General features: G+C 48.6%; 1 protein-coding gene across 1 annotated transcript; it reads left to right on the forward strand.

Annotated features, from left to right (window-relative positions):
* The first annotated feature begins 15482 nt into the window (after positions 1-15482).
* Positions 15483-58145, forward strand: ETV4 (ETS variant transcription factor 4). Its single transcript, XM_065422639.1, has 12 exons — positions 15483-15539; positions 15657-15750; positions 16003-16050; positions 35897-35950; positions 44815-44941; positions 46919-47077; positions 47502-47752; positions 53651-53725; positions 53838-53942; positions 55435-55604; positions 56966-57067; positions 57924-58145. Exons 1-12 carry the CDS (start codon positions 15483-15485, stop codon positions 58143-58145), a joined length of 1464 nt encoding a protein of 487 aa, XP_065278711.1.
* Positions 58146-71602: the final 13457 nt, after the last annotated feature.

Consider the following 71602-nt stretch of genomic DNA (forward strand, 5'->3'; position numbering starts at 1 on the left):
CTAGGGTGTAGGTTAATTGTAGTCAGTCACCTAGTTACAGGATTGTTCTGTAAATATCAAGTCTCACACGCAGAATCCTGTGCCTGTTGGGGAGCCATGAACCGTCTCTTGGGAACGAAAGAGGAAATTTCCTTCAAGTTCCTAATAAGACATTTTATGCTGCGACAAAGCTTAGACAGATTAGTCTGTAATTCTCAGTGCAATCACTTTACACTTTACATAGTTGTGCTTGAAAAAATGAATTTACTAGCAGGCTTTGATTAATAATCTGCTGTCTGCAATTTAGACTTCCCTAGTCCTCTGCCAATTATATTCAACCTGTTTCTAGGAATGTAGATTGATTATACCAGTGCTGTTCCTGGCCTTCCCTAGGCACAGACCTCTCCTAATTCCAGATTCTGTCTGCAGATGAGTTATGATGGGGATGCCATCAAATATCCTTCTAGGAACTGGGATTGTTTCACTTAACAGTTCTGGCTAGACTTAATGCTGCAGCTCGCAGGGTTACAGACCCAGGGGGCAGCGTCTGATTCAGTCAGTTCTCTGACAGTGACACATCTGTGGGGATAGATCAACAGGTAATAATCAGATTACATTATTAAAATGAAATAACGTATTAGATAATAAGAGGCAGTTGAGTCACTAGGACTCATGCAGCCTGACCACTGTGTCTTCTTCCCCTACCACATCTCCGAAGGTCAGCAGGATTATGGCTGGTAGGTTCTGGAATGGGAGATCTCCAAGTAACATCTAGGCCTGCTAGAAGTGGTGTTGCCATCACTGTCCTTTGAGCTAGTACCCGAGCAAGGTGGGGAAGGGCACAGTCATACCAGCTATAGACAGTGTGTTGGCTGCAGTGTAAAATCATGGTCCTGATTCTGTGTGGTTCTTGAAGGTCCCGTGACACTTTGTGTAAGAGTTGTTGTGTGAACTCCACTGCCCTGATCAATTTACAGTTCTGCCAAACTAAACCCTGCACTGCAGTTTCAGTTGGGTACAGGACTGTTCTCTTTTTCTGTGCGTCGCATTCCTGCTTGCTGCAAACCAGCAGCTATGATACACACCAAATTTTCAGTGGTAGCTAGTGTGACTGTGTGTAGTTTGAGTTAGTAAGTGCTTTGGGGTCCTGCAGAATGAAAGGCCCTACAGAAAATATAAATTGTTTTTGTGATCATAATTGTAATCCATCTTTCTGTAGCATTCGCAGCTGGGAAGGCATGTGGTAGGAGCATGAGTTTCTTCTGGTTTAAGGATTTCACTTAACAAATAACAACACCAGCTGGGATCTCATCTTTGGATATGATTCCTGTTGATCATGACAAAGAACTGGCCTGATCCTGCAGAGCTTTATGCAGGCAAATTCCAGACAAACTCAATGGATCTTTTTCCGCATGAGGACTGCAAGATGATTTCTAATATTGATATGATCGATAGCAGTGGACAAGTCTAGGTAATACTTGCTCTCTAGCCCTCACTGGTACTTTAGAGATGTTTCATCTGTGCTGTGGTATAATGAACTCTTCCAAAACCAGCCCAGATTAGAGAGAGAGCCATTTCTATTGCTGAATGAGATCAACAAGAATTGCCACAACACCTAGCTCCCAGTCCTAAAGCAATGGCTGCAGCAGAAATGCAACAGTTTAGGTAGAGGGCTATGTATAAGAATGATAGCTAGAGCGTAAACTCACAATAATGCTCTTTCCCCATGTGCTACTCAGCCCCTGAGCTTCACACTCTGCTCCACTCTCTTCCTAGAGCAGGTCAGGTCAGGGCATGCTCGGCAAGACTCCTGCCCAAGTCACTTCATATCAGACTGCAGGGAAGACACCCACCTGCCCAAAGGGCAAACAGCACAGGCTTGTCAGCAGAGCAGATTGAAGAGCTTTAACCACAACCTGGGCAGAGTGTGTAGTAAGGGAGCACTGCAGAAATAACAGAGTGCAGCAAAGGTGCAACACACACACACACACACACACACACACACACACACACACAAGAGTTATCAGCAGGGTTTGCCCCTCAGACCTTCGGCACCACAGCGCACTCCACCATCAACAGAGCTAAAGGAGTAGCCGAGTGAGCTGGTAGCAATAATAGGGTGCTCTCTTTGAGGCAGTGGACTGGCCACTAGCAGGGGTTAGAGCGCACTCTTTGCCAGTGTGTTACATGAACATCCATGAAAATGATAACCGGGGACTTTGTGGTAGTCCTTCTGAGGACAGCCCCCTTGGGCAACGCTCATTCACCCGCTGGGGTTTCCGATTTCACGGTCAACTACCCCTTCCGTTTTAGCTCCTTGCAGTGTCAGAAGCCACCTTGCTGTCTCCAGTCACTCGCCTCTTCCTGCAGAGTGAGAGAGAGAGGCAGCCCAGGCTGGGAAAGGGTTAGAGAGGCAGGCTCCTCCTTTCTGACCCCCATTCCTGAAGGCTGTCATGTATGCAGTTCCATCCCACACCACACACAGGCATTGGAAACGTGTCTCTAGGGTTGGGATTTCTGTGTTTTCTCAGATATCACAGCACCTTGCTAGACAAAGATGGCTAATAGCAATAGGCAATGAGTAGACTTAACACCTTATTCAGGATATTCCTGTCCAGGGAACAACCGGGTATTGAAGAGTGGCTGGGCTGGTTTCACTCCAGATGTTAGGAAACCTGAGCTCTTCATCCAGCTGTGTATTATTATTTTTATAAAATGTAAAGGTCTGTTCATGCCTCCCTCCTGCAGAACAGGGCTTTTTTTCAAAATTCAGTTTGCCACATTTTTAAGACATTTGCCATTTGTTCCTTTTGTGTCAGGATCTATGACTGAGAAATCTGCATTGTACTAACCATAAATGGTGCAATTTACAGGGCAAGGAGCTGAGAACCAGAACTGGCTTTTCTCAGACCAACAGGCTGAGGGGGCGGGTGGATGGGGGGGTTTAGCACAGAACTTAAGTGCTACCTAAAAAGAAACAAGCCACCAAGCAGTGAAAGAAACATTGGACTCAGGTGACACAGGTCAGATTGTTTGGGGTAAATCCATGGCTAGGCCTGAGGGAGCAAGACCCAACTGCCTTCTGTTTTATATTTCCCTTCAGTACTTTCACCCCAGGAGAATCCCAGTAATTAATCATCCTGAGTGTTAATTTCTGGGCTGTGAAGGATGGACACTGGAACCATGTGTCCAAGCCTGGTTGCTTGGGACTTTGATAACTAGACTGGACAAACCACAAGAACAAACACAACAGGGACCAGTCCGGGTCTGGCAGGAGGGTGAATCAGATGATCTAATAGGTCTCTTCTATCTATAACTTGTATGACTCTATGATTCCTTTGCTCAGCCGGAATTTTCCCATCCTAGCGTCAGCTTCTTTTGTACAAATGACACAAGCCCTCAGTGTTTCCCCCACTCCTGAATGATGCAGCACCCTGCAGTAAGAATGTTAATGTCTATTTTGTTTCTATTTTATTTGTATGAGAGTTGAAGAAAAGATTTGCTCGCTAGCTCGCTCTGGGGCATGAGTCTTCCCCAAAGCTAACATTGAGGGATAAATCAGAGAATTGACCTTGCTAGTGATAAGTAGCCTCTGTTTCACATTGAGACACTTAACTCACCAGTGAGGTCAGCCGTCCTATGATAATTACTGCTTCATTCTATTACTGCATCTCTTGTATCGTAGCTTAATGGGTTTCTTTGCTCTTAAGGCAATGTGCTACCTGCTTTTTATTTCCATCCTAGGAGCTCATAATATGAATGAAACATCTCAAATAATTGGACTAAATTGCCCAGACCAATGGGGGAAAGACATCTTTTTAGTTTTAGTCATTTTTATGCATTTGCTCTCTTCCCTGCTAATTACAGCCTGGACAGAAGTATCGGGACCCAGAAGTAGCCTGGTGAATCCTGGCCATCATAGCCTGAATATTCCCCAGAGACCAAGAAGTGCAACAACCAGTCTGTTCCCACTATTGCAAATCCCATGCATTCAAAACGCATAAGTCAGGCCCCCAAAACTCCTGCGATTGGCTTGAAAATCATAATTTTCTAAACAAGAAAGATAAATTTGGGGTTCTGTTTATGGCTTTCTGGTTTATGAGCCTTTATGGTTCATGTTTTCCAGCTTTTCACTGCTACAAACTAGTCAGGAGCTGGGGTTTTAGGAGGAACACCAAATATCTCTAGACTCGCAATAAAATCTTGAGAGTTGTCAACACTGTGTTCCCATGGATTTTCCTTTGACTTTTAGTGTTTACGCTAATCCACTGCAAGACACGAGGCTGAGGCTGTGGTCTAAAGGGAAAGATGAACCCAGAGGGTGAAGTTCTGCTCTGGGCGGAGGGCACCAGATTGAGGCCCAGGGACCACTTGGCCTTCTCCTAGCCCACTGCACAAGAGGGAATTGCACCTAGCAGGAACATACCGGCCAAGCTCCCCTAGGAGGAGGAGTCATTTCTTAGAAATTCCAGCAGTGACGTGGGAAAATCTCTATGATGACTGTTCCTGGTGGGATTCAAACTTCAGCCCAGCGACTAATTAATATTATCTACCTAACTGACTTATGTGGCACTTTGCGCAGGGCTCAAAGCGCTTTGAAGAATTGCAGACTTTGGATCAGATCCTGCTTCTGCTGAATCCATGGCAAAATTCTCACTGAATTCCCTGGCAGAAAGATTGGGCCCTATATACCGTAGCTACAAGGAATCAGACGGCTCTCATAAATATAGATATAGATGTAGATATAATCTCATATCATGTATGCATGCACACAGATGCACAGACATGCACAAACACACATACATATATACACATTTGCACAAGCGTGTCTCGTCCAGGTGTAACAAGGCCCCAATCTAGACTGGTACCTCTGGGCACTACTGGAATACAAATAAATGATTAATAATAATAATTAATGGTAGCATTGCAACAGATTTTAATGAATCATAGTGAAAAATGACATCACCATCCAGTTAGCGAAAAGGGTGACTCTACTATAACACACACACGCCGTGTCTCACACAGTCACAGTCAGTGACACTCTCACATATTTGTTCACACTTGCTCATAGTGGGGAAAGGGAAAGGGAAGCAGTAGCTTTGCAGTAGACTGTCTGTACAACACAGACGTGACCCTGGACCCTGTAGAACATTTGCTTGCAGCCTGAAATGGGACTGGTTTTGTTTTAGGCTTTATATCCTGTGCAGGTGAGACAGACCAGACCAGGGACTCAGAGAAGCCCAGGGCCAGGATCTGGGATACTGACAGCCCCTGGGCCCAGAGCGTTGGGAATATACCACCTTTCCACCTCTTCACACACTGGGATAAGCAGCAACAGGGCCCTTCATTCCCTTTGCCCTGACAGCTGCTTTCAGAAAGCCTGTCACTAGCCATCCTCTCTCTAACATGCCACAAGGTGGCAGCCTCTCAAAGCATTACTGCGGTGGCTATGCTGGTTTGACTCAGGGTTCTGCACTCAGAAGGGTTAAGGGTCATGCTCTGTGGTAACCCAGAGGCTGTGAGGACGGTGATTCTCTGGCAATACCCAGGGCTGTTGTTATGGGAGATGATACTACATCACAGCCCCTCTCATCCTAAAGGGCTTTACAGAGTGCAGTGCGGGAACACACTGGAATCATGCTGCCACTGCAGGCCAGCCAGCTCTGGTGTGAAGGCTGATAACACACTGAGCAGTAATGCAGGAGGGCAGCTTAAGGCAAGGACACCAGGGAAAAGGTTCTGTGAGAAGCCTCTGAATCGCCATCATTTCAATTGCAAGGGCTGAGCTTAGCTGATGCACATGCCACTTGGTATCTGCATCAAGTGCTCAGGACGTGTCTTGCACAAAACTGCCTCTTACAACAGTGGGTCAAAGCCAGCACCCCAGCGAGTTGTCTCCTAACAACCGCAGCTGTAGCTTTGTTACAGCCTAATCTGGGATAAACCACGATTGCGGGACTGAGTAACATGCTCTTGTTTGGGGTGACAGTCACTAGCTCTTTGCACAGGGTTGAATTTCACTCTGACTCCATCTTATTCAGGGCCTGTTAAACCCAGAAGCATCCACTAGGTGGCAGGATTCTGGCCAGAACAGAAAGGACAGGCCTTAGGGTCCCCAAATGCGTTCAGCATCCAGGTGAGGACATGTACCCTTCTTAAGCCTCAGCAAAACAAAATGTCTCCTTGGGGCATGCTCACTGGGAGCCCCATGTCACGTGCAAGCTCTGCAGCTACAGGGCTCGCCCTAGTTCTTCCTCTGGCAGGAGGCTTGGAGGAGAGGAAACCAAAATTTGCTAGACACCTCCTCACACAGACATGCCTGTCCTGACTCTCCCTCCTCCCTCGGCAGAGAACTGGACCCCCTGTTCCTCTCAGTGCCTCTTTTCCCTCCATGGAGCTGGCTGGGGATAGCCAGGGTGGAGAACAAAGCCTGAGGTGGCACAGCCATTGGGAGAGGAGAAGCAGGTTTATCTCACTTCTCTGATTCCTCCAGCCAAGATCAATGAGTGTGTTCATGGAGCACCCTCCAAAGCAGAGCAGATCCCTTTTCCTTTGGGGCTGAGAACATGAGGAGGGGCACAGGGCCGGCTTTAGGAAGTGCGGGACCCGATTCAAATACCTGGCGGTGGTCCGGGTCTTCGGCGGCGGGTCCTTCACTCGCTCCGGGTCTTCCGCGGCACTGGGTGAGTAAAAATTAAAAAGGCGCCTAAGTTAGGCGCTCTTCTTTAGGGCACGGGGCCCTCTTAGGCACAGGCACGGGGCACGGTTAGGCGCAGGGCCCAATTCTGGGGAATCGGGGCAATCAGCCTAAAGCCGGCCTTGGAGGGGCACATAGGCCTGTGTTGCACAGAACATTTGTCTGCAGAAACTCTGCCTTATTCCCTTCCTTTCTGGGGGCTCTGATGAATGCCATGGAATGCACATGGTGAGTTTCATGCTGGGGAAGCGTGAAGGGCTGCAGTCAGTTTTGACACACGAGTGGGACAGCCACCTTCTCAACACCCTGCAGCCGTCAGAGAGGAAGGGAAACTCTCCCATGCAATAGTCTGCCATTGAAATCATAGAATTATAGGTAGGGCCCTACCAAATTCATGACCATGAAAAACGCGTCATGGACCATGAAATATGGTCTCCCCTGTGAAATCTGTCTTTTACCCTATACTATAAAAATACCCAATACTATATGGTAAAAGTATACAAAAGTACACAGCATTTCTCAGACTGGAGATCCTGACCCAAAAGGGGGTCACGTGGCTATTGTAGGGGTCACGGTATTGTCACCCTTCCTTCTGTACCACTGCTGGTGGCAGCGCTGCCTTCAGAGCTGGGCACCAGGCCAGCAGCTGCTGCTCTCCAGCCACCCAACTCTGAAGGCAGCACAGAAGGAAGGGTGGCAATACTGTGACCCCCTACAATAGCCTTGTGACCCCTTTTGGGGTCCGGACCCCCAGTTTGAGGAACGCTGAGTCTTAAGGGTTTTACATGTTTATAGCGTGCGGTTTTCAAATACATATTCATGTTTTGTTACAACACCATGAAATTTAAGATTTAAATATCTGAAACCATGAAATTCAAGATTTTTAAAATGCTATGGCCATGAAATTTACAAAAATGGACCGTGAGTTTGGTCTAATTATAGGAGGCGGTGATGGGAAAGGCCGGTTGGGTCATTCTGTCCCTCCCTCCAGGCTCTGTGCAAAATTATACCTTACAGTACCTTCTCCAGGGCTTCCTCCACTCTCAATGAAGCTTTCGCCACTTCCATAGCCTAGGGCACGCCGTGAGGAAATGTTTCCTGATATTCATTGAGTCACTCCTAGCTATGCCCTAACCCATTTCTTCCCCTCCTTGCCTTTTATGCCCTTCACATAACTGTAGATGGTTAACCTCACCTCCCTTAACTGACATTTGGCCACGTTGTACGTGCTTAGTTCCATTCATTCTTTAATATCCCTGCAGACCCCTCATATTTGTTGACTAGCTGGCACAGTCACCTGTTCTCAATCCGAATTAACTAGAAACCAGACTCTCGGGTATCAGGCCCTAGAAATTAATCTTCCCACCCATTGAGTCTGAACTGTGAGCAAAGCTTGTATTGAGGCTGCTTCTAGCACTAACAGCCTGTCTGGTCCAGCAAGCCATGGCTACATCCCTTAATAATAAAATTGTGATGAACTTTAAAGGCAACCCTTTTCTCCAGCCAGTTTGGCTTTGACACTGGCGTAGGGTGTCAGAATTCTGTTTCCAAGTGGTACTGAACACCTCAGATCTGAAACCTTAGCAATGAAGCAAACGGTGTTCCAGTAATATAACTAATAATCAGGACCGGCTCCAGGGTTTTGGCCGCCACAAGCGGCGGGGAAAAAAAAAAAAAAGCCGCGGTCGCAATTGCGATCGGTGGCACTCCGGCGGAGCTCCACTGCGCTGCTTTCTTCTTCAGCGGGAATTCGGTGGCAGGTGCTTCCCTCCGAGAGGGACCCGCCGCTGAATTGCCGCCGAACAGCCCGACGTACCGCCCCTTCCCTTGGCCGCCCCAAGCACCTGCTTGCTGGGCTGGTGCCTGGAGCCGGCCCTGCTAATAATTAGCGTTTGACACCACCAGCGGGGTGGCTTGAGGAGACCACATATAACAGACAGGACCTGGATGACATAATCCTTGTCTGAATTTGGCTTTTTTATTAAATGTTTCACACCAGTTCTAACACGGGTGCTGTCACTCTATCACTGTATTGTAGACATGCTCTGAGCTGAGTTAGGGGGAACAGTGGTTAAAACAACAGCAGCTCCATAAAGCCTTGTCTCTCACAAACCCACCTACAGAGCCTGGCTCTTTAGCTCAAGTATAGAGGCACAGGCTTTCTGCTCTGGGGATGCTTGGTGTGTCAGCCAAGATACAGCCTCCTGAGTCCCATCCTCACATCTTCTGGGGTTTAAATGAATGTAGAGGCCTGGCTATTGCTTCTCAAAGAACTGCCTTCCACGACCACAGCCGTAGCACATACAACAGTGCCTAATGGGGGGGGGGGCTGTTGTAGCAAAATTGCACCTTGGAGGTAAGAAAAACTTGTGCACAAGCAAAACAGGAAGGCATTTCTAATTAAAGCCTTGGATCATTTTTCTGAGTCAGACCTCGCTGAACTGGCCTAGATAGACCCACGAGCAGAGCAGAGAGCAGTCTCTAGCTCCCTAATCAGTTTAGTTAATCCTTTAAAGTGATTTTCTTTGAGATGTGGATTTTCGAGGAATATGTGGAGAGGTTCTGTCAGGTGGCAGAGGTGGCTTTTCTTGTTCCTCTTTCCCTGCCTGTCCTGGGTGTGTGTGTGTGTATGTGTGTGTGAGAGAGAGAGAGAGAGCCTGCATTGTCAGTGTTCCTCTTTCCCTGCCTGTCCTGGGTGTGTGTGTGTGTATGTGTGTGTGTGTGTGTGTGTGTGTGTGTGTGTGTGTGTGTGTGTGTGTGTGTGAGAGAGAGAGAGAGAGAGTGCCTGCATTGTCAGTGTTCCTCTTTCCCTGCCTGTCGTGTGTGTGTGTGTGTGTGTGTGTGTGTGTGTGTGTGTGAGAGAGAGAGAGAGAGAGTGAGAGTGTGTGAGAGAGAGAGACTGCATTGTCAGTGTCGAATATTCACATCCGTGGAAGGCAGTTATGCCTGACGCTGCACTGCGCTGCTGCGCACCTTGTGTGTCATTCACACCAATGCAAAGTGGATGCACATTGCTGCCTGTCTGATCCAGGAGTGTTTTACACCCACTTTGCACTGGGGTAAATGATGGCACAAGGTGCAGGGCAGCAGACAGTCAGCCCTTGCCTAAGGCTTTGGGTTCCAAATGTCTCCATTTTCAACCATTCCTCCCCCAACCCTCCACCCCGAAAAATGGAAAAAATTAGACAATAAAATGTACTTGTGGGGGAGGGGGCTCCTAAAAGAAGCTAAGCCAGAACTTGAGTTGCTCTAGTGACCCTACAGTAAATAAAACATTTGCCTCGCTGTCTTCTGTGCTACATTCCCTTGTAGCAAAGGAAAGAGGCCAGAGGCTCCCATTTCTGTTCTGGTTTTTGCCCTCTTGAGATTTCCTTGTCCATTTTTCTCCCATGTCCTGGCTGTAGGATTCTTTTTGGCAGCTCTCAGAATTAGATTTGATGTGGACTGAGATTTTCATAAGCAAATATGAGCCAAAATCCTAGTTAATCTTGGAATTCACCAGCAGGCAATACCCTGGCTTACAAAGCACTGCTCAGCCTCTAGCCAGGAGGACTCTTGTGGCACATAACACCATTTTCTGCCCTTCCTTAGTGTGAAAAGTAACAGCCTTCAACACCTACTTACTAATGTGAGTGGAGTTCCACTTAGGAAAAAGTTTGTCTTCACTGCACAGAACTGCACCCTCTCTCCTCCCGCCCTCTTTCAACTGCAGCCGAATGACTTCACTTCCTTAGGGAATGCAGACTCTTTACCCTGAGGGTTTTTTACAAAAAAGAGAAAAATCTGCTTCTGAATATTTAGGGCCTGATTATCTTCTCATTTGTACTGTTGTAAATCAGGAGCAACCCCAGTGAAGCCAGCAGAGTTATACTGGGATAAAAACTGGTGTAAGTGAGGCAAGACCCCAGGCCCTAAAACTGTTGTGAAGTCCAGTTCACCGGAAAAACTTCTTTTCTCCCCCTAGGCTGGGCACAGGTGATGGGGGAAGGTAGCATCACTGATTGATGCTGTCCCTATCCTTGCCCCCTGCCAGATGTTTTCATAGCAGCAATGGAGCCACCCACTCATTCACCTGCCTTACAGCTAGAGGAAGAGTATTTGACTCATGGGTGCTTGAGCAGGGGGACAAGGTGGCAGTGGGAAATGGGATGGAAAAACAGAACAGATTGGTGGATGTTTGCAGAAAATCATGGGGAATTTTCCTGATTTTTCTGCAATCTTTTAAAGATTCTTTTACAGCCTGGTCACTCACGCTCCTTGTCATGCTCCTTAAAGGCCCTGGCTGCACTATAAACAAAGCCATGGTTGTAGCCCATTCTTCATTACCTGTGCGGTCAGGAATAAACATGCTACAGCCATGTTAGGGAACTACTTTTAGCCTCAGTACATACCAGGGTTAAAAACATGTTTTTTTGAAGGCTTTTCTCTGGCCCGCCAATCACCATGATGTCAGAGCACCACACAAACATTAATGATTTTATCCTCTCCGATCTCCTGGAAGGTAGAATTATCCCCCTTTTAGAGGCATGGCGAAATTAAGTGACTGGCCCAAGGTCACAAAGGGAGGCTGTGGTAGAGCTGGAAATGGAACCCAGAGCTCCTGAGTCCTAGCCCAGTGCAGTAATCACAGGACCATCCTTCCTCTGAACCTAATCCTGTCCCTGACTACCGCCCTGCTTTCTCCAATGCTGTAGCAGAAATAATTCTTAATAGTGTTTAGGACTAATTCTGTAGTATCAATAATGCAGTTTGGTTCCAGCTGAAGTGCCAGAGCAAAATGTATTGTAACCAGGCGCTGAGACGATTGTTTCCCCACTGTAATAGGTTCTTAGGACTGGCTTCAGTCTTCCCCTTCCAAATACTGTAATAAGGGCTTGGCTGCACAGGAAAGTCATACTGGTGTAAGCTAAAGTGTGAATTTAAGCTGCTGTGGTTATACTGGTATAATTCCCTGTGTGGACACTCTTATTCTGGTATGAGTGACTATTTTTAGTTTAGCTTTTGTTGCTTGGGGAAAGGTTTAAACTAAACAGAAAAATGACACTTTTATACTGGAATAAGAGTGTTCCCATGGGGTGGGGGGTGGGAGTGGAATTATACTGGTATAATTATATTGGCATAACTGGCGAAACAGTCCCATATAGACAAGGCCTAAAAAGCTGGTCTTTGCAAAGTCCTCTCTTGCCAGATGATCTTTACAGCAGTTGGGGTACTAAGCTTTGAGGATCATACCTCATTCAGGTGCCTGGGCTGCTGGGAGCTGATGTTCACACCTTGGCTACTGCTGCTGATCTTTGGGCTGGAGGAAGCTTTCTGCAAGGACATTCGACCAGGACCAGGGCATGGTTACCCTGGGAAGGCTAGACATGTTTCTCTCTCACCAAAATGCTGTGATGGCTCAAATGAAGGGTCCACACACTGGACCTGAATGGATGCAATTTCCACCCCGTCTCCTCAGAAAGAGTCTAATCCAGGGGTAGGCAACCTATGGCACGCGTGCCAAAGGCGGCACGTGAGCTGATTTTCAGTGGCATTCACACTGCCCGGGTCCTGGCCACCGGTCCGGGGGGCTCTGCATTTTAATTTTAAATGAAGCTTCTTCAACATTTTTAAAACCTTATTTACTTTACATACAACAATAGTTTAGTTATATATTATAGACTTATAGAAAGAGACCTTCTAAAAACATTAAAATGTATTACTGGCACGCGAAACCTTAAATCAGAATGAATAAATGAAGACTCGGCACACCACTTCTGAAAGGTTGCCGACCCCTGGTCTAATCTCTCGGGAAAAGAAATCAGAAGTCTTCCATGCATCTTCTGCCTTCCAATACACTGCCCACTGGATGGTCAGAGCAGCTGGGCATGGTGGGACTCGGAGCATGGAAGTGTTATAATCACACCCATGTGTATTATTATCTATCGTTTATATTGCAGTCGTGCCTGGAGGCCTCAGACGCATCAGGGCACCATTGTGCTAGGTGCTGTACAACACATGGTAAATGATGGTCGCTGCCCCAAACAGATCACAAGCTGTGAGGGAAACCCCTAGTCTTCTGTGCTCCTTTTGATAGTTCTCCTGAGCCACTGGCTCATGGGGCTGATGGGATCAAGGCCGGTCAGTTTCATAGCCAATGGTACTGACTGCCCTAACCAACAGATCAGGTACTCATTTTGTAGCTGGATGAGCTGGAGGTGGCTTTGATAGGAGTGCGTGAATTTTTCTTTTGAAATGATATGTCTGTTGCAATTAATCCTTTCAGGTATTAGGAGAAGAGTATGAAATTGGGTAGGTGAATGACAGGCTGCCTATTTTAAGGTAAAAGGCTGGGGCTGCTCAGTTTGTCACTAGTAGAGCCTTGGAGTCTCCTATGTTAACACAGGTGTGTGTGTGTGTGTGTGTGTGTGTGTGTGTGTGTGTGTGTGTGTGTGTGTGTGTGTGTGTGTGTGTGTGTGTGTGTGTGAGAGAGAGAGAGTGTAATACAGTAAAGATTGCTAGGAGGTCCGTCTGTATTTTTCAGAGGTACGGAAAGTAAAAAGAAGATGTTTACTGAGGCCTCTTCTTCCTCCTGCAATATTGCTACTGCCAGCTGGGTGGGAAATTAAAACATTGTAAAGTAAATAAATATTGCAGTAGAAAATCCCATCCGGTTTAGAGGTCAGAGTGTAACCATATGTTGAAATCAGAGCTGAAATAACAAAGGCTCCATTATCTCTCACCCAGGAAATGTGCCACCAGTAAAAGTCAAGTTGTTGTTTTACTGCAGTCTGCACAAGTGAGAGTGAATAGCATGGGTATCTGGTGTTAATTAATTATTTTAAGCACAAATGGAACAGACAGACCAACAATAACCTAACTGGGAGGGTTCTTCTCATTCAGTCTCATCCTGACTATTAAACACAGATTAATATTTATAGCCTGTTTGTTGTTATGGAGGTCACAAAATAGCTAAAAATTCACAGAAACTAAAAATATCCAGGCAATTTGCCTGAGCTGCAATCTCTACAATGTAATCTCCCCCCTTGAGGACTGAGTTAATATAGTAGATAATGTTTTCACCCCTCTACTAAAGTCCCAACTAAACTACACAACTGCCATGGTTGTGGGGAAGAGGGGAGGAACTATGCTGAAAGATGTTAATTTCATGATAGGGTTAAAACATTGTTCAGTCTTGTCTGTGCAGACAGTGTTGAATTGTGATTGAGCTATGTTATCAGATAATACTACAGCCTGATTTGGCAGAAGGGTTCAAAAATGTTTAATTGACTGTTATGCATCCACATACCAGAGAGAGAGAGAGAGAGTATGTCTTGCTCTAATCTACCATACTGAGATTCCACATTGATATTAGTGATGTGCAGAACATGTCACTATGCCTCGTTTTCATACTTACAATTATAAAGACTCATCCCTTTTTCTTTCTTTCTTTCTTTCTTTCTTTCCCTTTTAATTATGACTCTCTCTCCAGTATCAATCTTTGTCTAGGGGATAATTTCTGCCAGAACAATATCTTCTTGTAACTGAGTCCCTGGCCCCATGGAACTCTAAAGACGAAATTTAAAAACTTGAGTCCACAGAGGTTTATGAAAAACAGATATTTATTTCGATATGCAAATTACATTTGAACATGTAAATACAGGAGATGGAGCACCTGGTTTGCACATACAAATGTTGGCTGTACATGCAAGTGTTTATTTCTGTGTGTGCAAACTCAGGGACTGGAATTATATTTTATTTTATTGGCACTAAGTAGTTATACCAAAGAAATCGGTGTTGAAAGCCAGGGTTGCCTGGTTGGTACAACGGGACAGAAGGAGATTCTAAATGTGAGCGATATTTTCAAAGTCTCACTGAAACTTTAAAAAAAAAAACCACCGTCATAACAGGAGTGTAGATCATTTAAAAGCTGCTTTAAAATGACTCCAACGCTGAGAGTTGTCAGGCCTGGACGTGTGTAAGTCCTGGGGGAGTCTGCTGGTGTGAGCCGTGCACACGCCGTGCCATGCACACAACTCAGCTCAGCACGGCTCTGGCTCCTCGCCCCGTGCAGACCTTTATGAATGAACTTTGGGAGTTTTTTTATGAATGGGAGCCCCAGCCTTGAATGAATCCCAGAGTGACGCGATCTGATTGGCCCTGGAAGCCGTAGCCGCTCCCCCTTCTGCTCTGGGTGAGGGCCAAGCAGAGCTGTGATTGGCGGGCGTGTCCCAGCCCGGGGCTTCATTCACAAAGTCAATGAAACAAAGAAGCAAGAAAGCTGAGCCTGGGAAGGAGGAAATGCACCAATGGGAGGCTCCCCCCGGGCACACAACTGTCTGAGCCGCCAGGAAAGCGAGCCCTTTCCGTGGGAGCGGGACTGGGGGAACAGGTGAGAGCCCGGGCCGGGGGAGCTGGGCAGGGGGGCAGTTTCCATTGGGGAGCGAGGCATCACCCCGCCTCTTCGCACAAGTTTTGCCAGATGCAGCGCGAACGACGCCTCGTTGCACATCACACCCAGCACTGCAGCCGGGGAGCGGGGAGGGGCAGTGGGGCCGCTGCTGGTAACCTGCCCCCAGGGTCGTTTTAGGAAGGGGCTGAATCTTCGAGCCCCGCTCCTGCAGCTAGGACAAGCCCGTGGGGGTCGGGGATGGGGAGATGCCACGAGGCCCAGCCCGGGACGTGGTGGGCTAAAGCAGGTGCAGCCGAAACTCCAAGGGGCGCTCCCTGTTTGCTCCCCAGCCCTTGTGAAACAGGGTCTCTCTGCCCCTCTCCCCGCAGGTCGCTGCCCTGAGCTGGCTGCTCCATGCCCACGAGGAGTTAACCCATGGACGGGAGGATGAAAGGGTACTTGGACCAGCAAGTGCCTTACACTTTCACACACGTGAGTAGAGCTAGAGCCCCAGGGCTGAGGCTGCAGGCAGCGCTCAGCCCCGGGGAGAGGTGGCCCAGGGCCCAGTCCTGACATGACTTTCCCAAGCTGGTTTGTCCTTTTCTTCAGAAACCGCCCGGAAATGGGACCCTCAGCAGCCGAGCTCTGATGGGCGCCAGGAGACCCATGGACCCAGGCTTAGCACCCCCTCAGGACTCGGAAGGTAAAGGCAGTAGCAGCACCCCAGGGGCAGTGGGGAGGGACAGGGCTCATGGGGGACAGTGGGAGGAGGTTGCGGGGGGAGGGACAGGGCTCATGGGTAGGGACCAGACCCTCCCCTCCCTCTGCTTCACTCCCCCATTTCCCTGCAGTGTTTGTGTTTCTTTCCCATCCCGCATCACCAACCCTGGAGCATCCTGCTGTCAGTCCAGCCCAGGCCAGCCTTCAGTAAAGGCACTTTTCACTTTTCTTGCAGACCTCTTCCAGGATTTGAGCCAGTTTCAGGAGACTTGGCTGACAGAAGGTAGGCACCCATTCCTCTCTTTTTGTTTGTCTCTCATTTGTTTGTCTTTGGTGTTTGCTCTGCTCTTCCTTTACTTCGTTTGCCTAGTTCCAAACATTAAATATATTTTTCAGCCTGGCAAACCTCTAGTCTTGTGTAAATCAAGGATTATGAATCACACTATTGTGCTGGCTATTTGCTTATGAATGGAACTTGGCCCTTGGCCCATTTTCAGTGTCTGCTGGCAACTGCTGGGATTTTGTGTTAATTTGTCACTTATCTTTGTTAGTTGCCAAAACACTGATGATTTCTTTAATAAACAATGGAATGTTGCCTTCAGTTTTGGGAGCAAAATGCTCTTCTGCTAATTCAGAAAAGCCAGTGCTGTGAGGAGGTTGTCTTGGAATTTCTTTGTGTCTCTAAACTGTGTATTTAGTTTTGATATTTAAACTGTTTTGCCTTTTGACTTCAGCATTGAAGGGAAATGATCAAATTTCGATGAGCCCAATTAATTTAAATTGCAACTAATTCTAAGTGGTCTTTTGTATTTGCTTTGACTGCAAGGATACCAGTGGCCTGTCCTCTGAGAGAGTTAAAATGTTTGTTTAATTTACTTATTAGCTGAAGAAGTACTCTTGTGTCTGAGAAAGCCCCTAGTATGTTGTTGGTACTTAACAAATATTTAATAATAATATCCTAAATACATATGGTAATCTGAGCAGCAATCTTTCCCCTAATTCTACCACAACAAGAAAATATAGTCCTGCAAAAGCAGGATTTTTTTAAACAAAAATTTGTCAATTGAATACAAAAAAATTGGCTTTTATTTAAAAAAAATGTTCTCTGTTCAGTTAAAACCAAAGTGAGAAGACTTTTTGATCAGGCAACGTTCAGGAATGCAGACTTCATGGACACAAAATATCATCTGGAGGCCAGTCCAGGATTAGAATACCCATCCTGTTCATGCTACAAGGGAAAAAGAGGTGGATTTGCTTGAAGTCCATCTATGTAAATACCGTTCATACACTCAGATTATGAAAGAGGTTCTTTTAACTCTCAAAAACTTTAGAGGTGTTAGCAAACGGACATCATGTCAGACTTGGGTTCTGGTGGAGTTTCCGTTCTGGGCCTTCTGCTCTGTGATATTTGTTTTAAATTTGACACCATTAAAGTCCAAAGAGCTTACACAGAATCTCTTGTGCAATGTTCCCATAAGTAATAGCATACCCTGCAGTAACTAATTTGTGAAATTACTAGAGGGGGAAGGAGAGGCCACATCAAGGTCTCACTGCTATGGACAGAGATAAGATATTGTTAGATAGTAATGCAAACCACAAAAAAATATAGTGAATAAATTATGGTTCTCTGCCTGGGCATACGTTGGGTAAAAGTTGTGGAGAGCTGCCTAATGGTTAGAGTGCTGGACTGGAAGACAGAACTTCTGGATTCTATTTCCCAGCTTTTGTCACTGGCTTTCTGTGTGACCTTGGACAAGCCAATTCACCTCTCTGATCTCCAACTTCCCGACTTGCAAATTCATAATAAATATTAATCCTTTGCACTTCTATAGTAACCTGCCATTCCAGGATCTCAAAGCACTTTACTGACAGTGATGAATGAACCTCTGTGAAGTATGAATTGCAATTCCCCTTCTGAGGCATGGAGCATCTCGGAGACTTGCTCCAGGGCGCACAGCGAGGAACAGACTCCAGGTCTCCTGATACTTGGTTGCACGGTATAACTGCAAGACCACATTCCCTCTCATGGGGGATAATACGGACCCACTTTACCCAGGCAATTAGTGTTTGTAAAGTGCTATGTCATCTTGGGATGAAAATGCAGAGTTGTTATATTTGATTATTGAATGTTTGGAGCTGGGAAAACGAGATTTTTGGGGGAAGGAGTAGGTGGACTGGGGTAGACATTCCCCTTCCCCTGACAAGTATATATATAGTATATATTAGGGAGCTAAGAGAAGACCATCTATGATAAGTCTGTGAAGCTGCCTGCACCATACCAAACCCTATGGACTTTCCATTCCCACCACCTCTTTCTCTTTCATAAGATCCAACTTCCAGGGCAAAACTAAAGAAATCCTGAGCTTCCCAGTTATTTATTTACAGACCACCTGCATTATAAGAAATGACCAACTATAACAAAAATAATTGTATTTATTTGTAAAAAAGTGAGATGCTGTTTCTGTGGACACAGTTCTCCTGGAAACTGCCAAACTGCTGGTATTTTAAATCTAGCTCACTGAGTGTAGTCAGAGTCCAATTGGAGCCTTAGTTGAGATTGTGCACAGGCTTTAACAATCCAGGTTCCGTTCCTTAGACTGTAAGTGTGTGGTGAACTGGCTCTTCAGCTAATCTGAGATGCTGTAAATTTGTCAGTGAAACAAACAAATTGCAGGCTGAGGATTTAAGTCCCAATTTTCCTGAGGAGAGCTCCCCTCTCAAGCAGGCTATTATTTGTTCTTTGTACTTGCATTTGCTAACGTGTTTGATAATCAGTTATTATCTAATGTCTGGGTATGTGGAGCTATGTGCTAGCATTTTTGTATCCGATTTAGACAATTCTAAGCTACACATATATCTTTGAACAGTGCAAGGGAAAACTGAGAAATTGAAGAAATATGAATAATGTGAAAAAAATGAAACTTTGAAATATTTTATCTATTTCCTGCCTCCACCTCATGCAATTGAGAAATATAGCTTTGTGTTAAAGGCTCCTGCAATTACTTTTAAAACAAAAGACTGCAGGAAGGAACCAACTTGTAAATATAAATCAGGAATTAGTTTGTGCCAAGCATCCAGCTATGCACAAAATAAAAAATTTAAGTATGTAACTTAACTTTGTTCTACAATTAGTTTAATTCAGGAGGTTTTTATAGCAGCAAATAGGGCCCAATTTCCACATTGCACGGGTATAAATCACCAATCTCTGTACATATGCAAGTCTTTTTTAGCAGACACAGGAATCTTAGGCCTTATAGCCATAACTTTGATGCTCTTTTCCACATCACTTTTTGTCTGAATTGGAGCATGTTAGAATGAAATGTGTCTCTTGCAGTAGGTAACTGTGGAACTAGTTTTGTGCCAAAGTTTTCATAAACGTGACTCAGGATTCAAAGCTGCAAAGGCTTCCCAGGAGAAAAGTTTCTGTATTTTCCTTAGTTGTCTGTGCTGACTCCTCTGTTTTTAGAACCACTGGGGAAGCGGGGTGGGGGAAATATTCTTCCTTGTGTGACTCTGGTCTGAAAGTGTTGGTTATAACCCTAGGGAGCCCGTAAATGCTATGGGATAAGATCGGGCAAGTGTTGATGGATTCAGTTGAAGTTACTAAAATAAGCCAGGAGAGAGGCTATGAGAAGCCTGTTTAGTTCCCTGCTCTCTTGGAAGAACGTCTGGTGGCTTAGGGGCAAAGAGGATGGAAGTAAATTTCTTGGACTATGTTTCAGTTATGTGAGATGGAGAACAAATTCGGAGAATTATGGTTCTCATGTAAGTGAGACTGACTGACAGCTCTGGCTTCAGGGCACAGGGCCTGTTGGTGCATCTTCCCACTGCCAGCCCTATAGGCCAGTAGCTCTCAACCTTTCCAGACTCCTGTACCCCTTTCAGGAGTCTGATTTAGCTGGTTTACCCCCAAGTTCCACCTCACTTAAAAACTACTTGCTTACAAAATCAGACATAAAAATACAAGTGTCACAGCACACTATTACTGTACAATTGCTTACCTTCTCATTTTTTACCATATGATTATAAAAAATCCATTGGAATATAAATATTGTACTTACATTTCAGTGTATAGTATATAGAACAGTATAAACACATCATTGTCTGTATGAAATTTTAGTTTGTACTGACTTCACTAGTGCTTTTTATGTAGCCTGTTGTAAAACTAAGTAAATATCTAGATGTGTTGCTGTGCCCTGGAAGACCTCTGCATACCCACATGGGTATGCGTACCCCTGGCTGATTGCCACCACTATCGGGCATTACACCTCAGAGTTGCATTCCAGCCATGCCCCTTCTGTTTGATTCCTCCACCTCAGAGCAGACACCATCCACTCTGTGGGGCTGAGATATGGACCATTGTTCTATGTTACCCTGAGTAAAACTGTCAGCAGCCCAGGACAGGCAGCTGGCCATGATGCTCTATTAAAAATAACAGAATAGACACAGGCTCTCCAGGCAACAGACTGAGACCCCCAAACTCAGCTCATCTGTTGCTGAGACTGAATTTTAACCTACAGTCCTCTTGGTGCTATTGTCCAACTACCACCTAGAGCCTGGGTGCCCTCGTCAGTCACTTGTGATGACAGATTTCTCAAAGACTGTTGTCCACTCTTTGAATTCTGTAGGAATTTTCTTTTCTTCGCTCTTGGTTCCACTTAGAGCCATGCAGATTATTTCAAATGACAGTAATTTGAGCTGGCAGCGTTTTACTGGCTCCAGTCTAGTCTGTTACTCAGGCCAGTACAGGGTTGTTCCCGACAGTATATTTCTGGGGTGCTTTGTCCAGTCTAGTTCTAAGTGCCTCAGGCGGCTGGGCTTCCACCAGTGGATGTAGCTGGCTGCCAGTCCTACTATCGTAGTATTCAGGCAGCTGCTAGTCCTGCCTTGCCTCTGTCCTTTAAAGCGTATGGTCTCTATTACACTTTCTGCAGTGCAGTTGAAAATGGTTTTGTCCATTCAGCACTAGCAGCCAAAGTGTTTTCAGCAGCAATTTGATAGAGGCTTTGGAGAACAAGCATTCGCAGCCGGTACTCGTTTTCCTGCTGTGAAAAGGCCCAGGAAATGCTTGTAAGAAATAATAATAAAACACTAGCCAGGCCTGTGCTGTCTGGTCTGTATTGTCTGAAAGACTATTTAGTTTATGGCAACGGGCAGGTGCTTGGTCCTTTGGCAGATATCTTATGGACATGCCCTTTGCGATCTCCGTACTGCGCTAGTGACCCGACCGTGTGTAATGGCAGGTCTGTCTGAGCGAGGCTCGGGACTCTGTCCCTATTTGTGTGTTCCAGAGAGCAAAGTTGGCACTTAGCTGAGAGGAATGAGAAGAGCGGGCAGTGGGCACACAATCGCTGGTTGCCACCCTGATTCCAGTTCTGTCCCTGGGAGACTGTCTTGGGCTCTGACCGAAATGTTTCCTGATATTCAGCCTACAACTTCCCTTGACCATTCAAGTGAACCGGTTGGTTTTGGTTCCATCCCCTGGGATCCCACCCTAGTTTTCCCACATCCTATGTTCTTTAGAGACTTGCAGCTGTTTTTCATTCCCTCCTGCCCCCATCTACATTACTAACATTTCCCACTATTTCACCTCCACTGGTGGTGCCAACGCAGAGAAGGGTTTTGATGCTGCCGCTATGGTCACGTGGACCTGCTCTGAGCAGGATTGGCATCAAGGTGTTACCACACTAGCAGCAGCTGGAGCCCTGTCTATACTGGAGCCCCAGGGGAGCTGGACCCTTGGGAGAAATGGCAGAAGCAGCCATAGTTGCTATTTGTCCAAGCAATGCACATTTACCTCTCATCATTGCTTCTTGTGAATCAGCTCGAGTCATTTGTGCTGCATGTTTTAGTTCCCGTTGCTTTATTGGCATCATCCTGGCTGGAGCAAATGAAATAGTCACATGCTCTTGGAATGTTAAAAACAGGTTACAAAAAATTTGTACCAAAGGAAACTTCCCCTTCCTAAGCGGTGTCGATCAGAGAGCTGCTTGTGCACTTGCTGCTACCGCCTCTGCCCAATCCGGCTCCTGCTGGAGAGACAGTAAGTCCCCTCCTGCCCCCCGTGTGTCATGGACGGTCGGTTTAAATGACACTAAACCACCTTTTTTATATCCGTGTTTAAGCGTTACAGCAAAAACGTGCTCCCTGCTGTGCAGCAAGAGTGACCTCCAGTGGCAATCCAGGCTGCTCCTGAGTGAGGTGTCCCTGTGCCTGTCCCCAGGGAGCACTGTCGGCTCTTCCCAGTTCAACTTGCGTCTATGGTCAGCGATATATATTTGTCACTGACAGCCCCAACAGTCAGGATTCCGGGTGGGATCAACTCCCTTCCAGCAGGCTGGAACCCTCTTTGCCGGGTTTCCAGCATAGCTTGTTATTTCGGGTTTTCTCAGCATTATCACTCTACTGCTGGAAACTCAGAGGGGCAGTTGGCTTCAGACAGTTTCTCTGTTCAGTCCCCTTTGAGTCACTTCCAGCTTTTCGTGGGACTTTATTTCCCCTCTCCAGAAGGGAGGAAGCTGTGCACTTCATTTTGGGGGCTGTTGAATGGTGGGGTGTAGCTCTCGGTTTAGCAGCAGTAGAATCTGACACTGGTGGCTGCAGCTCTTGCTTAGCTCTGACAGGCCAGGTCCCTGCACTGTCTTCTCCACTTCTCTGTGATATCAGGGAAATCCTTGCATGTTTCACTCCCCTGCATGATTTTCACTAGCCTTCAACCACTGGAAAAAAGAACAAAACAACTTGCCCCAAAACTATCAGTTTGCGAGTTTCCTAACTAGGTTTAAATGCGGACCCTAGATCTCTCCCGAGAACATACCCCTGCAACTAGACACTGTGCTGCATCGTATTGTTCCTTAACCTGCAGAACCTGACGTCTCCAAGCCCCAGCTTCTTAACAATACAGATGAAAAACTTTGGGAATGGAACACTTTCAGCCCCTGAGTAAGAGCAGCGTTGTTCCAGCCCAGCCTGGCACAGATTAGTGCTATTGTCTCTTTTGGTGTCACTGTCAGTTTCCCTCCCATTAGTTTCTGACAAGAATAGAGGTGGTGGCAGCATGAAGATCTCTTCAATCTGTTAATATGCAAGTGATACGGTAGCTGGTTGTTTAGACCCAAAATATTGCCTAAAAGTTAGAACTTCCTCCAGATCATAAACTTCTCTTTTTACCTGTAATAAAATAAACTCCCTGCTCTAGCCAAGGTGAGAACACTAGCTGTTATTTTCTAGTTCCTTAAGAAACCAAGTGAGTTTTTCCTCTTCCTCCTGCAGCGGCAGCAAAGAGACGCTATTCTCTGGGCTGGCTGACCTTACTGATGCTGTGAACAAACTAATAGTAATTGTCAAGTGTTGTATTAGTATCTGTAAATTAGGCTCTGTGTCCTCACTGCCCCTGTATGTGTAGGTGCTGTCGACATTACAAAGGGAAGCTATGCTGTAGTCTGTTTTCAGGATTCATCTATATTAGAAATACCACCAAGACTTGCATCTGACAGTGACATTATCTGTGGACCTGGCCACAATTAGAGAGCTCAGTTGCTCCTAGATCACAGTCCTGTGCACTGTCCACTAGATCCCTCTTACAGAGTACAGAAAATGAGCTGTGTTCCTCTCAGCTCTATTAGAAACACAAACGTTGGTCTTGTCACATAAAATCCATCTTTCCCAAGCGGACAAGGGCAAAAGCCAGTAAATACATCATGTTTCTCCCTTTGCTTGTAAAACCCAGTTCAAACTTCTCGTCACTTTTAGAAGCATCTTTTTAACAAGAAAAGCAAAGCTGTATTCAAAACAAACAAACAAACAAACCACTAGCAAGTGAGCAAATTTTATCTCTGCTGTCCAAATCTAGCATTTAAAATGCATAAAACAGAGCACATGTAAATGTCGAGAATTTCCATGTTGCTTATCTCTGCTAAGCAGAGAAATACATATTTTCACTAGGCAGAAGGAGTAGGGTTGCCATGTCTCTGTGTGTATGTGATATACATTTTTCCTGCATCGTAGTGCCAGGATACAAAATATATTTCAGGGGACTATCCCATGGAAATCAGAATGGACGTTGAGAGCAGCTCTTCTGAATCATGTTGTGGTGTCCCCTTTACAAGTCCGGTCTTAAATACTCACAGTGAGATTGCAAGTCTCGATTTCTGAACTGTGCAGTCCTTCTTATCGTAGTTTAGCCTCATTTAGACTAAAGTTCAGCGCCTACTCCTACAGCTTCTTGCTAAGTCTCCTTTATTTCTATTTTAAAAGTTTCGATACGATTTTGATCATCTCATTTTAAACCTCAACAGATGAGCTGCTGCAGTCTGGCTCTCATCTTCCTTACAGATTGTTCAGATTTATATTTATATACATATGGATATTTTTTTCTTCTGTGGTCTAACTAGAACATCTCACCATATTCAGTGGCTTGGTTCCTTAATTTGTTTCATACAGAAATGCTTAAAGGGATACTGTCAACTTGAATTTGGTCTCAGATTTAATTTTTATTTTCTTTTTTAAAAACCCAAGCTTTTATCAAAATATGAGACTAAAATAAATGTTTCCACCATTTAAAAAAAAATCCAGACAGTTTTTTTGAAAAGGCTCTAATCCCGAGCAATGCGGTGCTATAAACCTGACAATGAAACTAGATATAAACAAAAGATGAACCAGTGGCTAAGTCCACATAAATTGCATCCACAAATTTTTTTTAAAGGGTAACATTAAAATCTATTAATCTATTCTTTGGCCCCATGCTATTTAATATCTTTATCAGTGACCTGGATAAAAACCCCAAAGTCATCACCAATAAAGTTTGCAGATGACAGAAAAATTGGAGGAGTGGTAAACAATGAAGAGGACAGATCTCTGATTCAGAGCGATCAGGATCACTTGGTAAACTGGGCACAAGCAAACAATATGCATTTTAATGTGTTTTTCCCTAAAAGATTTGCTCTAGGATTTATTTTGGGACAGTTCTATGACCTGTGCTCTATAGATCAGACTACACGATCACAAGGGTCCCTTCTGGCTTTAGAATCTATCTAAAGAGTCTCCTAACCCAGCTAAGAGAAATACAGAAAGTGAATAAAGAGCATAATATTCCATAATATTGAGTGTTCCTAGTAACCTAGGGAAAGAAATGTACCTGCTTGAAATGTGTTTTCAAGTTGACCGAGTCGCTCTAAAGTTCTGGGGCCTAATTGTCTCATCAGCAGGATCAGTCAATGGGAATTATGTGTGTTCTATTGACAGGATAATGGGGGGCAGCTCCATGTCCCTCTAGTTCTAACCTCTTCTTCCATGATTGGAGCTTTATCTGATGGATAGAGCTCCGTGTCTGTCACGGAGGTCGCAGAAGTCACAGATTCCGTGACTTTCCACAACCTCCATGACTTCTGTAGCCACCGTGTTGGCCCTGGGGACAGCCACACCGGCCGCTGCTCGAATGGCTCTGCAGCCAACCGCTCGGGTGGCCCGACAGCCAGCCGCATCAGCCGCTGCTGGAGCAGCCCCGGGGCCAGCCAAACCGGCCGCTGTTTGGGCAGCCCCTGGGAGCAGCGGCAGTTGGGCAGCCCCAGAGGCAGCCGGAACAAGCAGCCACTGCTCAGCGGCCCCCGGCAGCTGGTGCCGCTGGCTCCCCCCTCGCAGAGCAGCGACCCACCCTTTGCGCCCCCCAGCAGTGGCCCACCAGAGCAGTGGCCCCCCAGCTAAGATTTATTCAGGGATATTTATAGTACAAGGCATGGACAGGTCACGGGCCATGAATTTTTATTTATTGCCCGTGACCTGTCCATGACTTTTACTAAAAATACCCCTGACTAAATCGTAGCCTTTTGGATGGAGCTAGCAGTGATGGATCTCGTATGGTGCTTCTGGCTGCTCTAACGCCTGGCAGTGAAACTTGCTGTAGGGTGCTGGTTCTCAGGTCTGTCATAGAGCTTGTTAACAGGGTGGTTTTGATGCAAAGGATTCTTGCTTCTTGCCCCACTCGTGTTTGTGTGTGTTCGTTTGCTCTGAAGACTGTCCAAAGGCCTGGTACTGATGATGTGTCAGTGCAGCGGGACTGGACAATCGGGTGCCGGTTGTAGGGACTATGTATCCTAACCCTTGTCTTCTGGCTTTGCTGTGGGAATATAATGAAACCCCCTCGAGTTGTATGGCAGCTGAGGCCCCCTTTGAATCCTGATGCCAGCCTCATGGAATCTGTGGCGGGTTCTGTTTGGGATGCTCTGATCTCCGGGGTGGCTAATATGTGCTTCAGCCACTGCTTGTACTTTACCTAACTGCCTATATCCTTCCGATTAGCATCCCAGATCGTTCTGTGCGACTCCTTAGGAGGCAAAGAATCCCTGGATTCTGAACAAACGAGTCTGGTTTCTAGCCTTCAGGCCTCACTCTAGATTTCTAAGGAGGAAACTGCAGCTGTGCTTAGCCTTATCCTGTTAAATCTGCATGAGTGATCTGATGGAAACAAGCGTTCGGAGGAAAGGGAGTACCTTTTATGCTGTGATAAACCTGCCTTGATTTGCCTACTTTTTTTTTTTTTTTTTTTTTTTTTTGGAGCAGTTTGTTCTGAACCCAAAATATGGACTTTTGCCTCCAATGAAGAAAGACATAGAAATCACCCCACCTTCCCTCCCTACACATTCACCCATGCCTAACCACTGGGACATTCTTGATTGCTAGAGAATTTGTTGATGCTTACGGCGGCACAGCTGTACCAATACAGTTGTGCCAGTGTAAGATCTCCCGTGTAGCTGCTCCCGCAAATCACCCCCAACAAGCGGCGGTAGCTATGTTGGCAGGAGATCGTCTCCCACCGACATAGCGCTGTGCACACGAGCACTTATGCTAGCGAAACGTATGTCACTCAGGGGGGTGTTTTTTTCACTCCCTGAGTGACAAAAGTTTTGCCCACATAAGTGTTAGTGTAGACATGGCCTAATACTTGACAGTGTCTCTACAAACATAGCTGATGCTTGTGTTGATTCACAGCATTAATTCAAGCCAGCTCTTTGAACCCGGTGAAATGGAAAGAGTCTCAAAATTCAATGACAAGCTACACAAGTGTTGCCAAAGTGTAAAGGTGACGGGAGAGACAGGGCCGGCTCTACTGTTTCTGCTGCCCCAAGCAGCGCGCCGAATTGCCGCCGCAGACGGCGGGGGCAGTCAGTGTGCCGTTAGGGCAGCACGCGCGTTTCTGCAGCGGCGGCAATTCGGCGGCAGCTTCTGTCTTCAGCCGAATTCAGCTCCAGGGAACCAGACTTGGAAACATGCTGCATTGGCTCACAGGGAGCGCCTTTGTGGGGACTTGTGATGTGTTTATAACTTGTTGACTGTCCTTCTGACCTCCTCATTACTGGCATTTTTCTTTAACATTTCGCATGTTGTACCAGCATGGTGCAGCCCGACGGGGGCAATAGCAGTGGGGCAGCCTAATACAGATGAGGTGCCAGTGTGTCTAGACTTCTTCAGACAATCTGGGAAGGCAAGCAAGAAAATGCAGGTGACTAGAAGGATAATTAGATCTTCCTGCTTTGGCGGAAAAGCAATAGCTCTGGAGGCTTTTCATTTGAAAATTGAAGGCGTATTCTTCTGTGTGAGAAGGTAGGGTAGGAAGGTAAACTTGGGAGGGGGGGTGTTTGCACAGAACTGAATGGAGATGTGCAGGTATTTGGAGGAAGTTGGTTGGGTGTGGCTACTGCAACTCCAGGTATGTTGCTTAGGGCTGAAATCTCTGCACAACGTAAGCTCAGACTGGCTGGAAAAGAGTTCGTTGTGTATTGGTACAAGGCCCAATTTCTGAGCAGCAAATGCTATGCTGAAACCAGGATTCTATTCCTATTTTTTGATTGCCTCAGTCTCTTTGCTGTTCTTAGCAGAAGTTTGTCTTCTCATCCAGAAATTAAGGGTGTTCTAGAATAAGTACAACTAGATGTTGCTTTTGAAGACAAAGCTGGGTTGGTACCTTTATTTTTTATATTTTTGTCCCATTTTATAGGGAGACGATTATGAGAGAAGAACTTCAACAAAACTACATCCTAGGTTGAGGGCCATGTTGGGCCAACCTAACGTCAAGACACTGAACAAATTATTAATCAATCAGTTTGTTAGCATCTAGAGGATAACAGGGTTATAAGGACTAGCCAGCATGTATTTGTCAAGAACAAATCATATCAAACCAACCTAATTTCCTTTGTGATGGCTACTGTGGATGGGGGAAGCTGTAGACATGATGTGTCTTGATTTAATTAAGGCTTTTGACACAGTCCCGCGTGACATTCTCAGAAGCAAACTAGGGAAATGTGGTCTAGAGGAAATGACTATAAGGTGGGTGCAAAGCTGGCTGAATGACCATATTCGAAGAGTAGTTATCAATGGTTTACTGTCAAACTGGGAAGATGTATCTAGTGTGGTCACGTAGGCATCTGTCTTGGGTCCGGTACTAATCAATATTTTCATTAATGACTTGGATAATGGAGTGAGAGTATACTTATAAAATTTGCAAATGACACCAAGCTGGGAGGGGTTGCAAGCACTTTGGAGGACAAGATTAGAATTCAAAATGACCTTGATAAACTGGAGAATTGGTCTGAAATCAATAAGATGAAATTCAATAAAGTCAGTGCAAAGTACTACACTTAGGAAGAAAAAATTAAATGCACAACTACAAAATGGGGGCTAACTGGCTAGGTGGTAGTACTGCTGAAAAGAATCTGGGGTTATAGTGGATCACAAATTGAATATGGATCAATGTGATGTAATTGCAAAAGAGGCTAATATCATTCTGGGGTGAATTAACAGGAGCGTCATATGTAAAGACATGGGAGGTAATTATCCTGCTCTGATTGGCACTGGTGAGGCCTCAGCTGGTGTCCTGGGTCCAGTTTTGGGTACCACACTTCAAGAAGGATGTGGACAAATTGGAGAGTGTCCAGAGGAGAACAACAAAAATGATAAAAGGTTTAGAAAACCTAAGCTCTGAGGAGAGGTTAAAAAAAACTGGGCATGTTTAGTCTTAAGAAGACTGAGGGGTGACCTGATAAGTCTTCAGATATGTTAAGGGCTGTTATAAAGAGGATGGTGATCAATTATTCTCCATATCCTCTGAAAGTAGGACAAGAAGTAATCAGCTTAAACTGCAAAAAGGGAGATTTAGGTTAAATATTAGGGAAAAAAATGTCTAACTAAGGCTAGTTAAGCACTGGAATAGGCTTCCAATGGAGGTTGTGGAATCCCCGTCATTGACGGTTTTTAAGAACAGGGCCCTGGACTAGATGACCTCTCATGCTCCTTTTAGCTTTACGTTTCTATTCTCATATAGCTACAGAAGAAGGAAAATGGGCAAAAATAACCTGGGAGGAGGGTGTGTCTACAGACTCATTATAATTGAAAAATCTGAATGAATTGCTCCTTCTCTGAACGTTTGAGGGGAATGTTCATTAAAGCTCTTCTTAGCAAAAAAGAAAAGCGGAACAAGAGCAAATCCCTATCTGGCTATTCCCTGACACTGAAAAAACTTATAACTGGAGGGTGCCTATGTATGATATTAGTAGAACAGGAATGGCAGAGTAAACTTCAATTCCTGTGCTGAAGCCGTGGGCTATAGCACTGCGGCGACTATTAATATAAAGTTTGTAGGCTGGAATACCCTGTCCAGGGCATGCCCATAGAATCTGCTGTGTCAGTTCTCCTGGTTAAGTGGTGTAGTCCTTGTTCCTTTACTCTATAGGTTTTACTCTATTTTATTATTATTTATATTGTGATAGTGCCTAGGCAACTCAGTTATGGACCAGGGCCCCTGGTTCAATCCCAGAACAAAGATACAGTCCCTGCCCCCAAAAGCTCACAGTTTTATGACCAGAAACAGGTAGATAGGCGGGGAGCACAAGATAACAATGAGTCACCAGGAGTCAGCATGACTGGCAGCTGCCCAGCACACCAGCTGCCTCACCATCATCAAGCTTTTCACAGGCCTCCTGGCGAAGGAGAATTCTAGGACTGAAGTCTGTTTAATTGAATGTATGTGTTAGCTGTAAGAAAAGTTGAAACAATAAAGCTTGAGATGGGTGGTTAAGATTCTGACCACCCTACAAGCTTGTAACCAGTTAGTGGCTCCAGAAATGATTTGTGACCATATGCACAATATGGTTAAAACTTGCTTACAAACCAAAGTGGTGACAGTGTTTTGTCCCTGCCAGAGCCTAGTCTGGCGCACAGATGGCTATCTGTAACCAGTTCATCACACAGTGGACAGGACGCCCTAAGTATATTTGTGTAACCAGTTTGGCTGGGCCTACTTACTCCCAGCTGCCTGTGCAGTGGGTTTCCCCAGGGTGCATTGTTCTGTATGTCCTCTGGGCCCTATATCCCCTACAAAGCTCGGATTTTCCCAGGATGCACTGCTACAAACATGGTCATGATGCAGAAAATTTGCGGTGTGCAGACACAAAGGGTTACTTGTAACCAGCTATGGCAACTGCACGACCAGCTATGGCAACTGCACATCTACCTGGGTACAAAATCACAGTTAAGCGCTGCAGTGCGGAGAGGGCATAAATGAATTCATGTCGACTTGTCTCCTGGTGCCTCAACCTGAGTTGAGGCATCTCCATGAAAACTTACAAGTTTATGCTTTAAAGAGGCTCAAAGAATTCTTATCAGAAGAAAGCAAAGAGCCGTCCCTGGAAAGGATTCTTCATTGTTCTAGTGTCTCTGGAGTAGAGGCTGTGGGGATCTCTGCACATGAGGTTTTACAGCTTTCTCCAAAGTCTAAGCTTTCATTTAAAATAATAATAATAATTAATAATTATAGTCCTTTGGGCTGTGGAGAGAAATCAGAGTGTAAACTGCCTGGCTGTTGTCTTTTCATCCCTGCAGACAAGCAAGTGTGGCTTGATGAGGCATTAATTCTTGAAGCCTTGTTATTATTATTGAGTTGCTAATGCTGTTAACCATGTCATTGCTCTTCGTGCTCCCACAAGATGGGATGGTCCATGGGGAATGAGGCTGCAGATATTCAAACACCTTTATCAGACAGTTTGTGGATTATTCAAAAACCACTGAGGCAATTGCTATTGTCATTATGATGAGTGCTATTTACAGTATCTTCAGCAGGAAGTGCAGGCCTCCTGGGGTGTGACTGTGAGCTGTTTAGTGTTGTCTTTGTGAGGAGAGAGATCAGGTGTTTGGCAGGTCATATAAGATGCCAATATGCTACAATTTTCTCCTAAATTTCCCACCTGAGAGAGCATGCATACAGAGGGGAGGCTCTCTCTCCCACACATACATACAGAGCTTAAATGCTTTCTCTGAAATGCTCTGTCTCCTGTTAGTAACTTACGAACTCCAGCCTTCCCCACCAGTGCCAAGCAATCTGCTTTTTCTGGCACTATTGCTTTGCAAAGGCTACGTCCGTGCAGAGACATAGATGTTTCTTGCTTCTCTCAGGACCTAGCATATCCTTCCCAACTTGAGTTTCTCAGTCAGTAGCTATTTGTGCCACGATGAATTCTCTAAGATTCCTGGGTATTGGGAAATAATGAACCCTAATTAGAAAGAGCAAATAAACCTAAATATTCATCTTGACTTCGAAGAAAAGAGGGAAAGAAACTGAGGCCTGATCTACACTACAAACTTAGGTCGACGGAAGCCACCTTATGTCAACCTAATAATGTGTGTGTGTGTACACTACTGGGTCCCTACTGCTGACATAATTCACCTGTAATGTTGACTTAATTACTTCACCTCTGCAAGAGACGTAGCGCTTAATTCGATGTTGATGGGTCAATAGAGAGGCAGTGTAGACGCAACATTGTGTAAGTTGACCAAATTAGCCTCCAGGAGGTGTCCCACAATGCTCCAGAGATTGATTGCTCTGGAGATCGTTTTCAACTCCGCTGCACAGTGGCCAAGTTCACAGGAAACAGCATCTTCCCTGTTAAAGCCCCGGGAACTTTTAAATTTCCATTTCCTGTTTGATCAGCATGGAGAGCTCACCAGCCCAGCTGGGGGGAGGGATAGCTCAGTGGTTTGAGCATTGGCCTGCTAAACCCAGGGTTGTGAGTTCAATCCTTGAGGGGGCCATTTAGGGATTTGGGGAGTGGTTCCGCTTTGAGCAGGGGGTTGGACTAGATGACCTCCTGAGGTCCCTTCCAACCCTGATATTCTATGATCATGGTGATGCAATGCCCCAAACACGCTCCAGCCTGGAAGTTGTGGATCTTATTGGTCTGTGGGGAGAAGAGTCTATGCAGGCACATCTCCTATCCAGCCGAAGAAATGTAGACATCTACGAAAAGCTTGTGCAGGGCATGGGAGAGAAGGGCTACACCAGGGGCATGCAACAGTGCCATGTGAAAATCAAAGAACTTAGGCAGGCGTACCAGAATCCAAAGGAGGTGAACAGTCATTCTGGTTCTGCACCACCGATATGCCACTTTTACAGTGAGCTGCATGCGATTCTCAGCCGTGACCCCCACCACTGCCGCCAAACGCAGTGTGGATACCTCCCAGGAGTCTGAGTCCTGGGCCACCTCAGGCAACAACGAGGAGGACATTCTGGACGAGGAAGCGGAGGAGAATGTGGGACAGGCGAGTGGCAGATCCATTCTCTCCAAGAGCCAGGAGCTATTTTTAACCCCATAGCCCAGAAAGTGCAGGACAACATGGTGGCCAAGCATGATACCGGGAAAGGCACCTCTGGCGAGTATGCAATTCCAGCCAAACTGTAGGGGTTACATGCTCTTATACTTTTTGTTTAAGATGAAGAAAAAGTGAGGTGCAGTGAAAATCTGCTTCCCAGTGGCCACTCCAGCTACGCAGAGGGTGCACCCCAGAAAAGACTGTTTATGTGCACAGGGACTGTCTGGGAATCCTCCATGGAGACCTCCAGGAAACTTTCATGGAGGTACTCTGCAATCGTTTGCAGGTTTCTGGGAAGGAATGCCTTATTTCTTCCACCACGGTAGGACACTTTCCCACGCCACTCCAGTATTAACTCGGCTGGCTTCATTGCAGTACACAGCATATCAGCATAAGGACCAGTTCTCTACCCAGATGCTTGCAGCATCTGCTCCCTTGCCACCTCTGTCATCCTCAGAAGAGTGATGTCACATAGGGTCACCTAGGGGAGACTGTGGAAGTTTTCATTACAAGTGCTCGGACCACAAACAATAGAGCATGTGATCTACCACCCACGATGATTTCCGAGTCCGTCAACCACAGTTTCCCTAACATGCCAGTGTTTTGGTTGGCAGGGAACTCAGAATCTGCAAGCCCAGGGCGACTGCTACCAGCAGCGTTAAGGGAAGGGGAGGGTGGGCTTCCTGTGTTCTCTTGTGGCCGCAACGCACCCCCCCCCTGCCCCCACCTTGGAGCTGCCCCAGATAAAAAAACGCAATTTGGGAGGCTTAACACTGGTCCCTGGTCTCCAAGCAGACAGGTTTATTGGATGGCTAGAGATTCTGATTATATTCTGGCTTGCACTTGAGTGTAATATGGGGAGGGATTTTTAAATAGCAACCTTGTACCAGACCCCGGGTATGCACTGACAATGGTTGCCTTGTGCTTTGCATGCCTTACAGTGGAAAGCTTGGCCTTCAGCACAGCCTCCACACAGCAGAGAGGCTTTCGCAGATTAGAAGATGGAAAAAGAGAACGTGTGATGACTTGTTCAGCAAGATAATGAACGCGTCCAGGACAGTGGACATGGAGCTCAGAGCCTGGAGGATTTCATTGTCTGAAAAACTGGACATGGGCAAAGAGAGCAAGAGAGCATCCCAGGAGCACGAGTGTGCCATGCAGGATGAGATGCTGCGGATTATGAGGGATCAGTCAGACATGTTGGAGCGTGTGGTTGAGCTTCAAGAAAAACAGCATGACGGCCTGCAAACATCACCTTATTCCCAGTCTCCCTCCCCCAAACATTCCAGGAGGCTAGGGGGGGAAGGGGGGGAGATGCAGTATCCCTTCCACTCAACCCCGGGGGTGGGGTGAGGGGACTAAGAACAAAAGGTGGCCATTTGAAGACCTTTGATGGGCAAGACTTCTGTGCTTTCACAGACAAGCTGACTTGGTTTCTCCCCTCTCAATTTTATCCCACTGTTTGCCCAAGGTTAAATTATTTCCCTGCTCTTTCAGTTTCCTTATGTTTGTGCAATAAAAGTCAATGTTTTGAGAATGAAATACACTTTATTTATTGCAAGCATGAGGGTGTGTGGGGGAAGGGGAGGTGCAGGGAAACTGATGCAACAGAGGAGATGGTATGGGAAGGCACAACGCAGATAAGCAGTGCTCATTACTGAACTGGGTTTTCAAACCTCCTGGAGACACAGAGCTCCTCGCTGGGCTCTTCTTATTGCCCTGGTATCTGGCCACTCAAAATCGGCTGTCAACCTATCCGCCTCCACGCCACACCCCTGCGGAAACTTCTCTCCCTTTGCCTCACAGATATTATGGAGCACACAGCAGGCAGCCATAACAATGGGGATGTTGCTTTCACTGAGGTCTAACCCAGCAAGCAAACTGCTCCAGTGACTCTTTAAATGCCCAAAGTCACATTCCACCACCATTCTGCACTTGCTCAGCCTATTGTTGAACCGGTCCTTACTGCTGTCCAGGTGGCCGGTGTACGGCTTCATGAGCCATGGGAACAAAGGGGGCTGGGTCTCCCAGGATCACTATTGGCGTTTCAACATTATCAATGGTTATTTTGTGATCTGTAAAGAGAGTCCCCGATTGCAGCTTTCTGAAGAGACCGGAGTTCCTAAAGATACGCACGTCATGCACCTTTCCTGACCATCCCACACTGATGTCAGTGAAACGGCCCCTGTGATCCACGAGTGCTTGCAACACCATAGAAGAGTATTCCTTTCGGTTTGTGTACTCTTTGGCAAGGTGGCCTGGTGTCAAGATAGGGATATGCGTTCCGTCTATAGCCCCACCGCAGTTAAGGAACCCCATCGCGGCAAAACTATCCACTATGTCCTGCACACTGTTCAGAGTCACTACCCTTCTTAGCAGAAGTCTATTAATGGCCCTGCACACTTGGATCACAACAGTATCCACAGTGGATTTACCAACTCTGAATTGACTCCCCACTGACCGGTACCAGTCTGGCCTTGCAAGCTTCCTCAGAGAGATCACCACTCGCTTCTCCATGGTCAGAGCAGGTCTCATTTTAGTGTGGCTGCACTTCAGGGCTGGGGACAGCTCTGCACAAAGTTCCTGGAAAGTGGCCTTCTGCATTCAAAAGTTCTACAACCACGGCTCGTCATCCTGCAGTCATGCTTGTCATAGCTGCATAATGATGTGATCCCACCAGTCAGTGCTTGTTTCCCAGGACCAGAAATGGCCCTCCACCACGTTCAGCCGCTGCGTGACTGCCAGTAGCAACCGGGAACTGTTTCGTTCTTTGGGTTGCAGCAGGGCTGCTTGAATGACATCGCAATGTTCCGCGCGGCGGCTCCTGTCTCAGCTCTGGAAATACGGCAGGATAAGGCGTGAGGTGGTTGTAATGCTCACAACAAGAGTGCACAGCTGAGCTGGGTCCATGCTTCTTGGTCTATGGCATACACACAGCTAAGCCAGGCTTTCAAAAAAGGCACCAAAAAGTATAGATTGTATGCCGTTGATATCAGGATAGAGAGGGAGGAAACTACGTCATGGGAGGTCGAAGCCATGTTCCCATTCTCATTCCCCCCTGCAGCAATATTTTGGTCCCATGAGGCATTGCAAGCCCTTCCCAAAACCCCCTGCAGCTAGTTGCACTGTGGCATAGCTACCCACAGTGCACTGCTCTGTGTATTGACGCAAGGGCTGCTGGTGAGGACGCACTCCACCGACACAATGAGTGTGGTATAGACTCGCCCAACCGACTTAATTACTGCAGCGGCTGGAGGTCGATTTAAATTAAGTCGACCTAACTTTGTAGTGTAGACGTTCCCTGAATCTGCAGAGGGAAGAATTGCATCAATGTGCTTGTAATCCCTAAGGGAAACCAGCCCTGGGCCATACAGAGCCTTCCAGCCGAAAGCTCTGATCTTACACACACAGACTCATTTCTGCCTTACTGTTTAATTACAGCTTACTAAGTGCCAAATCTAATTCTCCTCATCTCTCTTTCTCCCCCTTTGCAGCTCAGGTTCCAGACAGCGATGAGCAATTTGTGCCTGACTTTCATTCAGAAAACTGTAAGTACCATGGGAATGTGTTTATGGGGAAGGGGCAGGAGACGCTTAAACCAAACAAATATATCAATGATAAGATCACTGCACCACATGGAGAATCAAAGAAAAGGCACTAGCTCCCTCCTGTACCACCCAAAGCAGAGGGATTGTGACCACCTATCCCCTTCCAGACAAGACAAAAATATCCCTATCTAATCCCAGTCAAAGGCATTTGGCACATTCCCCTAACACAGAGGTTCCAAGGCTGTTGGTGTTTGGTGGCAGATGTGTATGGTGGTTAATTGGGCAATTCCAGCCAGCTAAGGAGTGGTATTGGCATGAGATGCAAAGGCGAAACCTTCACCTATAGCCACTAAGCTGAAGGAAATTGGCTTGGATGGAGATGTTCTCACTGGAGGGAGGGGAAAAGAGGGAAGATAAAAAAGGAGGGGAAATCCATCTTTAGTCATAAGTCAATTATTTTCGGTTAGGATCTTATTTCCAAAGCAAAGCTCTTGAGATGGGACATTAACAGTATGGAATTGGGGTCTGGGGTACAAATGCCATCAGCTCCTTTAAATCTCCCAAGGCAGGGAGTCTGACGGCACGTACCCACCTTTGGCTATAAATGGAAGTGCGGTGAGAGCTCCCTTGACAAGTTGGGAACCTCCTAATTATCACTTCTGCTGGGCTCTGAAAATCAGCTTTGGCACCTGCCACCTGGGCAGGGAGTTGTGTTAGAAGCTGGGCACTGCATAGGGGGACTTGGTGCTGCCCAGATTGGAGACGCTGTGTAACAACTGAACTCTCCTGAGGTCGACCTGCAATAGAACAATCAGTTTCCTTAATAGATCCATGCTCCAGCCTGATCCTTGTGTTTTACCAAACATTCAATGAAAGAATCACGTGTGTGTGTTTGCCCACGTGTGTGGGACCATTTATATCAGCCACCCTCATTCTAACCCCAGAGCACGCACGTCTGCTCATGAAGGAGGGTCTGATACAGTGCGGTTAGTGCAGCACCAGGAGCCGTCTCTGTATAATAAGGGGGCTCAGTCCTTGCAGAGCGCTGAGCAGGCCCTAATGAACATCCCCAGGAGGGATGGCTACTTTCTAGATGTGGACCCAGACGCAAGGTCACACAGGCGTCACTGGCAGAGCTGGGGAGAGAGCCCAGGAGTTCCTGGCTCTCAGTTCATGGTCCATCCCTTTCTCCACTCCAGGGGCCCCTGTGCTGACCCCAGCCTGTGTACATGGCACAGGGTGATATTTTGAGAGCCTAGCTGGATTCTCATCAGAATTAACCTTGTAGCTGGGAGACATTGAACCTGCTGCCTGTTGTCCCGTGCAACTGCCTGTCCCATCTAGTCAGACTGGAAGCTGATGCTGGGCTGGTTCAGACCAAGAGACTAAAATTAATAGACTGTTCTGAGTAGTGAGTGTGTGTTCCAGGCTGGCTGAGAGAGCCCGGAGCCTGGCGTGTCAGAGCTGCAGGAAGCCCCTCTCCAAGCCCCTGCACATGTGAACATCTCACAGTAACTGAGAACAGAGAGAGATGGATGTTTAAAGCCCTTCCAGGCAGCTCTGTGCTTTTCCAGGGACCATGCTCCTCTCTCCCCATTAGCTCCAGGGATGGGTTCCCCTCCCCCTTTCTATGTCTGCTCATGAAAAAAAGGACAAAGCACTTTTTCTGATTGCTCCCCTCTCCCCATCACTGGGATTTGGCTTTGCAGCACTGGCCCAGCGTGTGCGCTAAGTCATATGACTTCTTTCTTCCTCCCGCTGACCTGGAGCTGAGGAGAGGGCTGGTCCCATGTTTCATTCTGAATGAATGAGCCAGTTGTAATGTGATAGCCTGTTCCAGCTATTAGGGGCCGGAAAGGGTTGGCCGCTCCTAGCACACTTTGCTTCATGAGGCTTGAATGGAGCTCAGTGTACTGGGCAGTGGGTTTTTTTCTCTCCCTTGACAGCAGCATTTTTGCGGCTTGTTCTATAGTTTCTGTTTACTCTGTAAAACGAATTGAGCTGTCACAGACAGAAGGGGAAGGAGTGCTCCAGAGCTATGGAAAGAGACGTCTCTCCTCTGCCACTGCACTGCTTGCACAGATGTCATGCTTCAGACACTGAATCTCTCCCAGGTGTGGGACAGGCCCCAGGGGGTGGGGTTGTGGGGGGAAGAGGACTCTCTCCTGTTCAGGTTGTGCAAGGAGCTATTCATGAGCATGCCACTCCACTGTGATTGATGGATGCCTCAGGTTTGGCTGTAGGATCAAGCCCTCAGCAATAAGGACCGGGAGCCTTCCTGCTGTTGCAGATGTATTTATTTGTGTTGATTTCTACCTGAAGGTTTGGATCCCTTGGGGGTGTGGAGTGATTTGAGGAATAAGCACATGGGCTCTTCTCCTCTGGGCTGAAAGTCAGAGCAGGTGAAGGGGGTGAGGCTCCAGGTAGAATCATAGAATATCAGGGTTGGAAGGGACCTCAGGAGGTCATCTAGTCCAACCCCCTGCTCAAAGCAGGACCAATCCCCAGACAGATTTTTCCGCCAATCCCTAAATGCCCCCCTCAAGGATTGAGCTCACAACCCTGGGTGTAGCAGGCCAATGCTCAAACCACTAAGCTATCCCTCCCTCTGATGGAGACTGGATTTGTTTGGAATCACCAGGTGTGGCCTAGAGGTGATAAGCTGCCCCTTTCTCCAGTCCTGGACTGGGATACCTGCTTATTTACAGTTGAGGGGCCACATGTCACCTCCACAGAGAGATTACTTTGGATTTGAACCAGGACCTCTAGTATCTCTAGCCAGTATTGTACCACTAGGCCATTGAAACAAGGCCAGCCACCTCCTAGGCCTCTCCTCTTGTGGCCAGCATGCCCACTGCTGTGCCCTGCTACCAACTTCTGCCCTCGTCAGGGCCTCTTAATAGCTTACAAGCCACAGGTAATTACAGCATTCTCCTCCTGGGCTACCTATATTCAGGGCTGGCTCCAGGCACCAGCGAAGGAAGCAGGTGCTTGGGGCAGCCAATGGAAAGGGGCGGCAGGTCCCTCAGTCCCTCTCTTCCTCTTTGAGCTGCCGCCGAAGAGGAAGAGAGGGAGCAAAGGATCCACAACCCAATTGCCGTAGAAGAAGCGGCATGATTGGGCTGCCGCCAATGTGCCGCCGATCGGCTTTATCTTTTTTTTCCGCTTCGCCACTTGGGGCGGAAAAAAGCTGGAGCCAGCCCTGCCTGTACTGAGTCCTTACATAGCAGGCCTCCAGGCTCCAACCCCAGTTCAATCCCTCTCTCCCTTTATGTAGGGAGTTCCCAGCCCTTTTTCCCAAAGCTAGGTCCCAGGTCAAAGTTTCTTTCAGGCTTTAGGTGGCAGCAGTTCAGCCTCTCTCAGCTCTCTGGCTTCCAGTCCCTAACCCTTCTCTCAGGCAGGATCCCTAGCAGAAGCATCCTGCTCACTACAGTTCCTTGCTCAGAGACCCCTTGGGCTCAGCGTCTCACCCCTGCAGGAACCATTCATTCACTCACTCACTCTACCACAGCCTGTGCTTCCCCCCCTCAGGGGAGCCTCCTGCTGCTCTTTATAGGCAGCCACCCTGATCTCTCCCAGGAGTGGCTCATTCTGTAATCAGGGCTGGCTAACCCCAGCCCTCCTGCCCATAACGGGTGAGCCACCCTATTACAGCCTCCAACCTACTTCTACCCCAGGTAGGTTGTTTATGGGGAGTCCAGGGCAACATCTTCAGCATCTCACAGGGGAGAAGAGAAACACCAAGGGCCAACTCTGCTTTCAGTTACAACAGCATAATCCCAGAGTAACACAAAATCATTGCTCCAGATTTAGGTTGCTGTAACTGACAGCAGAGCTGCTTCCAAGCATTTGTTTCCAGCAATACCTGCTCATGAAAATAGGAAAGTTAGTGCCTAAAATGTTGGAAATTAAAAAAAAAACACAAGCCTTGTCCTGGAGAGCTCTCAATGGCCAGGCTCCTGGCTGCTCAGTAAGGCTCCAAAAATGCTCAAAGGTGCCTCCTTGTGCAGCTGAAAAGCAAAGGTGGCTGGGTTAGAGAACAACTGCTGGGGGGGATGGAAATAAAAAAACTGGGGCAACTCTTGGCAGTAACCTAGCCTGACACAGTTGGGGTGCCGCTCTTGTTATTCCTGGGGGGATTCTCAGGGGCTTGTTCTCCCACCTCAGGGGCACTAGGAATTTCAAGAATTCACTTGGACCCCCTCTTGTAGGGGGTGAAGCAGGTCTTGCTCCCTTCACCAGCTGCTGCAGGGCAGAGTGCACAGCAGAATCCGCAGGGCCAGAACTCAGCAAATCAGCCAGCGTGGCTCATCTCAGAGAGAGCTGCCTGCTGTTGGCAAAGGGCCTGGCATGAAGTTGACTGGCCAATTAATGTCTCAGGTTACTTAGTGCCAAAATAAACCGAGCAAGCCATTCACAGATCAGTACTTAACCTTGCCTAGGTTTTTAGGGAGATTTTAAGCACCTGAACCCCATGTAAGTGAAATGGTATCAGCTAGAGTGGATGGAATTTTTAACTAGGTATGAACCTGGTGATTGAGGACCAAACATAGACCCAGTGCAAGAATGCACATCTCTCTGTACCTAACCCCTCCACTCCTTATGCCTCTTCTTCCCTTTTCTCCCCTCTCCTTGTTGAATGTTCAAAATGGGGCATAACCCATGTAGCTCTTTCCTTCCTATGTCCAGTGATGACTTGAAGGCAGCAGCAGAGGCAAAGTCAAAAGGTGCTTACCTTGTTCACAGAGCTGCATGTGGCCCTCAGCCTGAGACATGCTCCTCAGAAGAGCCTGTAAAGAGATTTTGCTCCCTGCTGGATTTAATTATGCATAAGACGTAACAATATCCGCATCCCACTTCCTGACCCTGTAAACTGCAACCCACGTTTGTTATTCATTATATTCTAGCCAGCTCAGAAATATTTCTTCCTGCCTGCATCAGGCCAAAGCCACTCGCTGGAGCGATGAAGATGGGACAGTGCTCTTTCTTTAAATAAGGAATGCTTTAGATGAGTGTGGAATCAACCAAACATGCGCACATACGGAGGACTGCGATTAATTGTTTTCCATGATCACTGAAAGTAGGACAAGAAACAATGGGGTTAATCTACAGTAAGGGAGATTTAGGTTAGAGATTAGGAAAAACTTTCTAACTCTAAGGATAGTTAAGCTCTGGGTCAAGCTTTCAAAGGAGGTGGTGGAATCCCTGTCACTGGAGGTTGGACAAACACAGGCTGGACAAACACCTGTCAGGTATAGTCCAGGTTTACTTGGTCTTGCCTCAGCGCAGGGGGCTGGACTTGATGACTTCTCGAGGTCCCTTCCAGCCCCACAGTTCTGTGATTTTATACCTTTCTGCAATGGTTCATGCAGTAACATGCTCCCCACCCCCATCACTCACTCCCCCGCCCCCCATCTGCGCACACACTCCTATGGGAGGTTACTGCATCTCCTCTGCAAGTTCACTCTCTGGCAGTCTACCAGTTTGGACCAAACAGGCTGCTTGTTTCTCCCTGCCCCTCCCTCAGCATGGAAAGAAGCCAAGTCCGCCAAAGGAAATCGCCACAACCCACCATGCCGGTGCTGCAGAAACCTGGAGCAAAGTGGCAGACACTTGAGCTGCTGGAGGCTGATTGTGGTGCACCGCAGCCGGGAGATTGGTAGCATTGTCCTTCCTGCTGATGTGTAATGTGCTAGCACCTGTCCAGAGAAGTGCTGGCACACTGAAAATTAGACGGGACAAGACACTAGGGAGCACTGGGTCCCGAGGGGTGAACTACGTGTGACCTAGCTGGGCTGCTCCAGCCCTCATTAAAACATTAGACTAGAAAACCTGCCCAAAGAGAATGTTAAGGGATGACTTGATTATAGTCCATAAGGACCTTACTGGTAAACAAAGATTTGTTAATAGGCTCTTCAATCTAGCAGGCAAAGGTCTAGCGTGATCCAATGGCTGGAAACTGAAGCTAGACAAATTCAGACTGGAAATAAGGTGTGTGTTGTTAACAGTTTCAAGGGAACCCTCTGGCTTGTAGCTGCCTACTGACAGCCTGAAGGCTTTCCATGCTGTTGTTGTCAGTGAGGGGCTGTTGGTTTGTATCTGATTTTTGCTCTTTATCTGTAGGAATTCTGGATAAAGAGCATTTCCTAAAGATCTAAGATAAAATGCAACACTGGCAGACTGATTGTGCGACTTTAAAGTGCACAGAGCTTTGCTGAGCTGTCACTCACTAGGCAAACATTTACCTAGCTACATTGGGCCTTTCTCCAGATAGCTGCAACCCAGAACTCTGTGTGACCTGCACTGTTCTCTGTTCTAAGTAGATAATGAAAAATAAAAAAGAGGGTGTTGGGGAAGCAGTGGTTATGCCTCCTTCACAATAAATATCTCCTCCTCCCAGCTCCATGAGCAGTCTCTGTGAGAGGGCACCGGGGAACATCCCTAATTGTTGTATGTCGTCTGAACCCACGCTGTCAAATGTCACATAGCATGCAGCCAGCTGTGTAATGGTGCTGCGCGTGTTAGTGAACTGTGTGGTTACACTTAGCTGGTTCCCAGGAGACAACCTGAAATCGCTAATGTTACAAAGGGGCATCTTGCTGATACTGCTAGTTAGGAAGGGGTTTTAATCTTCCAAATTAAAAAAAAACAAACAAAACTCCCTAGCACTGCAAGCTTTGACCTCTGACCCATGAGTCCGATGGTCCCGTGTGATATTGTCTGTACTGACTTTTGGGCAGAGACCTTGGATAAAATTTTCAAGAGCCCCTAAGTGACTTAGAAGCTGAACTCTCATTGAAAGTGTGTGGTATTTAGACTCTTAACTGTCTAAGTCACTTGAAAATGGAATTTAGCCTCCTAAGTCACTAAGGGACTCTTGAAAATATTAGTCCTTGTTTTCTTCTGCATTGGTACAGCACTAAGCAGTGACGATGGCTCAATAAGTGTAATAATATTTCCCTACGGACATCCTTCAGCAGCCAGTATAGCCGTTTCTATGGTAACCATCTTAAATTGTTTGTCCTACAGGACAAACTAGCATATCATGAAATGTGCCTCATGAGACTGTGTCAGTACAGTATGGCACAATGTAACGACATGGTGATGTTACTCACAACACACGGTTGGCATGCATGTGAACCTGAGAGGGTGGTTTGCATGATGCAAAGCCAGACCTTAGGTTCTTGGTGTTGAAAAGCAGAATAGGAATGTGTTACCCTTTGGGTTATAACACAAAATAATTAGACACCCACACACCATGTCACCTCTCCCCTGCCAAGTCCTGAACTGCTTAGCATATACCTACTCTCCCTCCTACCTAGCCTGCCCTGGACTTTCACAGTGCCTATCATCTCTTCCCCAGATTAGCGTCTTTAAGGGCACAGTATGAACCTAACTAAATATTCGGACAGCAGCTAGTGTAAACAAAGGGTAGGGAGGGGTATTTGGGACAGAGTTCGGGAAACTCCAGAGAACAGTTGTACCCATTGTTATTCTGCTTCACCTAGAGCAGGGGTCTCAAACACGCGGCGGCCCGCGGGGTTCTTTCGTGCAGCCCGCCAAGGTCCCCGCGCTCCCCCCCCCCCGCCTACCCCGTGTCGCCGCAAGCCCCGCGCTGCTCCCTGAAGCAGCTGAACTACTGTATGTCCCTGCAGCCCTGAGCAGGGGGGTGGGAGGCAAGTAGAGGGCTCCGTGCTCTTGCAGCTCCCATCGGCCGGGAACTGGGAACCGCGGTCAGTGGGAACTTTGGGGGAGGTACCTGGAGGAGCAGCAAGAGCAGCACATGGCGCCGTTTCTCTCCCTCCCCCCCCCCCCCCCCCGGGACTCCGGCTGCTTCCTGGAGTGGAGCGGGGACAGGGCAGGCAGGCAGGGAGCCTGCCCTGGCTGTGGGGCGCGGCGCTGCCATCCCGCTCTAGGTAAGCGGCGCCGGGCTGGAGCCCGTACCCCACACCCTTTGTGCACCCCAACTCCCTCCCCTGACCCCCCTGCCACACCCTGCACCCCTCACCCCTCCTGCACCCCAAACCCCTGCCTGGAGCCCCCTGCCACCCACTGCACCCCAACCCCCTGCTGCACCCCTCACCCCTCCCGCACCTCAACCCCCTGCCCTGACCCCCCTGCCACACCCTGCACCTCTCACCCCTCCTGCACCCCAACCCCCTGCCTGGAGCCCCCTGCCACACACTGCACCCCAACCCCCTGCTGCACCCCTCACCCCTCCCGCACCTCAACTCCCTGCCCTGATCCCCCTGCCACACCCTGCACCCCTCCTGCACCCCAACCCCCTGCCTGGAGCCCCCTGCCACACACTGCACCCCAACCCCCTGCTGCACCCCTCACCCCCTCCTGCACCCCAACTCCCTGCCCTGAGCCCCCTGCCACACCCTGCACACCTCCTGCACTCCCTGCCCTGAGCCCCCGCTGCACACCTCACCCCTCCTGCACCCCACACCCCAATTCCCTGCCGTACCCTGCATACCTCCTGCACCTCAACTCCCTGCCCTGAGCCCCCTCCTGCACCCCCTGGGGTGAGGACTTCGGGGAAGGGGTTGGAATGGGGGCAGGGAAGGGGCGAGAAGAGGTGAGGCGGGGCAGGGGCGGGGCCTCATGGAAGGGGTGGAGGGGAGGCGGGGCCGGGGGCAACGAGGGGGGGTGTCAGTGATGCGGCTCTCGGGCCAATGCACTAGTCCTCATGCGGCCCTCGAGGTCATCTGAGTTTGAGACCCCTGACCTAGAGCCAGGTAAGTAGGTCAGGCAGTGCGTGCCCATGTGTCTCAGTTGCCTTTAGTTTCTCCGCTGACACAAATGCCATCTCTCCGGGCCCAGGAGGAGTTTTGACTTGACTGTTTCTTTCTCTCTCTCAGTAGCTTTTCATAGCCCTCCTGCTAAAGTTAAGAAGGAGCCACAGAGTCCCTGTTCTGACCCAGCACTGTCCTGCAGCCATAAGCAGCCATTTCGGTACCGCAATGGCGAGCAATGCCTTTACACCAGGTAATGCCGCTCGCATGCAGGAGGGAGGGAAGGGTAACTAAAGATGAGGGAGTGCTACTGCAACATGTCCTGTTGGGTCGCTGGGTCTCTTCTGACATGCTAGTGCAAACTGATTGATGGGTTACATTCCGTTTAACACTGCACCCCGGCAGCCTGCTCATATGCTAGTTTATTGTACAGTATCAGTGCCAGCCAGGAGCGGATTTACCATGAAACAACGGGGCCCCCAACAACAGGGGGGCCCCCAAAATGCAGGACAAATATCTGACAACCTGCCCCCAAGTCCCAGCTGGCGGTGCAGCAGGGCTCAGGCAGGCCCCATGCTGCTCCTGGAAGCAGCCAGCTGCTGGCACGTCTCTGCGCACCCCTGGCCGGGGGGGGGAGGCAGCCCCACACGCTGCCCCTGCCCTGGACAGCACACGGAGACCTGCTGCCTCCCTCCTCCCAAGGGGTGCACAGAGATGCGCCAGCAGCAGGGCTAAGGCAGCTTCCTGCCTGCTCTGCCTCCCTCCCTCTGCGCCGCTTCGCTCCTGGAAGTGGACGGCATGTCCTTGTGGCCCTTGGGGGGAGTTGTCGCCGCACACTGCCCCCGCACCGAGTGCCAACACCGCAGCTCCCATTGGCTGGGAACTGTGGCCAATGGGAGCTGCAGAGGGCGCCTATGGGCAGCGGTGTGCGGAGACCCCATGCCCTCCCCCCCGCCTAGGAGCCACTGCTGGGGGGTGGGGGGTGCCAGTTGCTTTGGGAGCCACGCTGCCCAAGGTAAGCACCACCCCCCTGCCCCAGCCCACAGCCTGCACCCCACACCCAAACTTCCTCCTAGAGCCTGCACCCCTCACCCCTCCCACACCCCAATCCCCTGCCCCAGCCCAGATCCCACACCCAGCACCCAAACTTCCTCCCAGAGCCTGACTCCTGCACCCCAACCCCCTGCCCTCATCAACATACCTCATTTTATTTTCATTTACTTCCCATTACTTATAATATAGGAGGAGGATGAAGAAAAAAAGAATGAAAAACGGGGGGAGATAGGAGAGAATGTTCTTTTTCTTGGCTGGGTCCAGTTGCAGGGGCGGGGGCGGGATGGGGCGAAAATGAAGTGGCGCACAGGCCCCACTAACTCTAAATCTGCCACTGGTGCCAGCATGTTTACTTGTTCAAATAAACCCTCCCAATGTAGCAGTGCTTTGCTGTACCCGTTCTCAATCTCTGCACGGTCCCCCTGCATCTCTTTATTGGTGTCTTGGCTGCCCCTGATGCTTAGAACAATTTCCCTCTTCTTGTCTGCCAAGCACTTTCCCTCTCCTCCTTCATCCCTCCCTTCCCCAGATCCTCCCTGTACTGTCCTCCCCACCACTCCTCTGCACGTCTTTGTATTTGCACTGTAAGCTCTTCACCACCCAGGCCTTGTCCTCCCATTCATAAGAACATAAAAACGGCCATATTGGGTCAGACCACAGGTCCATCTAGCCCAGTATCCTGTCTTCCAACAGTGGCCAATGCCAGGTGCCCCAGAGGGAATGAACAGAACAGGGAATCATCAAATGATCCATCCCCTGTCGCCCATTCCCAGCTTCTAGCAAACAGAGGCTATGGATACCATCCCTTGCCCATCCTGGTTAATAGCCATTGATGGACCTATCCTCCATGAACTTATCTAGTTCTTTTTTGAACCCTGTTATAGCCTTGGCCTTCACAACATCCTCTGGCAAGGAGTTCCACAGGTTGACTGTGCGTTGTGTGACGAAATACTTCCTTTTGTTTGTTTTAAACCTGCTGCCTATTAATTTCATTGGGTGACCCCTCTGTAAAGTGCCATTAGTTTGATCAAGGAGAGTGATCAGTAATAAGAAAGAGGGAAGTTTACTCAGAGAGCTGCATTGCCAGGTGACTGCCTGTGGCACGTTCTCCCCAGGTGAATGGAATGGGTCGCTGTCAGGAGATTGTAATATTCCAATATCTGTTTGACTGTCCCAGTGCCTATGACCAAACCAGACAAGTTGGACTCAAGTCCCCAAACCCAGGAACCCCGATACAGTCACCGCTTCAACATTTCCCTAGGCAGGACAGGAGCTTCCTGAGCCCTCGGGGGCCGTCCCAACCCACATCCAGCCGTGGATACCTCATGGAACACAGGTGAGTGACCACACCAGTGGCAAGGTGGTAGACAGCCTCCAGTGAAAGGGGCTGCCCTCCCCAAAGCTCCCTTGATGTCCCCCACTGTATCTGAATCAAAGCTGTCTCTTTCCAGCAATCATAGACCTTCCCTCTTGTTACCAGCCTGGGTCCCAAGCTGCTGCCTGGTGCCCATGTGGGGGAAGTCTGTTGTCTGAAGCCCATTCAGCTCTATAGCTGTAGATTCTATATGACCTACAGCTATGCAACAGCCCCTGGGAATACCCTGCAAGGTGCCCTTTCCTTGCTAGAGCTCTGCATGAGTGTCTCTTTTGATTAAGGTACAACCCTCTAAATCCCTGTTCCTCCCACCTTTGCATATGGATCCCGAACAGTTTGTGATTAGGGAAAGCAGTCACCACATCAGCTATTTCCCCCCGTTTAGCTCCGTCTACCAGCCACCTACGGAGATGTGCCGTTCCTTCCCCTCCTCTCAGGGCATGGGCCGAGAAGATCCAGTTGCCTACCAGCGACAGATGTCCGAGCCCTGCCTACAGTACCATCCGCAGGGCTTTAAACAGGAGTACCACGACCCGATGTATGAGCAGGCAAGCCAGCTGGGGGGCAGCAGTGACCACCGGTACCCAGCAGGAGTGGTGATCAAGCAGGAGCAGACAGACTATGCCTATGACTCAGGTAGGGCAGGAGAATTATCCTGACTAAAGCAATACATGCAGGCCAGAGGCTGCTGGGTGCACTGGCTCCTGGGGAACCTACTCGCTGGCATTGTCACGGGCTTTGAAGTGGCATTTTTGTTCTAGCTTTTCATTGCCATGCCATGGGGCAGCAGCGCATAGGTGCTTTGGCTAACAGCCTCCCTCCTGCTGGGAAACCTCCCCTCCCAATTTCCACACCCTCTGAGCCTGAGGGAGGTTTCAGGAGAGCAGCAGGGAAAGAGCTATGAGACTGATTTGAGGTTGGAAAACATGCCTTAAGACTGAGTGAGAGGCTTCGGAAGCCCAATCGGTTTAGTTTATCCAAGAGAAGGTGAAGAGGTAACTTGATACCAGTCTACACGTACTTGCCTAGGGAAGACGTTTCTGACAGAAAATGGCTCTTTACTCTAGTAGAAAAAGGCAGAACAAGACCCACTGATTGGAAGCTGAAACTAGACAAATCCCACCTGGGAAAAAGGCACACATTTTTATTAGGGTGGGTGATTAACCATTTACCTAGGGCCATTGTGGATTCTCCATCCCGTGAAATCTTTACATCGAGACTGGGTCTCTTTCTAAAAGATAAGCTCCAGCTCAGCCAGCATTTAGAGGTTTGATACAGAAATTACTGGATGAGGTTCTGGGGCCTGTGCTATGCAAGAGGTCAGACTAGATCAGGGGTTCTCAAACTGTGGGTCACGACCCCATTTTAATGGGGTCGCCAGGCCTGGCTTAGACTTGCTGGGGCCTGGGACTAAAGCCAAAGCCCAAGCCCCACCACCTAGGACCAAAGCCCAAGCCCTGGGCGGCAGGGCTCAGGTTACAGGCCCCCTGCCTGGGGCTGAAGCTTTGCGCCTCCCCTCCCCAACCAGGGGTGGTGGGGCTCGGACTTTGGCTTTGGGCGTCCCCCCCACCCCAGGGCAGCAGGGCTTGGGTGGGCTCAAGCTTCAGTCCCCCCTCCTGAGGTCATGTAGTAATTTTTGTTGTCAGAAGGGAGTCACGGAGCAAAGAAGTTTGAGAACCTCTGCACTAGATGATCAGAATGACCCATTCTGGCCTTGAACTCTGTGAATCGATGAATCAGACTTTCCAGGCTGCAGAAGGAGAATCCCACAGCTGTAGCTGCCCAGTAGGAATTTATGTTGTTAGGGTATTATTTCTATTTTAATATTGCCTAGGGGTTCTGGTCAAAGAGCAGGACCCTATTGTGCTGGGTGCTACATACACACATAGATTCATAGATTCTAGGACTGGAAGGGACCTCGAGAGGTCATCGAGTCCAGTCCCCTGCCCGCATGGCAGGACCAAATACATAGGATGCCACGTGGCCTGCCCCAAAGGGAAAGGGACAGAGCATCCCAGAGGGTCTGCAGGGGATTACAGGTCACTGGGCTGCTCCCCAAGTCTGTCCTCTACCTTTCCCTGAAGCCTACGATTACATCTCAAAGAGAGGTGTGGCCTTCCTCCCTCCGTGCCTGAACCCTAATTACAGGAATACTGCCCTGCCAGAGATTCTCGCGGCCCTCAGAGCTGGGAAATTAATGAAGGCTAATGCACAGTAATGCATGTTCTTTACTAGCCTGTTATTGACAATCTTAAGTGGTGAAGGGGCCAGACATGGAGGCCAAGAAGCATAATCTCTCTGCCTCGCCCTAGTTGGCCTATTACAGAGGACATTCCATGGGCTCTCTGGAGCAAATTCCTTTCTCCCTGAATGATAAAGTGGAGGATTTTTGGAAAGCAGCGACTTTTGAGATGATGATGAGTCTATAATTGCTTAGAAAATGGACTGCTGCCCTGCCAGTTTCCAGTGAAACCTCAGAACTGCCTGGCAGTATTGGCAATGCTGCCACGTCCTGCCTGCTCAGCCTCCCAGTGGGTTCTGTGCTGCCCACAACCCTGCAGGGACGGGACGATCCTGCATTATTGCAATCAATGGCAAAACTCCCATCAGCAATGCAGGACTGGGCCCATACTGAGCCCAATTTGTAAGGAGTCATGAAAGTGCCTTGCACTCTGACTGGGGTAACGAAGACCATGGAGAAAAGCTCAAGTCCCATATTTAGTCTTTGAGCTATGCCCCACAAACTGCCTGCCAACAACAACAATAAATAATAACTTTTGCTTCCTTAAAAAGATCAGAGACTGTTTCCTGGTAGGAACTCTGACGCTTGCAATCTGCAGAAATGCTCTGGCAGTTGGCCAGGCTACAATGACCTCCTCTTGATGGATCTGGGAACACTAAGCAGTACTCTTGCTTTCTGGATGTATTTTTAGTCATGTTCTGGTTAGATTCCAAGGGTGAGTCCTCAAAAAAAGGAGCCCAGACCTGTGCATGGGCAGTGTAGGTCACATCTGGTTTCTCTGCTTCCTTGAAGAATCCTGGGGGTGCCTTGTTGTCTTCTGACACCTCCCCCAGCAATGCACAATCACTAATCCAGAGTCCCCAGTAAATGATGAGTAAGTGACAAAATACAGAGGGGAATGGAACTCTGTGTGTGTTCCTCACACCACAACATATGAACTGCTAATCCCGATCAGACCAGGGGTCCATCTAACCAGGCTCCTGTCTGCAACAGTGCCCAGCACCAGATGCTTTGGCAAGCGATATAAAACACCCTATAATGAACAGTTATGGAATAATCTGCCCCTAGCCCCAGGCACTTAGAGGTTGGCTCATGCCCTGAAGAAGAAGTGTTTAACACCCCTATAAATTCTTATTTTTTAATGTAACTCTGGATAGTCTCATGATTTACATAAATGTCAAATCCCACTCAGCTCTTGGCCTCAAACTATCATGTGGCAGTGAGTTCCACAGGCTAATGCATTGTGTTTAAAAAAACCAAGAAGGATAGCATCTTAGCAGCTTCATTTGCCTGTTGTTCTTTCAACAAGGCGGGGGAGGTATCATCTTTTATTGGACCAACTTCTGTTGGTGACAAGTATCAGAGGGGTAGCCGTGTTAGTCTGGATCTGTAAAAAGCAACAAAGAGTCCTGTGGCACCTTAAAGACTAACAGATTGCCACAGGACTCTTTGTTGCTTTCTGTTGGTGAGAGGCAAGCTTTCGAGCCACACAGAGCTCATCCTCAGGTCTGGGAAAGGTACTCGGAGTGTCACTCACTTGTTCTGGTGTCATGAGATGGGTCAGAAATGGACCACTAGGGACTTCAGTGTGGCTCTTGGTTTTGCATGGACGGTGCTCAGATATTGTGCTGATGGGAGGCTGTTAATACTCCCTAAATAAGAGAGGTGTGTTGGCGAGGGCTTTTCAGCAGGCACTGATATCCAGATGACACGTTCTCCCACCCCAAAGGGAGGAAATGTGATTTCCTAGTGTAACGCCGACAGACCCCGGTCGGGATCGAACCTGGGACCTCTAGAGCTTAGTGCATGAGCTAAAAGCCAACTGGCTGTAGAGCAGATTCAGTTTCTCTCTCTCTCTGTGGTCTCAGTGCCACTAGATGGGACAGAGCACCACACCCAGGAGGTGTGTGGGTTACACTAGCTCTTAGGAAGAGCTTTGGGCACCTAGGAGGCAGCAGTGGCCCGAGGGAATAGCTAGTGGGTTCTGCAGAAAGCGGTTTTCCCACCTGGGTCAGTGTGCGCCGGGGGTGCTGGAACAGTTTGTACAGTGGGGGTGCTGAGAGCCATTGAACCAAACTGGAAACCCTGCATATAATGAACCCCTTCAAGCCAGCGGGAGCGGCTGCACCCCTAGTTCCAGCACCTATGGTGTGCACGCTGCAAGCTCCCCTGCATTCAGTTTAGCTCCCTGCAGACTTTGCTGTGTTACACAAGGACCAGCCGTGCAGAAGTTGCACAGAAATCCCTTTGTCAAAAGCTGCAGAAGGGAGTCCAGTGGCTTGGAATTAGGACAGAGAATGCGCTGCGGTCTCTGCAGCGCCAGTGACCTTCAAATGCTAGGGGAGCTGGAGCGCTCCTCCCCAGTGCCAGGGATTGCATTACATAACCTTGAACCGTGCTCCCGCCCTGCAGCTTGGCACACACTGCTCCTCTCCCTCTGAATGGAGTCGGAGGAATTTCATTCACAAAATGGAGGGCTGGGGAAGGAACTGAGCTCCCAGTTGGGCTGGCGGTGGTGTCGGCTTTCACCACATGCTTTCTTTTCATAGGCAGCTGACATCAGCCGGTGGCTGGTAACATGAGCTGGTGTGTTGCTGTCTGGCTGCTGCCTGGAGCGAGTCAGGGACAATGAGAAACGACTCCCTCATTTGGAGGTTAAATCGCAAGATAAACCAGCTTTGTTCTGAGAAGCAAATCTTTTCTTTTACATCTGTGCCACTAACACCAAACTGGAGGATGGGAGCCACTCCAAGTACAGCTGGATCTGTCTGCAGCGCTAAGCAGAACTTTCTAATCAGCTGGACTCACTATCTTCCTCTTGGCTCTGTCACCCCCACAGCAAGCATCCTGGGGGAAGTCAGCGGTGAAGACCCAGCATCTCAGAGGATGTCAGAGCTGATCACAGCACAACAGAAATGTTTATTAATAATCTCCAAAGGGGGCTGCCTGGGAACCCAACCAGTCAGGGAATAAAGTTAGTTTTTCTCAGTGAAAAGCTTATTTTCCAGCAGACTCCTGCCCGAGGTGCGGGCACATGCTGCCGTGATCCACACGAGATCAATCCCCCTTTGAAGAAAGAAGGTTGCTCCCGCTCTCCTGGCGTTTTAATGGCCACTTTGGACTGGTTTTCATGAGCAAAAATAAATTCAGTCAAATTTCCCACTGGGGTTCTGAATGTCTCTCTGTGCCCGCCATGGAGACAATACCCCTCACTGAGTGCCTCCGCCCAGACATGCGTAAAAATGACCCTGCTTCCAGCAGAATGGTTTTCGTGAAACTAGTTTATGCCTGTAATAATGTACAATGCAGACTGCAGTCAGTTCAGTGTACCCCTGCCCTTAGCATCAGCAAAACAGCGCTGAAGGCAACTGCATTATACAAGAGGACATGAGAAAACTCTTCCAAAGCATCCAGTTACTTCCCCCATCCCAGCTGGGGCTGGAAAATTAGTGTATAAACTACAGTAACCAGTCATACTGTATGTGCAGTATAGAACCTTTAAAACTGCTGCCCTCTTCCACACCCACCTTGTTTTTACCCTCTTGCTTTCTCTAATGCTCATGAGAACTCCCAATCTTTGCAGCCAGCTGTCTCAGATTAACACCAGTAAGACCCCAAGTGCCTGCAACAATATACCTGAAACAGACTGTCCATAGAGCAATATGCAGCGGGGGGGCTGCCGTCCATAGCTGCACTATAGCAAAATAAGAACATAGGAATGGCCAGACTGTGTCAGACCAAAGGTCCATCTAGCCCAGTATCCTGTCTTCTGACAGTGGCCAATGCCAGGTGCCCCAGAGGGAATGAACAGAACAGGTAATTATCAAGTGATCCATTCCCTGTCACTCATTCCAGCTTCTGGCAAACAAAGGATAGGGACACCATCCCTGCCCAGCCTGACTAATAACATCCTCTTCATCTGTAACAATCATAGTGCAGTCCAGTGTCACGGCACCCTAAACCCTAAACGAAGGAGAAATAGCAAACAAATGTAACCTGTGTTAATATTTCTGCTCTGTCTGTCATCACGGATGAAAACGGTGCTTTGGGTGGTGTCACAATTGTACATTAATTTAATCCATGGCTATCCATGGTGAGAGGACAAGCCCTAGAACCAGTCTGAGCTGGAGCTAAGACGGGATCTAGAGTCTCACTTTTCTCTTAGGAGGGCACAAGGCTAGTGGTTGGCCTGACTATTTCAGGGCCTGAGGCTGTGATCCTGTATGACGAGCAGGCCGGCCCTGATGGGTTTTGTGCTTGGCAGTGATCTGTGTGTGTTGCTCATTCTGTAGATGTTCCTGGCTGTCCTTCCATGTACATGAATGCTGAGGGGTATCAAAGCCATTCAAATACCGAAGGGACATTAGGTAAGAAACCTCCATGGCTCTGTCTCCTCTTCATCTGCTCCTGCAATGGACCTCACTGCAGTGTTGCAGCTTGTCTGTGTTCTCTGATTACATCTGCTGCTGTCTCTTCCAGGCTATGGCTACAACAAGCAGATGAGGCCATTTGCTGATGATGTCTGTGTCGTCCCGGAGAAGTTTGAAGGTCAGAGAGAAACCTGTGTGTCTTCCAAATCTTCGGGTAGGATGAGGTTACCCCAGGCCCTATGTACCATGTGAGCTGGAATATGCACACTGCCAGCTCTGCTTACCCTCTTCATGACCCTGTTCATTAGGAGATGCCGCACCTGGATGTATGAGTCATGGCTGATGTTGTGCTTCCTGGGAGTTTGTTTTCTGAGTTTTCATAGCAGCAGACAGACATTTCAACAGCTGAGCCCAGATCACTACAGTTGGTGGTGAATTTCTCCTCCTCTTCACTCTTGTGCAAACTGAAATGTTGTAGGCAAACACTTGAGAGATACTGATTTCTGCACAGTAGTTGAACCCAGAACCACCCAGCCAGTGGCCCCGTTTCCCAGCCTTGTCATTGGTGTTGGGGCCCAGTCCCCCTTGATTATAGTCCCAGCTCTCCACAAACACCCCCAAACCTTCTCGCCAAGATCACTGCCCTTTCCTAGTGCTGGCTGAGCATGGCACCCCAGGGCCTCTTTACCCGGCTTCAGTTTACAGTAGTTCCACCCAGGCACCCCTAGAGTCGCTATGTGGTTGTCAGTGTCACTCTGCAGCCAGGCGGCAGTGCGTCTAACATGGGCTCACTCACAGTAATGGAGCTTGGTCCTGATGTGCAGCCTGCCACCCATACCAGGTCAGCGTGTGTGGGATTGCCCTGGGATGAGACACAAGCTGAAATCATTCTGATGTGCTTTGCTGCTGCAGGGAGTCACGCCTGAACATGTAAATGCCTCATGCCAGAAGCCAGGCCCGGCATCTGCCCAGAATCTTGGCACCTGTATTTCTCAGCCTCTCTCCTCGTCCCCTTTGGGATTTGCCCACCCCCATTGGGTACCCAAGGGCCAGCCCTGCCTTTATGAACATTAGAGGAGGAGATTATCTAATGGGCTTTGATGCTGGGCATCAGCCAGCTGGGCTGTCTGCCCATTAACAGCAGTTCTGAGCCGGGGCTTAAATGAGTAGCTAGTGATTCCCCACTGCCCAGGGATGCAGGAGTCGAGGGAGGTGGGGTCCAGTCTCTGAAGGGGGCAGCGAAGCACATTTGCTCTAAAGCTCTATTTCTGCAGAGTTCTCTCAGAACTCAGAGGGCAGCTGGTTCCTTTAGCATCCATCCCCGGAGGATGGGGCTCCCCTGGGAGCAGATGCCATGTCACAGTGCATTAGGGTCACTGTGGAGTGATCCCTGAACTACAGTAAAACTCCCCCAGCTTCTTCCAATTAAACAAAGAGCGAGCAACTCTTTCAGCTGGCTTGTCACACGATTCCTGCTGCACTCCGGGCTCTCGCTTTCTAGCCAGACTCTCCCCTTGGGTAAACAGCAGGTGAGAAGAGGTTAGTCCTCAGGCATCCCTGCAGTAACCTCTGTAGGTGGCCTTTGTCTTTTGTGGCTGTCCACCGAGAAGCCGTCTCTGCATCTTCCTCCCGTCAGGAGAGGCAGAACTGCTGGAGGGCAAGGAAAGGGACATAGCAAAACCCTTTGTGTTTGTTCTGCTCAGCAGGAGACATCAAGCAGGAAGTGGGCGGGTACCGGGAAGGACCCCCGTACCAACGCCGAGGGTCTCTTCAGCTCTGGCAGTTCCTGGTGGCTTTGCTGGATGATCCCACCAATTCCCACTTCATCGCCTGGACCGGCAGAGGAATGGAGTTCAAACTCATTGAGCCTGAGGAGGTGAAAACTCTTCAGCTTCTACCCATGGAACAAGAGGGGCCCCTGGGCTGAGTTACTGATTCTTCAGATTCCTGAGGGCCGGGGCCTTTGCCACACGTCTGTAAAGCCTCCTGCCTGCCAGTTGCCCTAAGAGTCACCACTGAGGCTGGGGTTTTAGAGGAGGAGGCCACGGCAGCTACGTGCCCAAACTCCCAGCCTTATGATGGCCGCCCCCATCACCTGAGCTCCAGCAGGTGAACAGTTTGGGTCAGTGGGTCCCAGATACAGGAGATGGCAGTTTCCCCTCCAATAGCTCCTCTCAGAGTTGCTAAAGGGAACTGCAGTTGGTGGGTTTCTCAGCTGGTCTCCTCCTTCCAAGGGGTTTTACTCTTGGGCTGTCCCATGTTGGTTCTGTGCCACCTACCTGGCGTTCAGTGCCCGATGCAGTCTCTGAGAGCCGAGGCAGGAGTGTACCTCATTGATCACAGCATTTTAAATAAAAATCTGGGAGAAATCTGGGGATGGATGGATTCGAACTGCAATTAACAGAGATATCACTTCTAGTGCCACCATGTTCCAAACAGAGCAATAAACTCTGATAATAGCTGGGAAATGTGTCTGGAACATCCATTAATGTCAGGATCCGATTTATGGCTGTGTTTAGCGGCTGCTCTAGCTAATCCCCAGGCTCTTACGAACATATGCAGTGCAGATGGGCTGAGTCACTTTGCTGGGTCACTTCACTATTAACATTCGTTTACAAGTGTTTTCTCAGCCTCATTTTTGTATAACAGTGCTCATCATTCAAGGCTGAAGATGGTTTCAGGTGAAGTGGCCCTTTCCCAGTGCTGACCTGGCTGTGGGCATATCCCGCCAATATATAGGCACTGGCTAAAAGTGCCAAGCGCTTTGCATGTAGACTGTAGTAACATGTGACCTTTTTATCAGCCACTCAGCACCCAGGATTACCCAGGATTCTCAAACCCCTTACTTCTGTCGGAATGTTGGGGGATCGAGGAAGGGAGTTCATTGCCTGACAATGTTTGCCTACTGATGGATTTTTCCATCAATACAATTGCCACAGGGACGTTTGCGCACACACACATTCTCTCAGTGATGGAAGGAAGCTTCTGTTTATCAGCCTTGCCCTCCTTGTTCGCTGCAGTGAAGTGTAAATGGTGCGGTATTTATTATTTGTATTCCATTGTTTGCCTGCTATAAATTATTATTTATATTGCCTGTTGAGCAGCATTCTTCCCTCAGAAATGGATCACATGGAACATCCCCCAGACAGACAGACAGACACACACACAGGCATTTGTCATGCGCTCCTTTCCTCAGAGCTCACAGACATTAATGCACCCTGGTGTTTTGTCCTGCAGGTGGCCAGGCTGTGGGGTATCCAAAAGAACCGGCCAGCCATGAACTACGACAAGCTGAGCCGGTCCCTTCGCTATTATTATGAGAAAGGCATCATGCAGAAGGTCAGTTTGTGACGGGATCCAAGTTCTATGCTCGTCCTGACACTTGTCTTGCTTGTGATTGGAGGTTTGGCTGGCTCATGGCAAGTTCTGAACCCCCTGACTTCCTGAGGTTCCCTCTTTCCCTGCAACTCTCTCCCTGGCCCACCATTCGCAGAGCAGGAAGCAAAGAAACAAGACCCACCGAGGAAAGGTTGAAGGAGCTGAATCCAGGCATCCTAGGGGAAAGCCGATTGGGGGCGGGGTCATGCTTTCTCCATGTATACCTGCATTGGGGAGCAAGGGGGGATCCTCTTAACAACAGTCAGGGCGCTTGTCATGGGATTAGCTGGCAAGGGAGGCTCTTGTTATTAGTGCTAGTTAGAGTTATAAAAAGGCTAAAGGTAGCGCCTATCCATGCGCTCTGGGCACCCTTGATGTAACCTATAAATACAGCATAAGTCCAGCAATTGAAGATAACCCACGACAAATTCTGCTCCTCATCAAATGGTTCTCCATCCCTACAGTTAAGAGTCTCTTCCCCGCCCTCCCCATTTCCAGCCCCCTAAGAGAAAAGCTGCCCCTTGCAATGTGCCCTGCCTGCTTATCGGGTTGTGGTGTCACTGTCCCTGGAGCTAGTCCAGGTGGGACTAGAGCAGCAGCCACAGAGGATGCTTGACGAAGTGGTGAAAACTCCCTCTCAGACATGGGGACGATCTAGAGGAGCCCAGGGTCTTTCCTAGCTCTGTGGGGGGGTCCCTCTCATCCCCCACTGAACAACTCAGGTGCCAATGGCTGCTGTCATTCGCTGGGAGCAGCTAGCTGCATAAGGAGCGGGTGGGACAGAGACTGTAGCATTCACCTTGTCTCCTCCCTGCAGGTTGCTGGAGAGCGCTATGTGTACAAGTTTGTGTGTGAGCCTGAAGCCCTTTTCTCCCTGGCCTTCCCTGACAATCAGCGGCCAACCCTGAAAGCAGAGTTTGACCGGCAGATCAGCGAGGAAGACACTGTTCCTCTCTCCCATCTGGATGAGAACACGGCTTACATCCAGGACCTTGGGAGCCTCCCTTCCCAGCCTTACAGCAAGAGCTACCCCTATTAATTCCACCAGGAGCCCGCTGCACAGCCATTGTGTTTGTATCTATGGAGATGTTTGTTAGTAATCGATCTGCATAGGAGCTTTCCTGGGCCAGCTTGGGCTCCACTAGACTCTTTGAATAGCTGCCTTTGAAACAGGCAGTGGTGATGCAAGCCCATCCTTGGACAGCTAGCCAGCAACTGAGGCTCTGAAAGACATTGGCTGCACCTCATTCACCCAGGCTGTGGGCCCAGACTTGGTGCAATGGAACCGACTCTCTCACCAGTACAGAAACCTCTCAGTGCCGCCTCCAGTCAGTTAAATGTGTGATCGTGTCACATCCCCAGCATCGATCCTGTCTCTGGCCTTTGCCTCCCGCCGAGCGGGGTGGAGAGGAAATGGGAGCCTGTTGGGCTCTCTCCTCTGATTTTATGATTCTATGAAACGGCAGTTAATTCCCATGCTTCCCCAGACACACACACTCCTACAAAGCAGCCCCCAGACACCCAACCTTCCTACAAGCGCTGTTCTTACCCACACTACTTCTTACGTGCTGGGGACAGGCCTGTCCCCGGAAGGGCAGCAGGGAGCTGAAGGTTTCAGCTCACACTTGTTCCATACAAACTGCTTGGCGGGAATGGGGAACATTTCTTCCCTTGGATGCATTTGCTCCTGTCTTGGTGCCTCCTTGCTCAGGATGCTTCATCTCTGGGCTGTTGAGTGTCATACTGGCAATGATAGGAAGGGGACCAGCTGCTACCAGCCAATGCTGGCGCGGTTCTGGTCTCCTTGACAGGAAATGTCACCGTGGGTGAGCCATGGAGCCCCTGGACTCCACTGGCCTGGAGTGTGGCTTTGAGCCAGAGGAACCCTGCAGATAACTGGGAATTTGAGGATAGAGAGCAAAGCCTGAGATGGAGTCCGAGGAAAGGGATGCTGGTGCCCATGGGCTCCAATGCCCAAGCCAGTGGCTGGGCTGATTGCTCCGGACTGAGCAGGGGCTACCTACAGCAGCCAGGCTCTTCAAAACGGAAGCGCTTCCACCAAAAACATCCTCAGCAATGTTGAGAGACCCATTAGTGCTGGTCAGACCTGCTGTTCCTGGGCCTGTGGGTAAACCCTGGAGGTTAGAAAATAACCTCAGCCTCTGGATGTGAGGCATTCACTTTGTAAAAAAGCCACACTCTCCCTGTTCATCTGTAGCTGGCCTTCCCAGATGGGCCTGGGCGGGGTAAGGGAGGAGTTCATGAGACGCTGTCTGGGGTCCCTACTGGCTAATGCAGCACGGGCTGCATAAGGAGAGATTAGGAGACGCTTTGCCAGCCTTCTCACTGAGAGGGCCCTTCTCCTACCCGCACTGTGCTAAGCAGCCCCACCCAGACACAACCACGGTCGGATCCCAGGAGCAGCAGTGCCTGTGTGGTGGAGCTCCGCTCTCCTTGCACCCTGCTGCTCCTCTGGCTCCCTTTCAGGCTCCTGAGGGCAGAAAGGTGTTGGCTCAGCCTCCTGTGGCAGTTTGGAGGGAACGTTTTTTTTATATTGCTTAAGAGGTTGATTTCCCAGAAGCTTCCTCTCTGTGCAGCTGGCAGGGATCCTCGCTTCGGCCCCAGGTGCAACGTGGAGGGGACGCTCTCCCTGACCCACAGGGTGGTGGGGATGTTCCATTTACAAAGTGCTCAGCCTGCCTCTGCACCCTTGTGAGAACCTCCCTCCTCCTCTACGGGCCCAACCCCTCCTCTGGCCCTCTGCAGCCTGCAGCCCTCGCCCTGCTCACTCCTCCTGTGGGAAACACACGTTCTCCATTGCCCCACGAGTGAAGGAGAAGGGGGGGCCCTTCCCATTGGCATCACTTATTTTTATTATTTATGAGTGTAAAAAATACTATAATCAATAAATTGGTCTATATCTTTGGCCGGTGCCCCTTCATTCAGCTCCCTGGCTTCTTCTACCTTCCCTTCTAAGCTTGCTCTGCTTCTCTCATTGGCATCAGCATGCGGCTTTGTATGGGTTGATTCAGCCAGATGGGGGATGTGCATCTACTTTCATGTTCGGTGTTGGCCAAGGTATTGTCACTGACCAGAACTCTGTGCACTAGTGACCTGCTCCTGTGCAATCCTCCAACCCAAGTCGTGTCTGCCCTGCTGCAGCCCATTCCAGCAGGCAAGATAAGGACAGGAGCAGTGGCAGATCATGGGCTCGCAGTGTGAGCTAGGCACGTGCAAGCTTTATACCAAATATTTGGGGGGATGTTTTTTCTCACTGTGTATTTAGTTTTTGTACCTGGCTAACAGCATTTGCTTTTTATGATTTGCTGTCAACTCTCATTGAGAAACAATGTACATTATAAGACTGCGCTAGCACCAGCTGCCTAAGATAAAGGTGCGAATTCTCCCAACGCTTTAAACCACCATTTTGGGTCAGCCCCTGTTCAGATAAAGCCTTTACAAATTTACAAAGTGCAGGGCATTACAGAAATCCCTTCCTACAATCCCCACCCTGCCCCTCCCATGCATGATTCACCCTACAGCCCAACACCGGCTCCAGTCTTACTGGGCCATTGTCAGGATGCTGAGAGTTGCTTTACCAATATACTAGCTGCAAATTTCAGAGTAGCAGCCGTGTTAGTCTGTATCCTCAAAAATAACAGGAGTACTTGTGGCACCTTAGAGACTAACAAATTTATTAGCTGCAAATGTTTCCATGGGAAATGCTATTTGAGCTGTTCAAGCCTGCCCAGGGCTGGCTGCTGCTGGAAGGAGAATGGGGGCAAATATTAGATTTATAAACTTAATATTAAGTGAGAAAATGGAGTGTTTTGTTCTGTTCCCTGCCAGGCTGTGCAGGCAAGAAACCCAGAGTGAATGACTTGTATTCACACTGGCACCATGCTAGGCTTCCTATGCATGTTAAATTGCTCCTGTCACAGCACCGCATAAGTCCCTGTTTAAGGGGGAAGTTGGTGGTCCAGCAGAGCGTCTCCATTGCAGGAGGGCTGAGAGTGTGCACATGTCCACGCTCGGGAAGAGATTGTGATACCTGGACAAACCTTTGTGGCTTTTCCACTCCTCAGAGGTGGGCTCCGTGGCCTCAGGAGTCAGTGAGCACCTTCGGCTTTGAGTGCCTGCAAAGTGCATCCCAGGAGTCCTGCTCTGAGGGAGCTGGGCCTGCGCGCTTTGCACAACTGCCTGGGTGGCGGGAAGCAGGTGAGAGGCGGTGGTGGGCTGGGGAGAAAAATACACCTGGAAGCAACGGGGCAAGAGAAGAAGTGTGTTTCGTAGCTTGTCATTTCAGCACAGGACGACTGGAGACGCTGGCTGTGCTTGTGGGAGTCTCCCATTAAACTTGGACAGGCAGGAGTTTTAATGTTGTGGTAATGCCCAGAAGAGAGAAGGTGCTTGTCATGACTCCACACTCGGCAGACTCTTTACTTCCTCCCTGAGCCTGTCTGTATTCACCATCCTCAGACCCGAATAAAAGAACCCACTGTGCTTCACCTCACCCTGTCTCCATGTTCTCTGTGTGAGGCTGTTAGCAGACGGCTGCTCCCCCTGCCTTGGCTAGGAAGCTCTAGGCCTGGAGCTTTCCCCACAGGAGAAGGATTGTCCAGAGTTCCACATCCCCCTGGTCCGTTTCCACCACCACAAACCTTCTGTCCATCTCCTTCCGCTATAGAGTGCCGCAACCTGGGAACCCTGGAGAGTCACAAGCCAGGTGAATTTACTTCTGAGCTGAGTCTCTCCTAACCGTGGGCCTCTTGACCCTCATCGCAGGCAGGTGCATGGGGTCAGAGGTGGTGGAAGCTCGTGTTAAATAGGAGGGTTGAAGGGCTAGGAGAGGAGAACGAGGTGGGTGCTCTGCAGGGGGAGCTGCTGAGACTTGGCGGGGGAGGGGAGGCTCCCAGCTCCAGACTTGGAAGGAGGGGCCCCAGCAGTGCATCTCTCTCCCCAGGTGTAGCTGCTGCTGGCACCAGCCCAATCACCCCAGTTCCTACCTGACCCCAGGCACCGCGGCAGCCACTCCAGTTCCCACAGGTCCTGCTCTCGTTTTCATCAGTCCCCACCCGCCTGGCACATGCATGCAGTTTACAGGGAATGACCCACGAGGGTGCACCCCTCCCAATAGTTCCATTGCAGCGGTGCTAGCCTCCACCTCCACCCCACCCTTGCCGGTTCTATTCCCCCCATGCTGGGTGACAGCCTACCATCCTCCTGGATTAAACGCTTACATTTTGGTAGGTACAGCACAGTGGGGCTGTGAGCTGTGTTGTAACGCACATGTACAGCTACCTCCCAGCCTGGCCTTCAGCGTTAGAGACTGTGAGCGCTGCATGTGATCCCCTGTGCTTAATAAAGCTCACAAAGGTGCTCCGTATAAGCAGGGCACTGGGGACTTTAAACTCCAGCTGAGAGGCCGGACACCAATGTGCAGGGTGTGGGATCTGCAGAATCACTGGCTGGACAGTCCACTTGTTTCTGTCCTGGCTCTACACTGTTTGCAGGGGTGGGGAAATCCCTGCTCTGGAAACTCCTGGTGTGTTCTACGGCTCTTGCCTGGAAGGAGCTGCTCCTGCTGCAGAAGCCCCTTCCTGGCAGTGAAGCCAGGAGCTGGGCTTGTGGTGTCCCCCGGGGTGTTGCTATAGGATGAAGGAGGAACAGACTGAGGGCTTTGGGGGACATGGGAAGAAGGAAAGTTCATTATTTCAATAACTATACCTGTATCAGCCCAGCCTGCCTCAGGGGGAGGGGGCACTGCCGTCTGGCTCAAGCGGTCATTGTTAGGACAGTACACAATGAAATCAGTAGTTTCCTGCTGCACCTGGTGCCAGGGGAGTAGCTATCTGCCTCGGCAGAGGACATCCCCCACATTCCTCTGCACAGTCCCAGGCTGATACAGGCTCCTGCCATTGGATCTCAGCTCTGTTATTTTAATTAAAATTGTCTTTTCCTGAGCCTGCTCCGTACCACCACCCTCTTGTTGGAAAGTGTCACTGAGAGCACTAGGGACGCAGCGTGCGGCCATCTTATGGCCGAGCTCCCAGACCTTAGCTGCAGAGCTGCCCGTATAATAGAACAAGGTGCCATACAGGCAGTAGCACGCAGGATGGCATCACCCGAGTGCACAGCAGAGGTAATAGAGAAAAGCCATCCTGGGAGGATGTCGGAGGCACAGTCACCTCAGCTGAGCTTCAGAAACAGCCTAGGAAATGCTGGATCCAGCCAGCAACTGGCACAGGAGCCATCTCTAAGCCCAGGAATTCTTCCTTGCTGCGACATTGCCTCCTGCCCCCAGGAAGGTCTTGTACATTCCTAAAGATTCTTTTCTCTCTTCTAGGAACCAGACTGTGCAGCTGTGAAAAAGGATCTGAGCTAGCCCCGTGTTCCCTGATGTTGCACTTGCTGTCTCGTGAAAATTAAGAACAGTGGTAGCTTGCATTTATCTAGTGTCTTTCACCCTGCAGGATATGACACAGGTCTATTAACTCATGAATGGTGTGGAGAAAGTGAATAAGGAACACAAGAACCCCGGCTCACCCAATGAAATTAATAGGCAGCAGGTTTAAAACAAACAAAGGCAAGTACTTCTTCACACAACCTGTGGAACTCGTTACCAGGGGATGTTGTGAAGAATATAACTAGGTTCAGAAAAGAACTAGATAAGTTCATGGAGGATAGGTCCATCAATGGTTATTAGCCAGGATGGTTAGAGACGCAACCCCATGCTCTGGGTGTCCCTAATCTTCTGACTGTGAGAAGCTGGGATTGGACGACAGGGGCTGGATCACTCAATAATTACCCTGTTCTGTTCATTCCGTCTGAAGCATCTGACACCAACCACTGTTGGAAGACAGGATACTGGGCTAGGTGGACCATTGGTCTGGCCCAGCAAGGTCATTCTTATGTTCTTATCTCGAAGTGCTTTGCATACACATTATGCTGCAATTTCTGTGCTAGTGCTCAGTCCAGCCAGCCCCTGAGCAGGGTATTTTGGGGACTAATTCACTTTCAGGCAAAATTTTAAACCTGTCTCTCTCTTTGGATTTTTCAAGTCACTGCAGTAGGATGGATAGACATGGGGGGTGGTTCTGGGAACTGGTGAGATCAGGTTCTCATAACTAAGGAGGAGTGAGCTCTGAAGGACAGAGGTTTATAATCAGCAGATCAGAGCCCTGGGAGTCAATAAATCCACTCTGCGTTTCCAGCTCAGCAAGAGACTGACGGGGCAGGTGACTAGTGAGGGAGCTGCTCAAATGTAAAAGCCCACATCTTCCATCCCTAACTCTGCACCTGAGAGGCAAGTATTGTTCCTACCAGATAAAACATTTGTCAATTCTGGGCCTGACCTACATAATGGTGCACATGCTAGTTAGTGTATTAAAGCAGCAGCAGTTCTTTTGTTACAAAGATAATTCTAAAGCACAGCAGGGTCCGAACAGAGCGGAGTTTTCTCTTTGACTCCCATGTTACTGTCACTACAGTAGATTTCCTTAAATGTGTTAGCTGCAGTTAATTGCTTGAAAGCGCGTCAAGCTAGCAAAACATACAACCTCCCCCAACCCATTAGAAAAATTCACAATAAAAGTTTTGTTCCCTAATGGGCAGATGGGGAGAAAGCCCATGATATTCTTTATGAAACTGCCAAAAGTCATGGGTTCCGTCACAGGAATTCTGATCATGACAAAGAGCCAGACACTGGGTACAATACGTATATTGAAAAGTTCTCACCATCTTTTCCATTGTTACTGATTACACCTCTCATTTTAGCCTGGTGAATTATCCACTAGAATGTGACTATGCTACAGGACCAACTGGAAATAAATTCTCCATGATAATTTCTTTGTGATTTAGTTTTTCCTAATGTGGATTTTCTATTTTCAGAGCAGTTTCTATTGTTGCTCTAGCCCCACAGCTACTCCTGCTGTAGGAATAATACAAAGCCCAGCAGGAAGCCTCATAAATCTACTACCCAGAGTCTGATGCAAAGTTCCTTTCTGGTCATACTAAATAATTAACGTAACGTTACAGTATGTCCCAGATGTGCCCTTAGAATACGCTGTATGGGATGAGGGAATTAATCCTAATATTAAAAGACGGCCATGCAGAACTACACTAGCATCAGAGTGTGGCTAGAGCACTTTCTCATGCAGGCTACATAAGAAATTGTTGGTAACATAAAAAAATCCTCCTACTCTGAAATATTAATGAATGGAGATACTGAAGGATACATGCAGCAGCAAAATTCCTATTGAAGGTGGAGCCATGAGTGAATAGGAGAGGATTAGGAGAGGAGGATTATATTATATGTTGCTTAGGTCAGATGCAATAATTTATAGTGCCTTGTCCATTCTGCTTGGGGGTTCTGAAAATGCTTCCTAGCACCATGAGTGAAGCAGCATTTGCAGCACTATACAGGCGAGACGCACACTGCTGGAAAGGGATTATTGACTGGCCCCAATCCCCTGACCTGGGTCAGAGTCCCAGAGGTCACATGACAGGGTGAGTGTTGTCATGACCATATAGCTTCCCCTCGACTGTTATGTGTGTTTCCAAATAATGTCTTCTTGACAGCCCAGCATGCTGCCGCTGAACATTCCCTTCCTCCCACTGGCCTCTGCCAGATCGCGGAGTCCCTCCGGCAGCGCTGGGTTCTGTGCTCTTGGGACACCCTGCCTCTGCATGCTGACTCACTGCAAAGCAGCTCACCAGTTTGGAGTGAGCTGGATACTGGCCCATCATTCCCATTAATGCTAATGGAGGGACTAGAGCACATTAAGCAGACAATCTACCCAACAGCCACTGGGATCCTGATCTGCAGTAACCCCTTGCTCTCCCAGGCAAGGAAATCCCACTGAACAGGGAAGTGACACTGGAACATGGACTGAGACTCTGGAGCGAACTACACCTTCACTTGTGACCCCATGATGCCCTCCCAGCCCCACCTTGAGATGGGTCAATATAATTCACCCTACGTTACCCAGAAGGAAACAGACATTGAGAAGGGAAGTGACTTCCCCGATGCTCTGGGAGGAGTCAGTGCCAGAGCCAGGAGTGGGACGCAGGAGTCGCATGCTCCGTATTCTGGGCTCAGCCCCGTAGACCACAAATCCTCTCTGCTTCACCATATCTGAACATTGGGATGGGAGCTTGGGACAGGGAGCCTGTCCCCTCTGCAGTGAGAGAGCTGCCACAAAGCACATCTAGGAACAAGTCAGGCTACATTCCCTAGGTCACGGCCTACCGGGTGTCGTTTGTCCCTAGGCCAGCCCCGGGGGGGTTCATGTGACAATATTGGGATGTTTGAGTCCTTGTAACATTTTACAGCGCCATAAAGCCCCCGAGAAGGAGGTTGGCATGAACTTTGCTGATATTCTCAGGAGATTCGTTCTGTCAAATGAATCAGCCCTAATGATACCCATACATTGCCTCCTCCTCTGCATTTCAATCACAGTAATATCGTAATCCGTTACAACACTGGAGACCACTTGATACAATGAATATTGATCTCTGTGTATCTTGATAGCTGATATACTCATGGAAGGGCAGAAGGAGAAGTGCCCACCAGCATGTTAAATGAGCCAGACCGAATGAAAGAGCAAAGCAGGGACTCAGCGAGGGCAGCAGCCCTGTTGGTCCAAACTCAGCAGCTGTCCCAACCCCATCCAGAAACTTGTCTACACTGAAGACATAAGAACGGCCAATCATCCATCTACCCTAGCATCCTGTCTTCCACCAGTGCCCAGTGCCCGATGCTTCAGAGAGAATTAACAGAACAGGGCAATTATTGCGTGATCCAGCCTGTCATCCAGTCCCAGCTTCTGGCAGTCAGAGGTTTAGGGACACCCAAAGCATGGGGTTCCGTCCCTGACCATCTTGGCTAGTAGCCATTGATGGACCTATCCTCCATCAACTTATCTCATTCTTTTTTTAACCTGGTTATACTTTTGGCCTTCACAACATCCCTTGGCAATGAATTCCACAGGTTGACAGTGTATTGTGTGAAGACATACTTCTTTATGTTTGTTATAAGCCTGCTGGTTCTTGTGTTATGTGAAGGCATAAATAACATTTCCTTATTCACTTTCTTCACACCATTCATGATTTTATATACCTGTATGACATCCTCCCTTAGTTATCTCTTTTCTAAGCTGAACAGTCCTTGGCTTTTTAATCTCTCCTCATACGGAAGCTGTACCCTACCCCTAACCATTTTAATTCTTTGTACCTTTTCCAATTCTAATATATCTTTTTTGAGATGGGGTGTTCAGAACTGAATGCAGTATTCAAGATGTGGGTGTACCCTGGATTTATATAGTAGCATTATGATATTTTCTGTCTTATCTATCCCTCTCCTAACGGTTCTTAACATTCTATTAGCTTTTTTGACTGCTTCTGCACACTGAACAGATGTTTTCCGAGATCTATCCAGGATGAATCCAAGGTCTCTTTCTTGAGCTGTAACAGCTAACTTAGACCCCATTATTTTGTAAGTATAGCTGGGATTATGTTTTCCAAGTGTGCATTACTTTGCACTTATCAACATTGAATTTCATCTGCCATTTTGTCGCCCAGTCACCCAGTTTTGTGAGATCCCTTTGTAACTGTTCACAGTCAGCTTTGGACTTAACTATCTTGAGTAATTTTATATCTGCAAACTTTGCCACCACACTGTTTACCCCTTTTCCAGGTCATTTATAAATATGTTGAACAGCACTGCTCCCAATTCAGATCCTTGGGGGCCCCTGCTGTTTACCACTTTCCATCCTGACCACTTATTATAAACTGACCATTTATTCCTACCCTTTGTTTCCTATCTTTTAACCAGTTACTGATCCATGAGAGGACCTTCCCGCTTATCCCATGACTTCTTACTTTGCTTAAGAGCCTTTCATGTGGGACCTTGAGAAAGATTTGCCACTACCCTGTTTATTCAGCACATTACTGCTGCATCTGTCCCTGAAATTCCCTTCTCCATTATTGCTCGCTGATCTGTCATTTCATGCTGCATGTTTCCACTTTTCGGAATTAGCTTCATACTCCTTGCAGGTGCTGCTTGCTGCTATTGCACTTTTGCTCTGGTTCTGTGTGATTACATCTGCCTACTTAGAGCTGTCAGCAGTGAGGACTCTCCCATCAGTCTAGGTCACAAACCAGCTTCCAGTAACATCACAGACCACTGGCTGACTGTCAGGGCTAGATCCCAGCTGCACCCACTGAACTGCTGCTACTGGCTTGAAAACTCCAAACTACCCTGAGCTGACTGAACTAGAACCCATGGAGGGAAGAGCTCTTAGAAGGATGAATGATTTAGAGAGGGAGACAGGTGTCAATCATGGAGCTGAGCAAAATGTTTGCAGCACCAGGAGCAGAGACTGCAGGAAACTTGCCTGCTTTTGATACACAGGAGCAGAGCTGGTGATTGGCGTTCACTTTATAGCATTGCGTTTAAATCAGGGTTTCAGGGTGAAACTTGCCCATTCCAGTTGCATTGTGCAGTTGGATTTGGAGTTTGTCTGAACCCAAAGCTTATGGGCTACAGGCTCCAATAGATTGGAACCAAAAGATCTCATCACACAAACTGCCAAAGCAAAACCTCTACCAGTCCCCACAGTGTGGGGAAATTCCTTAATCTCTGCACCCCTTGTGTGTGAATGCTGAACTCAGCGCTCCCTCTGCTGGACTCAGGGAGAGTCACAGACTAGTTTTATGTAACTAATGCTGCCTAGGCCCTTGTTGACCAGAAAAGCGGCTGCTTCGCTCCAGCTGTCACTGACATCATTCCTCATCCTGGCTCTGTTCCTGGCCAAAGAACATAGATGGGACCAGGGCAGCTCCACCACAGCCTGACTGCTACAAACCGCAGACGAGTAATGGTGCTTTACGCAAACCTTCCCCACTTCCCCCCACCTGTCTGCACACAATGGAAACAGGATCCCGGGCTCCTCAGCTTGTGTCTTTCCCACTATTTATCCTCTCACAGGCTCTACATTTCTGCTTGTTAATGGCAGAGGATTTGGGAGCTGGCAGTTCCCCCTTCTGGGATTTGCTTTAAACCTCTGCAGTTTGTGCAAACTCTGCTCGTTGGACCTTCTCCAGGGAAATCGTTGGGAAAATAAATTGGGGGGGGGGGGAGGAGGAAAAGGCCAGAGCCCTAGAACTGACTGAGTTTTCAGCCACATATTAGCAGGCACAAGTCAGCCAAAGGGAGCAAAGGGCTGTACCCTACATTGGCATTTCTGTCCCTCTGCCCCTCGCAGCCATCTAGAGTAGATGCTGCCTCCTTTGTCCTGCTGAATTCTGAGGGTTTATCCTGAGCGAGAGCAGCCCCAAACCTGGATTTCAGGCTTTAGAATTATAGCAGCTGCACTGGTTAAGGGGACACAGGGGATTGCCTGGGGCCAGGAGGCCCCACCCACTGCCCCATCTCTAGATTCAATGGGGAGCCCATCTAAGCTCCCCATTGCTGCATGCACACACCACCCCCACTGATCTACTAGACTGAAGCGACTGAATTTATTGCCTGCCACCAGTCACGTGACTGGGGTCAGGGTTGAAAGGGTCAGCACCCTTATCACATGACATGTTAGTGTCACCTGATTGCCCAATTACAAAGAACTACCACACTTCCTGAGCACCCAGTGCTCCAAGTTCCTGATCTTCTCAAATACAAGCCAAGCAGAGGCCCAGGCAGGCCTCTGTGGGGGTCAGACTCTGGCCAGAGACCTGCACATAAAGGGAAGCTTAGAGTTTTTTTTCCAACAAAAATGTTGTTTCTCTTTCATTCTCCTATGATTAAAAAAACTCGGAAGGGAAGTTGCTCAGAACTCCTGTTTTGGGGGAGATATCTGTAGCAAACACCACAGCGGTGAATGCTGCAGGAAGTTCTGCAGGTGGGAAAAGAAGGTTGTAACGGAAAGTGTTTTCCATCCTGAGCTATCGCGCTAGCTAGTGGCCATTCTAATATAACAGTGAGAAACCTGCTCAGGAGTAGCACCCCATTCCCTCTGCTGCAGGAACAGATCATTCACAGCACAGCCAGAACTCAGCCTTTCTTGGCAGACTGCATCCTTGAAGGTTGTGCAGCCCATCTGAGCCACAGCCAGGATGCCAGCATTGCTGAATCTCATGATAATTGGTGTTTCTCTTAAAGCCGCAGCTTCCGGAAGCAAGAGAATGCCTGAGAATCTGTGTTTTTTGGGTTTGGGTTTTTTTTTTTGTTTTTTTTTTGAGTAAGTTTCTAGCCTTCATGGTTGTGAAGAAAAGCTTGAAAACATGAAGCAAGTGCAGCCTAAAGGCTCAAAAGCCAAAAGGCAAAGAAAAAGAACCAAACAGTGACTTTAAAAAAACCAACCTCATGAGTTTAAGACAGTCACATGATTTTTGAATGCTGGGTCTAGCGCTAAGTGGGATGTGCGGGCTGGGCTGCTTACCTCACATGTATTTGTGTTGACTCAAGTATCCAATCGTTGGAGAGAGAGTGAAGGGCGAGCAGCTGTAGCCCAAAGCTCGTCACAAACTTCTCCACCAGGAGATGGAATCAAATAGGTGGCTTGAATTTATTTTTCCAAACTTGAAGGAAATCAAACAGTGGCCTTATGCCATTGCTCTCCTTAGACAGAAACCCTGTCACTCGGGCTGGTTTGAGTCATGGAGACTTTCTGATCACACCACTGCTAGTAATGGGGGTTGGAAACTGTGACCAAACACTGTAACACGGTGGTTTGCATCTACACGCTGCCATAGATCACACACCATTCTAGGGCCTAGCTGCCAGCACTGGAAGCTCTCGTGGTTTCTGATAGCAAAGTTGCTCTTTTAAATATTGTTGCCCCCTGTCAGGGCTGGCTTTACCATGAGGCGACTGCCTCAGGTGCCAGACTGTGAGGGGTGCCACTAGGACCCAGAGTGTAGAAAATTGTGTCTGCTGCTGGTGCATATGTATTCTCCCTGCTCTAGATGCACAGAGATGGAGGGCTGTGCTGGAGGAAGGAGGGCACAAGAGACATAACAGGCAGGCAGGAGAAAATGTAAGAGGGGGATAACAGAAAGCAGCAGGAGCTGCAGGGAGAGGAGGAGGAGCCTCTTATGTACCCCTCTAGCACCCCCAGGAGCCTGGACTGATTCACACCAGCTTCTCAGTGAGCTTCCTGTTTCCTGCTGCTTCCCTGAACCCACTTGAGGACAACAGGCAGTCAACTGAAGTAGTAGGAGCCAGTTAGGCCCTTAAAATGCTGATCTCTTCCCTCACTCAGGCCCTGCTACCAGCCTGCTTATTTGTCCCCTTCAACTGAGTGTTGAGAGCCACTCTAGCTGGCACAGAACAGCAGTCATGAGCGAAAGAAGAAAACACCCCTCTGGGGCAGCATTCAGAAAAAGAAAGAAAGCAAAGGAAGCTTTTCTATCTAAGCAGGAAGGAGCTCTCCCCTGAGATACATAGACACAAATGTTCACAGTGAGCCTTCCGGCCCCAGTGAGGATGTGAGTGGT

The sequence above is a fragment of the Emys orbicularis genome, chromosome 25 (assembly GCF_028017835.1).
Source record: "Emys orbicularis isolate rEmyOrb1 chromosome 25, rEmyOrb1.hap1, whole genome shotgun sequence".
NCBI classification, from domain to species: domain Eukaryota; kingdom Metazoa; phylum Chordata; order Testudines; family Emydidae; genus Emys; species Emys orbicularis.

Excerpts from the sequence above, each read along its gene's own strand:
- ETV4 (XM_065422639.1), top strand. The coding sequence starts at position 15,483 with ATGGACGGGAGGATGAAAGGGTACTTGGACCAGCAAGTGCCTTACACT. Across the intron at positions 47,753-53,650 it reads AGACTATGCCTATGACTCAG|ATGTTCCTGGCTGTCCTTCC; the intron begins GTAGGGCAGGAG and ends CTCATTCTGTAG. Across the intron at positions 55,605-56,965 it reads AACTCATTGAGCCTGAGGAG|GTGGCCAGGCTGTGGGGTAT; the intron begins GTGAAAACTCTT and ends TTTGTCCTGCAG.